At 46.4% G+C, this 72,089-nt stretch overlaps 1 protein-coding gene across 1 annotated transcript; it reads left to right on the forward strand.

Moving 5' to 3' along the window:
* The first annotated feature begins 21,618 nt into the window (after positions 1-21,618).
* On the forward strand, positions 21,619-58,703 carry LOC147751298 (uncharacterized). The gene is made up of 2 exons (XM_086933184.1): positions 21,619-21,877; positions 57,151-58,703. Exons 1-2 carry the CDS (start codon positions 21,619-21,621, stop codon positions 58,701-58,703), a joined length of 1,812 nt encoding a protein of 603 aa, XP_086789310.1.
* Positions 58,704-72,089: the final 13,386 nt, after the last annotated feature.

A 72,089-nucleotide genomic window follows, 5' to 3' on the forward strand; every position in this document is an offset into this window, starting at 1 on the left:
GGAATTTGGATTTTTGAATTGCGATTCCCCTTTGCACATATGTTGTTTATTGTTTACTTTTGTAAGCACTAAAGCACTTTAATAAACAGCCATTCTTACAACTACATACTGAACAATACATGCTAAAAGATGGCCGCGGCATTTTCAACCCTTGCCGAGGTCATTCTTCTACGTTCATGAAATGTATGTGATGTTTCACGACTGGAAATGGCAGCACTTTTTGCACAACAAACCAACACTGACGAAGCCGTGAGGTGAAATGCATCGGTCCGAAGGGTGAGGGGTCTGCAATAAACATCTTTGCAAGTATTCCTGTGTGCTCTCTGTCTTCGGCGTCGATAACGCGGACTGTGGTAACACTTAACACATTTAATTTGCAAAGGAACAAAATGAGGGGGTTAATTTTGCCAGAGAAATTATGATTAGTGCTGCAGAAAGAAAAATTAGGGCTCACTTTGACTTCTCAAATCCTCTTCTCTTTCATTAAAAAATTCGGACATGCAGACTGAAACAGTAAATCAATCAATCATAGCATTTGTAAATCGCACTACTTACCCGTGAGGGTCTCAAGGCGCTGAGAGGAGGAGCCGCTGCTACTGCTCAAAGAGCCAGGTCTTGAGGAGCTTCCTGAAAGTGAGCAGGCCTGGGTCTGCCGCAGGTGGGTGGGGAGGGTGCTCCACATCTTGGCGGTGAGGAAGGAGAAGGATCTGCCGCCTGAGGTTGTTCGTAGGATGTGTAGAAGTTGAGTCTGTTGTTCAGGTAGGCTGGTCCGGTGTTGTGGAGTGCTTTGTGTGTGTGGGTAAGGAGCTTGAAGGTGATCCTCTTGTTTACGGGGAGCTAGTGCAGGTCTCTTAGGTGGGAGGGTATGCGGATCCATCGAGGGATGTTGAGGATCAGTCGGGCAGAGGCGTTCTGGATGTGTTGTAGACGTTGTAGCTGTTTGGTTGGGATTCCAGCGTAGAGTATGTTGCCGTAGTCCAGCCTGCTGCTGACCAGGGCTTGGGTAACCTTTCTTCTGGTTTCAGACAGAATCCACTTGTAGATCCTGCGAAGCATGCGGAAGGTGTTGCATCAGCAGGAGGAGACGGCGTTGACCTGCTTCGCTATGGAGAGGGAGGAGTCGAGGATGAATCCTAGGTTCTGTGCGTGGTCAGTGGGTGTCGGTGCTGCTCCAAGTTTGGTCGGCCACCAGGAGCCGTCCCAGGCAGAAGGGGTGGGGCTGAGGATGAGGACTTCCATCTTGTCTGAGTTCAGTTTCAGGCAGCTGTTCCTCATCCATTCGGCCACAGCCTTCATTCCCTCGTGGAGGTTGGTTTTAGCAGTGTGCGGGTCCTTGGTAAGGGAGAGAATGAGGTGAGTGTCGTCGGCATAGGAGATGATGTTCAGGTCGTGCTGGAATGCTACTTGTGTGAGGGTGGCCATGTAGACAATGAACAGGGTCGGGCTGACGGATGAGCCTTGGGGGACGCCGCAAATGATGTTGGTGGCTTCCGATCGGAAGGGTGGGAGGCGGACGCTCTGAGTTCTGCCGGAGAGGAAGGACGTGGTCCAGTCCAGGGCCTTCTCCTGGATTCCGGCTTCTTGTAGGCGTGTTCGTAGTGTACGGTGGAAGACCGTGTCAAAGGAGGCTGACAGGTCCAGGAGGATGAGGGCTGAAGTTTCGCCGTTGTCTAGTTACGTTACGTTACGTTAAAATTATTTGTACCGTGCACTTTCACCAACGGTTTCATGGCGCTGGATTTTATCTGTGGCGGCGATGAGGGCTGTCTTGGTGCTGTGGCTTCATCTGAATCTGGACTGCGATGGCTCTAGGATGTTGTTGTCCTCGAGGTGGCGGGTCAGCAGTGTGTTGGCAATTTTCTCAATGACCTTCACCTGGAAGGGGAGCAGAAAGATGGAAACACCGAATTACACCTCGGAGTCAAAAGAAGTAGTTGTTCACCATGGATCAAAAAACTAATACCATACATATAACACCCGTGGGAGCACACCATGCACACACCTAGGCGATATTGGCTGAGTTAGGGCTCAAGGGCATCTGGAAAAAATTCCCATCAGAAGCCACACTGTACCGCCCTCTTTAACATCACTTGGGTTCTCCTTGCCCAGGAGACAAAACAAAGCAGCCGGTCAGATGTTACCGTGCCCGATGTTGGATGAAAAACATGTGAGAGGGAAGTAATAATGTTCTAAGTGTTGGCAGATGAAAAAAGCAGTGTGAAGTGAGGAGTGAAATGGTGAAGGGTTATAAAATTAGGTGAACTGGGTAGAAATGAACAATTTATTAGTGTCTCCCAGTCCCTAACGCTAAAAGACAAGTGCAAGTGCGGGTTTGAAATAATATCCGCAGTCAGTAGTGGTGTTTTTTCATCCAACATCGGGCACGGTAACAGCAGCAGAAAGATGGGCCAAAAGTACTTGAGGTCCTTGGGGTCTGCCTTGGGTTTTTTGAGGAGAGCGTTGATTTTGGCGCGTTTCCAGCTTTCCGGGAATGTCGCTGTGTCGAAGGAGATGTTGATGACCTTCCGTAGTTGGGGAGCCATGGTAGCATCTGCTTTGTTGAACACATGGTACGGGCAGGGGTCTGATGGTGATCCTGAGTGGATGGAGTTCATGACCTTGCGTGTCTCGTCATCGTTGACGTGGGCCCAGGAACTCAGCTGGTTGGTGCAGGTGGCGTTCGGGGTGGAGTCTGTCGTAGTTGAAGCGGGTGGGGTTTAGAAACTGTTGTGGATGTCGGCGATCTTGCGATGGATGAAGGTGGCCAGTGAGTCGCACAGTCCTTGCAAGGGCAGGATGTCGCTGGTGTTGGCGCTGGGGTTGGAGAGTTCCTTCACTATGCTGAAAAGCTCTTTGCTGTTGTGTGCGTTGTTACCCAGTCGGGTTTTGAAGGAAGATCTCTTGCTTGTTCTGATTATGTGGTGGTGTCTGCAGATGGCGTCCTTGTGAGCTGCGTGGCTATCTGGTGTGCGGTTGTGGAGCCATTTCTTCTCCAGCATCCGGCATGTGTGTTTGGAGGTCTGTAGTTCTTCGGTGAACCAGGTGGCTTTCTTGCTGGGGTGGTTAATGGAGGGTTTCTTTAGCAGGGCGAGAGAGTTGGCGCAGTCTTTGATCCACTGTCTGAGGTTACGGGCGGCAGCGTCTGGGTTGGTTGGGTCGGTGGGTGGGTTCTGGGCGAGGGTGGAGGTCAGCTGGTCCTCGGTGACTTTGCTCCATTAGTGGCGGGCAGCTGTTGGGTGCGGTGGTTCGTGGTTGGTTTCTTGAAGGTAAAGTGAATCAGTGGTGGTCGGTCCAGTGGATTTCGGTGGTGTTGTTGAAGGCAACGAGGTTCTTGTGGAGAAGACGGGGTCAAGCGTGTGGCTGGCGGCGTGGGTGGGTTCTGTGATGAATTGTCGTCACCAAACCCACCCACGCCGCCGGTTGGCGAGTTTGTCGATCAGGGTGGTGGTGTTGGCATCGCTGTTGTTCTCGAGTTGGAAGTTTATGTCCCCGAGGAGGATGTAGTCCGTGGAAGTGAGTGCGTGAGTGCTGGTGAGGTCGGCGATGGAGTCACTGAACAGGAGGTCTGTAGACAAGTGTTCCTCTGAGGGTGGTTTTGGGATTGGTGTGGATCCGGAAGTGGAGGTGTTCGGCGGAGTTGAGGGAGTCGCCTGTGCAGGTGTGGACCTGGAGGGTGGTTTTGTGGACAATGGCTATTCCTCCTCTGATTTGGTTGGTGCGGTCTCAGTGTGAGATCTTGTAGCCGTCTGGGATGGCTATGGCGATGTCCGGTGCCAAGGAGTCGTTCCACCAGGTCTTGGTCAGTAAGGCCACGTCTGGGGTGGAGGTGTGGAGCAGGTCCCAGAGCTCGATGGAGTGTTTGCGTGCGGAGCAAGTGTTGAGGAGTATGCATCAAAGGTGGTTGGGTTCGGTCCTTGGAGGCTTGGTGGCTCTATTGCATGTGAAGTTGCAGGTGTGGCAGGAGAAGGGTCCGTGGGTATGTTCCGGGGCAGTTTGGAAGCAGCGGTGGTCTTGGCCGGTGTTGAGTGTGTGGAGGGTGTTGGCATTGTATCGGAGACTGGCGTTGTGGGGTGTGCGTGTCAGGTGGCAGTTACCATATAGGCGGAAGGGAGGGTGGAGCAGCTGGGAGGCGGGAGCGCGGCGTGAGGGGGTGTGGCTGCAGGAGGCAGCGGCGGGGAGAAAACCGAGGGATACAGAAGGCAAAAGGGGGTCAGAAAGGTGGCAGAGAAAGACAAAATACAAAAAAGGCAAGGCAAGCAGATTTAAACAATCAAGCAGAACCTTGCAACTCTGGGCAGAGAGGTGGTCCTGACGACCTTGAACTCGCACTGGAGGACTGCGGCAAGACAATGGTCAGGAGCGGAGGGGTGGCAGGGGAGGCGACCTGGCTCGCAAGCGGGTCAGGAGTCACCTGCACTTAGAATACCATCAGCAGACTTCCCTGGTGAGCAAAAGCTTTACTACAGTGATCTATTGAGCAACTAGAGTGTGACACATCTGAATGTCTTCTTGATGGAACCAAAGTAAACAAGCATTGAAAATGCAGTAGTTCTCGCCCTCGTTTAGGTTAAAGCAATTCTGTTTGTAATTAGGAGGATTTTTTACTTTGCTTGTATTAGTGTTTTTAAAACTTTCATGTACATAACAGGCAGATGTATGCATATATGTATGTGTATGTTTGTGAATGCATTTATATTTGTATTTATATAGACATGCATTTTATATACATGTTTATATATGTATGTATATATATATATATATATGGTTGCACACACCTCCGTGATCTTTTCGAAGGTCAAAAAACGGACGGCACTCCAAGTTGTTGTTGTTCCAAACAATGGTTTATTGGCAGACCCCCCTGCCCCCCTGACATACGCGTTTCACCGATTTGGCTTCTTCAGTGTCAGCCATTCTCTGTGTACACAGTCATTAAATCCCCTACCACTTCCCAAAACATAAAAAGTGGACTACTGCTCGCCTTGGTGGTTTTGGCGGCCATGTTTGAACGTGCAATATTACAATTCGTTTGTAGCATTGTTTCATCATATTAACAAGGGGTATAAAGTGACTTTTTAGAAAAAGTGCCCGTGCAAAAGTGTATATAATAATAAAAATGATAAAAACACTGAGTGAGAAAAAAAAAAATAATAAAAAAAATAATATATATATATATATATATATATATATATATATATATATATATATATATATATATATATATATATATGTATATATACAGATACACATATATATATATATATATGCATATGCATATATATACATATATATGTGCATATGTGTGCGTGTAGAGAGAGGTAGAGGTGTAGACGTAGAGGTGTAGAGGTAAAGAGGTGGAGGTAGAGAGGTAGAGGTAGAGAGTAGTAGAGTGAGAGGTAGAGAGAGGTAGAGAGTAGAGAGTAGAGAGGGAGTAGTAGAGAGTAGAAATGAGTAGTTGAGAGAGTAGCGGAGAGTGAGTAGTAGAGAGTAGAAATTAGTAGTAGAGGGAGTAGCAGAGAGTGAATAGTAGAGAGTGATTAGTAGAGAGTAGTAGAGAGTGAGTAGTAGAGTGAATAGTAGAGAGTGAGTAGTAGAGAGTGAGTAGTAGAGTAGTAGAGAGTGAGTAGTAGAGTGAGTAGTAGAGAGTAAGTAGTAGGGAGTGAGTAGCAGAGAGAGAGTAGTAGAGAGTGAATAGGATAGTGAGTAGTAGAGAGTAGTCGAGAGAGTAGTAGAGCGTGAGTAGTAGAGAGTAGTAGAGAGTGAGTAGTAGAGAGTGAGTAGCAGAGAGAGAGTAGTAGAGAGTGAGTAGTAGAGAGAAGTTGAGAGTGAGTAGTAGAGTGAGTAGCAGAGAGAGAGTAGTAGAGAGTGAGTAGTAGAGAGTAATAGAGAGAGAGTAGTAGAGAGTGAGTAGTAGAGAGTAGAGAGAGAGTAGTGGACAGTGAATATTATAGAGTAGTAGTGAGTGAGTAGAAGAGAGTAGTAGTGAGTGACTAGTAGAGAATGAGTAGTAGAGAGTGGTAGAGAGTGAGTAGAAGAGAGAGAATAGTAGAGAGTATTAGAGTAGTAGAGAGAGAGTAGTAGAGAGTGAGTAGTAGAAAGTAGTGGAATAGTAGAGAGTGAGTAGTAGAGTGAGTGGTAGAAAGTAGTAGAGAGTGAGTAGTAGAGTAAGCAGTAGAGTAGTAGATAGCGAGTAGTAGAGAGTGAGTAGTAGAGAGTAAGTAGTAGAGTGAGTAGTAGAAATAAGGGGGGTCCATGGCAGGAATATTTTAAGACTAGCACTAAAGGGTTATGGTCACTCCAACCAGCCAACTTGGTTGAATAATCAACTAAAAGGCTAATAAGTACTGACAAGATCAGGATATGATCTACTATTGTGTCTCTCTCTGCCAACATAGGTCGGAGCTGCCTGAATGCTAGGTATAACCAGTTTCTGGGAGTGTGTCAACTAATTCCCCTGGTCCCCATGAGTAGTAGGTTCAAAATGGGTAGCTGGAGGATTATCTTCACCAAAGAAATCCTGCCAAACGTAGCAAGATCTTGAGCATGGATGGATGTTAAAGGCGCCCATAACCACAATCGAAAGCATTCAAGGCAGGCCTGCACCCGGAGTCACTATGGAAGTCTTGAATTTATCTATGACAAAGCTCAGATTAGAGATAACATCAGAAAGAGGAGTAGGACCATTAGAAGTATAGATGTTTATGATTTATATCATGGATTGATCTAAAAAGATGATGAAAACCGCCCATACATGTGAAAAATGTGTCTGCACCTCAGTCATGACACACTTTTAATGCAAATGATATTAAAATATGCAACCCAGCCCTTACTGTCCCTGAAGGAGATGATATTGCAGGCCAAAAAAAGAGTAAATGCATTAAAAAAAGAATGGTCTTAAGTGACTAGGTTTCCTCAAGGCTACATATGTGCAAGGTTTTGATAGAATCTAGCCAATTTTGATCCTTGGTTTTTGCTTCAAGCCCTGCCATGTTATAGCAACGGAGGTATTGTTTCAGGGATTGATTTAGTCTCTCCGTTTGGCCATCGGATTGTGGGTGAAAACTGGTTGATAGAGATGAGGATATGTGTAAAGCCGAACACCAGACCCTCCAGAAACCGGCAGTAAATTGGGCCCCTCTGTCCGAAACTATCACCTTTGGGAGACCATGCAACCTCACCACGTGTATCAATAGAAGGTGTGCTAATCGACCCGCAGTTAGCACTTGATCGCAAGCAATAAAATGTCCAATCTTTGTGAGATAATCCACAACGACCAGAATGGCTGTTTTGCCTTGATCCTTAGGTAGTCCAACGATGAAATCCACGGAGAAGCTTTCCCATGGTGTCTCAGGAGTGAGTAAGGGTTGTAAATACCCTTGGGGCTGTTGTCGGTCTGATTTCATTCTGGCACACTGTACACATTGTTTTCCCCACTGACATAAATCCATACGAATGGAAGGCCAAAAGAATTGTCTTAACGCCTTCTCCAGAGTCTTCACTTGTCCCATATGGCCTGCACTAGGCTTTTCGTGACACCATTTAAACACAGTTCTTCGCAATGCTTTGGTAGGTACAAGTACTTGTGTTCCCTTCATGGCTACTCCCTGTTTCATTCTCCACTCTGGATGGTGGCGAAGCCAAGTTCTCCAAGTACAAGACTGTACCCCTGACCGCACTGCTTGCAAAAAGTCTCCTGTTTGTGCAACACACACCACCTTAGCAGGATCAATGATGGATCTATTTGGGGTTATGGCATGCATCACAGGACTTTCTTGCTGGGTCAAAGCATCTGCCTTTTTGTTGTTGATTCCGGGTCTATACGTGACCACAAATCTGCACTCCTCAAAAATCAGCATCCAGCGTAACTGTCTGAGGGTGAGATGACGTGCTGCTCTTATGAATTGCAGGTTACGATGGTCAGTGTAGACCGTAACCTGATGAACTGCTCCCAACAACCAATGTCTCCATTCTAGAAATGCGTTTCTTATTTCCAGCAACTCTTCTTCGGCAATGGTGTCATTGGTTTCTGCAGGACTGAGTTTCCTCGACATGAAGGCGATAGGGTGTAGAATTCCAGTGGTCTCGTGTCTCTGAGATAAAACAGCCCCTACAGCAACTTCAGACGCATCTGCCTCTACCACAAAAGGCAATTCTGGATTGGCATGAGTCAAAACACGAGCTTTGGTGAAGGCCTCTTTCAATCCCTCGAACGACCGTTGAGCGTCTATATCCCAATGAAACGGTACATTCTTTCTAGTGAGGCGGGTTAAAGGGGTCACCAGGGCAGAAAAGCCACTGATAAATCTTCTATTAAAGTTAGCAAACCCCAATAAACACTGAATGTCTTTTACTGTACATGGACGAGGCCATTCCTTTATGGCTCTGACTTTCCTTTCTGCCATCACCTGACCTGAGGGAGTGAGCATCACCCCCAGGAACTCCACGGTGTTCACATGAAATTCACATTTAGTGATTCTACAATAAAGATGATGACACATCAAAGCCTCTAACACCCTGCTCACGTGTATTCGATGTTCCTCCGTCTTATTGGAATACACCAGGATGTCGTCGATGTAAACGACTACGAAATGATCCAGGAACTCCCTTAGTACCTCGTTCAGAAAGAATTGGAACGCGGCTGGGGCATTACAAAGCCCGAAGGGCATCACAAGGTATTCAAAGAGCCCATACTGTGTTTTAAAGGCCGTCTTCCACTCATCGCCCCTTCTTATGCGGACCAGGTGGTACGTGCCTCGCAGGTCAAGCTTTGTATAGATTGTAGCTGTTCTGACTTGTTCCAATAAAACCGGGATCAGGGGCAACGGGTACTGATTCTTTATGGTGATGGAATTTAGAGCGCGATAATCGATACAGCACCTCTTCTCCCCATTCGCCTTCGGTATAAAAAATAAAGGCGACGAAGCCGGGGATCTCGAAGGTCGGATGTACCCTATAGCCAAGTATGTGTCCAGATAAGCCCTGAGGTACTCATTCTCAGGAACGGTAAGAGCGTAGAGCCTACTGTTTGGTACTGCTGACCCGGGAACCAAATCAATGCGACAATCGAATGTTCTATGAGGCGGAAGCGCCTCAGCTTGTTCCTCACTGAACACCTTCGAAAAAGCAGAATAACAGGGAGGCAACGCCACTTCTTTTTCTGCGGCAGTGGCGATGTTATGTAGCAAAGCTAAGGCCCGAGAAGGGCATTCCTTGTTCAACAAACAATGTTCTTTGCAATATTCTGAAACAAAATTAATCGTCTTAGACATCCAGTGAATGAATGGTTCATGTTTCTGAAGCCAAGGGAACCCCAAAATGATGCCATATTGGGGAGCTTGTATCACATTAAACGAGATCATCTCCTGGTGGATACCTTTGTAGATGCAATTGTATTCAGGGGTATGGTATTTGATGGGTCCTGCTATCAGTTCACTCCCGTCTACAACATATACCAGTTCAGGTTGTTTCTTCGAAATAAGCTGTATTCCCAGTCTTTCAGCTTCTGCATAGTCTATAAAACAACCAGTGGCCCAGAGTCCACCATAGCCTTGACTTCTTTTTCTCCGGACTCCACAAAAAAAGACAAGGACAAGAACACATGATTCCTTTCCTGATCACAACCAGGCGCAATGGAAGGGATGATGGTCAAGCTTGAGGGTTCCCATTCTTCCACTCTCAAGCACTGGAGTTTTCCGTCTTCCTATCAGATGCTCCGGCAGCAGTTTGACCCGTTCGGTATCTTCCAGTTTTGGGCTTCGTGGGACACTCACGGAGATAATGCCTTTTTTCCCCACAATATAAACACCGGCCGTTCTTTCTGCGATGTTCCTTTTCGCTGAAGGATAACGCCGCCCGAAATGCTCCCATCTCCATAGCGTCCTGTGCCGAGGTCATTCTTTCGCCACCTGGATCAGGAGCCACCGCTATCGGCTCTTTCTTTCTTAGATCTCCTTTCCGCTCTCTTATCCGATGATCCAGGCGTAGAGCGAGTTCTATAAGAGCAGTACAGGTGCGGGGTTGTGGGTCGATGTGTGCCAGCACATCCTTCATTTCATCATTGAGGCCTTGATAGAATAAAGCAGATTGTTTTGCCTCTGGCCAATCTGTTTCCGCAACCAGGCGACGGAAACTATTAAGATAAGTCACTAGATCTGTGCTCCCCTGTTTAAGGACCAACAACTCCCTATCTGCTGAAAAGGTTTCAGCTCTATGGTCGAATGTTTTTTCAAACTCTGCCCTGAACTCATCCCAGTCATGGAGCAGGGGGTCATCTCTTCTAACCACCGGGACAGCCCACTGTGCTGCTTCCCCCCCAAGATATGAAATGAGAAAAGCCACCCTGGCCTGATTAGTTGAAAACATTTTTGGTTTGCACATAAAGTGTAGGAGCACCTGTGTCATACAAACCTGGACATTTTTATTATCCCCGTAAAACCGTTCAGGGGGGGCTAGTTGTATTTGTGTGGGCATTTCTACCACTAAAGAAGGGGTAGGGGCAGCGCTAGCCCCAGCATCAAAAGGATTCCCCTGCAACCTATCCATGCAAGCTCGCAATTGCGCATTCTCTGTTCTGGAAGCCGCCACTTCTCTATTGGAGGCTGCCAGTTCTGTCTGCTTTAAGGCTAAGGCTGCCAGAACGTTATCAAGCGTGGCCATTCTCTTTCAACACAGCCAAGAGGAGGACCTTTTTTCGTGGGCAGATATATCTGTCAGGCTCCGACTCAATTCTCCTCGCGGCTGTGCTGAAAGACCTATACCCTCACCCACGCAACAATCCGGCTGGCTGACTTGGTTATCACAGACTAGACAGAATAGTCCAGTGAGCGCGGGAAAGGAAGGGGACAGCGGGGAAGGAGATCTGAAATGACAAAGACAGGGTATTAGAATAACACCCCCTCCCTAACAACCACTTATACTTATACAATGAATGTTATATCAAAGACCTCTCTAGGTTACTCTCCTACCTGTAAGGGAAAACAGAATGTCTTTATGTATATATACAGGAGAGAGAGGCAAGGGTACTATCCGGGGCGGCAACCAACTGAAATAAAACAATACATAGAATAAGGTGAAGCTATTTTCCTAACAGGGTGCATACACAGCAGTTAAATACCTCACCTACCACTTCAGTTCAGTGTTCTGTCTTGCGTTGCTCTAATCCCCTTGATTAGAAACCCCCCTGTGGATTCTCTCCTGCATTGAAGAAAAGAAAACAAAGCAAAACATTGTCGGCAGACAAATGATAAGAATGACACAATAGGTTTCTTCACCCTTGTTTCATGTTTTCTCACACATTGAGGTTTTAAATTTCATGTCACTTGCAGAGTCTTTGTAACCCCTTCGTGAATCCAAAATGCACCCAAGTAATTGTTTGAGCCCAAACTACTTCATTCAGGAGAGCGCGTTTCTCAAACCAACAGTACTTCACAAACGCTAGCTCTGATCCTGATTAATACACACAATAGTATATTTTTATGCACAAGACTCTTTTTGGAAAAGACAAACGTAGGCTCCTGACGATATTCAATGCCCACGGGAGCGAAAAGAAGACAAACAGACTGTCACCTGTCCAGGTAACTCCAACATAAGTGCTCGCTCCAATGAGCAGTTACTCACGATTTGCGCTGTCACAATTCATCTACAAACCTCCTTACAACACACTGAATGAATTATCGGCACAGACTGCAGCCGCCGTGTTGTTTTATTTCTGGGTAGGGCGTGGCTGGCGTTGGTGCATCGCGTAACCGCTATCCCTTCTGGGTAGTGTAATTCTGTTTCAAAAAGGGGAGCAATTTGCCACGCATTATGCGGACAGCGGCCCGCTCTTAATCCTAATCATGACACAAAGTAGCACAAGTGTCATGAACAGATAATACCCCTGCTGATGATGAACCATTATTGTCAGAGTTAGTGAAAAGTAAACTCGTTGATATTATCCAAAAGCCTTAACTCCTTCCCTGAGTTAGTGTCAACAGTGGGTGAGTCTTTATCATTTGAGGAAGCACTCTTTAATTTTGCCTTCCTCTTATAAAACTGGGTGATCTTGGTTTTGACTCTTCTAGGAGTGGGCATGGCAGAAATGGATCTTCCACTGCTGAGCATATACTCAACATCAACGATTAAGTCATCTATTCATTACACATTCATTAGGCACAGGGAGATTAAGAGATTTGCCCAGAATCATCGGATATTGAGCATCATTGCTAAGACTCTACAGATTTGTGATTGACCGCCCTAGCCGTTAGGCTGCATCCTCTCATCTAATACTTGTAAGGCACAGTTCTATTCCGAAAGGCACCTTGCTGATTTGGGGTCCTTCTGTACACCCAAAGAATTATCAGTTGATTTCTGTTTGACCATGATGGAAAAGCAAGATGTCAAGACTTCAAGCACCATAGCTAGCATTAAGTCAGTGCAAGCGAAAACGCAGCGGTCATTAAAGCAGGTCTCTAAATATCCACGTTGGAGAAGGCAGCATAGAGTGACCACGTTATTCCTGCAGCGCTGTGTACAGAACCTAGGAAAGCGAGTACCCCAACATGGCTGCCGAGGAGGATTACGAACTGAGTGGAGTGAGCGTACTAGTCTTCGAGAGCGGGCGAGCAGCTGTGGAGATGAAGCGCACGGCTGCTCTGGAATCTGCGCACTTCAACTGACCTCTTCACCGGAGTCAGAGCGCGGCTCTGAGTGAAGTTCTTGTTCCGAGGAATTCCTGTCAGCGCTTCTTGTTCTTGGTTGTTCTTATCCCATGCGCAACGTGGGATCCTGGCAAGTGACTTTATTTGAAGAATTTCGTAGTATTGCATTTAGTTGGTGCCACTTCATGGAATTCTAGTTAGATATTTCGTAGTATCAGAGTAGGGGTTATTACCTCATCTTAGTTTAAGACAGTTCTATAGGACATAATTAGCTTACTTATAGCAAGGTTTAGCCGTTTCAGTGTTGACTTTAGCGAACATTTCTTGAGTCAGAAATTTCATTCATCCCAATTTCCCAAGAGACTCTCCAAGCCAATCTCCATTTGGTTCATCGTTTTGGGCTACTTGTAGGAACAGTGAAATACCCGTCTGCTGCCACATACAGAGGCCAGTCCAGCTCATACAGAGGGTAAGAGACATCACCTGTTATCTCCTAGTATAAAACAACAATTGTTTAGAGTGTAACATAAGTTATTCTTTCAGAGGTGGTGGGCGTAGGAATCAGTGTCGACTCCAGTGTTACTTGAATCTTCTGACAGATTGAAGTGCCAACTTTTCACTCGAGTCGACATGACTGAGGGATTTGATATGAACTCCTTGGCGGGAATCCTAGAAGGGTTACAGGCCCAGCTTACACGCTCCACAGAAGAGAATAGAGTCCTTAGGGACGAGGTAAAAAGGTCCCAACAAGAAACTCGTCACGTTCAACAGAAATTAGAGGAACTCATAGTGGGAACAACTCCTTTACCTAGTTTCAACTCCTCTCATAACTCCGGTGCAGATGTGGCCACGCAAGTGATTCATTCAGTGGCTCCAATTGTCCCTTTAGCCAACCCAGAACGCTTTAGCGGGGACCCCCATAAGGCCCAAATTTTCCTGACGCAATGTTCCTTGCATTTCTTGTGCAGATCAGTAGTGTTCAAAGAGGATCAAGCCAAGGTCGCATTCATGTTGTCTTACTTGAGCGGCGACGCCGCTGCCTGGTCTATGCCGTTGGTCTCTCGAAATGACGCAGCATTATATGACTTCAACCGTTTCAAGAAAGAATTTCTACGAATATTCGATAGAAGAACGGCCAACCAAGCTACAGACAACGAACTCCTAGATCTCAAGCAAGGCAATCGAGAATTGGTAGCATATATAGCCCAGTTCAACAAACTAATCGTCGAAACAGATTGGCCCGACAGTAAACGTGCGGCGATATTCTATCGAGGTCTTAGAGATGAAATAAAAGATGCATTGGCACAGATCCCAAAACGTCCTCAGGAAATATCAGAACTTATAGATTTAGTTCTTCAAATTGAACATCGATTGTTTGAAAGAAGGTCAGAAAAGAAGCGAGATTACAAGTCATTTGTGCCACGCCTAGACCGTATGAGATCAGAACCCTCAAAACCTGATACTGGTGCCGGAGAGGAACCAATGCAAATAGGTTCCATCAGGGAACCTCTCTCCCAAGAAGAAAAAGACAAGAGGTGAGCAAACCAGTTGTGCTTGTATTGTGGTACCTCGGGACATTTTGTGAGAGAGTGTCCAAAAAGAAACAAGAATAACCAGGGGTTAAAAGATCGATCCCACCAGTAAAGGGAGTTGCCCTGGTGGGATGTTCCGAACAGTCAACTCAAGAACCTCAGCAACTGATTAACACATTACAGTCAGCGGCCCCTCACCTTACCGTGTTTTTTACAGTCAAATTCGGACCTCAGAAGTTGGAAGAAGTTTCAGTTATGATTGATTCGGGGGCCACAGGGAATTTCTGCGACCTGAAATATGCGCAAGAGATGGGCATAAAGGCGATCAAGAAGAAGAACCTCGAAGTAGTAAAGGCGGTCGACGGTTCCAATTTGACTTCAGGACCCATAGTAGAAGAAACGGAGACCTTAGAATTGGAGGGGTTGCAGGGTCATTGAGAATTTATCAGGTTCAACCTCATAGATGCACCTCAGTTCCAGCTGATCTTGGGTTTGCCATGGTTGACTACGCATAACCCAATTATTGATTGGGAGAGGAGAACGGTCAAGATGAACTCGGAATTTTGTCAGAGGAATTGTTTTGCTATGAATCCAGAAGAGTGCGAGGGATCGCCGGGTACGGAGTTGGCCAAATTGTCGCTTCGCATTTGCACTGTTAGCGCCGAAGAAATACCTAAAGAATACCAAGATTTGGCAAGTGTGTTTGACAAAAGGAATGCCGAGAAACTACCGCCGCACAGGAGCTATGATTGCAAGATCGAGTTGGAGGCCGGTGCCAACCTGCCCTGTAGTCGAGTTTACGCGCTCACAGAAAAGGAAAACATCTATCTCAAGGAGTATTTGGAAGAGTATACAAAAATGGGATTCATAAGGCCATCACAATCTCCAGTTTCGTCTCCGCTTTTCTTCCGGCCAAAGAAGGATGGAACTCTCCGCACGTGTATTGATTATAGAGCCTTGAATCAAGTCACAGTAAAAAATCGGTACCCACTACCCCTCATCAATCAGCTATTGGACCAAGTCAAAGGAGCAAAGATTTACACCAAGCTTGACCTGCGTGGAGCTTACCATTTGGTGAGAGTGGCCGAGGGTGATGAGTGGAAAACAGCCTTTCGGACCAAGTATGGATTGTTCGAGTATCAAGTGATGCCTTATGGGTTGAGCAATGCCCCAGCAGCATTTCAAAACTTCGAAAATGATGTTCTGCGGGAATTCTTGGATCGAGTGGCTGTAGTGTATATTGATGACATATTGATTTTTTCCGACAAGATGGAAGATCACGTCAAGCATGTGCGAGCCATACTCCAGAAGCTTTTGGATAACCACTTGTACGTGAAGTTGGAAAAGTGTTCATTTCATGCCGAGAAGGTGGAGTTCTTGGGATTCATGTTGTCCGCAGCTGGAGTCGAGATGGATAATTCAAAGGTCCGTACCATTCAGGAGTGGTCATCACCAGGGAGTGTGAAGGAAATCCAAAGTTTTATTGGTTTTGTCAATTTTTACCGGAGGTTCATTCCTAATTTCTCGTCTAAAGTCACTCCCATCACTCACCTGCTAAAGAAGGGGCAAAAATTTGAGTGGACCGCAACTGCAGAACAAGCCTTCCAAGACTTGAAGACTGCCTTCATTAGCGCCCCTATCCTAATGCACCCCGATCCGGAACAAGCATTTTTCGTTGAAACTGATGCATCAGACTTTGCAACCGGAGGAATTCTATCGCAGAGGAACAAAACGACGGGACAACTGCACCCGGTGGCCTACCGGTCCAGGAAGCTGTCTGACACAGAGCGTAATTACTCCATCGCCGACAAGGAATTGTTGGCTGTTCGAGAAGCATTCCAAGATTGGCGACACTACTTACCGGGGGCCAAGCATACTGTCACTGTATTTACAGACCATCGTAACCTCCAATTTCTCAAGTCTGCAAAAACACTTTCGCCACGTCAATTGAGATGGTCCCTGTATTTCTCAGAATTTGACTTCGTGATCACGTACAAACCAGGTGCAAAAAATGGAAAGGCCGATGCTCTTTCACGCATGAACCCAACAGCCGAAGAAAAACCTTCAGTCGAAGAACCGATAGTTCCGTTGAAACAAATTATCGGAGCCATGCAAATGAAAGAATTCGATGAACAAATTCAGCAAGTCTGCTCAGAGGAGGATCTCCGTAAGTGGGCCGAGTCAGATGGAAAAAGAACTCTTGTCGAAGGACTCCCTTATCATGAAGGCAAGCTATATCTTCCGACCAGAAAACTTCAAGAAGAGGCCTTGAGAGGTTGCCACGATGACCGGTTGGCGGGCCACAAGGGAGTTAAGAAGACTGAAGAACTGGTCCGACGACACTTTTGGTGGCCAGATTTGGCGGCCCAAGTAAGACAATATGTTTCGACCTGCGAGATCTGCATCAAGGGAAAGCCCAGTCGACAGGCCCCGCAAGGGTTATTGCAACCCTTACCTAACGCACCCTACCCATGGCACACAGTGACACTAGATTTGATAGTGGATCTGCCCTCTAGCCAAGGCAACACAGTGGTTTTGGTGGTGGTGGACTCATTTTCCAAAATGGGACACTTCATTCCCTTCAAGACTGTACCCACAGCTTCACAATTAGTGCAGGCCTTTAACCAACACATAATTCGGGCACACGGAATTCCACAAGTAATCATTTCAGATAGGGGGTCACAGTTCATGTCGAAATTTTGGAAGGCCTTTATGCACAATTTAGGTATAGATACACGTTATTCGACTAGTTATCATCCTGAAACAGACGGTCAGACCGAGAGGCTGAACCAGGATCTAGAGCAGTATTTACGCCTCTATCTGTTAGAGCAGGATGTTGAATGGTCTGAATTACTGTGGACTGCAGAATTCGCATACAATAACGCAACTCATGACTCCACAGGGTTTACTCCATTTTACTTGAATACAGGCAGGCATCCGACAATCACATTTGGAAAACAGATTGGGGAGGTCCCCGCCGTTGCTAGGGTAATGGAAGAGTTACAGAGTTCTTACAAAAGAGCATTGAGAAACTTAAGCAGGGCCAAACAATCCTATAAGAAACAGGCAGACAAAAAGAGAAGACAAGGTCCTCAGTTTGAAAAAGGTGATCAGGTGTGTCTATCGACAAAACATTTGAGATTAAAGGGTAATCGGAAGTTTCAGCCTAGATTCATAGGGCCATTTAAAATCCAGAAGATCATTAACTCTGTAGTGGTTAAATTACAATTGCCAAAGTCATTGAAAATTCATCCGACCTTCCACGTTTCCCTTCTGAAGAAAAGTCCAGATAAGGTCAGGTTAAAAGACTCTCCACCCGCTATAGCGATAGAATCTAGCGAGGAGTACGAGGTCAGCAGAATCTTAGATTCCAAGATCACAAAGAATAAACTGTATTACTTGATAGAGTGGAAGGGGTACGGACCTGAAGAGCGGTCGTGGGAACCATCAGTCAATGTAAATGCCCCACGACTAGTTGGGGCCTTTCATAGGGCGCACCCCAACAAACCCACTTTGGAAGAACCATTCTTGAAAGGGGGTACTGTCAAGATTTCAAGCACCATAGCTAGCATTAAGTCAGTGCAAGCGAAAACGCAGCGGTCATTAAAGCAGGTCTCTAAATATCCACGTTGGAGAAGGCAGCATAGAGTGACCACGTTATTCCTGCAGCGCTGTGTACAGAACCTAGGAAAGCGAGTACCCCAACATGGCTGCCGAGGAGGATTACGAACTGAGTGGAGTGAGCGTTCTAGTCTTCGAGAGCGCGCGAGCAGCTGTGGAGATGAAGCGCACGGCTGCTCTGGAATCTGCGCACTTCAACTGACCTCTTCACCGGAGTCAGAGCGCGGCTCTGAGTGAAGTTCTTGTTCCGAGGAATTCCTGTCAGCGCTTCTTGTTCTTGGTTGTTCTTATCGCATGCGCAACGTGGGATCCTGGCAAGTGACTTTATTTGAAGAATTTCGTAGTATTGCATTTAGTTGGTGCCACTTCATGGAATTCTAGTTAGATATTTCGTAGTATCAGAGTAGGGGTTATTACCTCATCTTAGTTTAAGACAGTTCTATAGGACATAATTAGCTTACTTATAGCAAGGTTTAGCCGTTTCAGTGTTGACTTTAGCGAACATTTCTTGAGTCAGAAATTTCATTCATCCCAATTTCTCAAGAGACTCTCCAAGCCAATCTCCATTTGGTTCATCGTTTTGGGCTACTTGTAGGAACAGTGAAATAACCGTCTGCTGCCACATACAGAGGCCAGTCCAGCTCATACAGAGGGTAAGAGACATCACCTGTTATCTCCTAGTATAAAACAACAATTGTTTAGAGTGTAACATAAGTTATTCTTTCAGAGGTGGTGGGCGTAGGAATCAGTGTCGACTCCAGTGTTACTTGAATCTTCTGACACAAGATAAAGGGAATGAAAGAGGTCCCCACTAGTCGAAGAAAAACCATATCACGAAACAGTAATCAGTCAGACTGACAAGCCTAAACCACATACATGAAGATAAACAGGGTGCTAGTGCCACAAATTAACCAAGTTTACCAATCACTATCAGACCAATGCAATGTGCAGGACCAAGAAGGGTGGCCCTGCCCTGCCTCTTTTTGGCATTGATGGGCGCAGGATGGGCCTGCACGAATCCCACACAGCAGGAATAACTTTGATGCTTTCTAGCATGGCGGGCAGGCGAAGCAGCCCTGCTGGCCCTTCCTCCTTTGGATCAATGGCTATTGGGACTTTGGGTCCCTGCCAAAACTGTTAGGGTAGCCTCCTACACCACAGGAGTAATTTGGGCACTTTATAGCGCAGAGGTGACAGTGGGAGAAACAGAGCTGTCAGCCCCTCCTCCCTGAAGCAATGGTTATTGGCACTTCAAGTCCCTGCCAAAATTGTTGGAGGGGTCATTAGTGTTTAGAGTAGTGGTTCAGAAGAGATAGTACTATCTGCTGAGATCTGCCTCTTCAGTGATAAGTGAGTGTACTAGTTGATAAGGTTGCAGTGAGCTCTGTGTTGTAAGCCTCACACCTCTATGTTCTTCTGCCTTTTAAAACATTTAAATGGGGGGGCGTGGCCAAGATGGCGACCTGAACGGACGCAGGTCTCTGTGGCTCCCTGCCCTGGTCCCTCCTAAAAGCCCTTATACTACAGCCTGACCCCCCTCGAATGCCACCAATCTTGACCGACAGGCGAATACTGCTACTTGTCATCCCGAGATATCGCTGCCGGGCTGGTGGGACCCCTGAAACTGCTTTGGCGCCAACCGGCCATCCAGCTCCGACTCCAGAAATGGCAGCCGCCCTGCGATGGTGATCGGCTCCGCTCCTGCTCTTGGGCTGCCTCCGGTTTTTGGGGCTCCCAGGGGGCGGCCCGCATTGCCCGCCATCGCTCTCCGCAGACTGCGGCTCTGAATGCAGGGGTGTAGCGGAGAGCGAGCAACCGCTGCCGTGACTCGGCCGGCGGAGTAAGAGGGTGCCGGCCAGGCATCACGAAACTCGAGGCCCCGGTCTCGGGCCTAGCTGAGACACAACGCGAGATCTGGCTGCTGTTACCGGAGAGTGAACCGACCCTGAGGCACATCCTATGCGTAGAGCGACCCCTGGCAGAGTGGGTCGAGCCGGCCAGGGGGCGCGGGACTGTGAGCCCCCAGCTTCGACGATCCTTTGCGCGGTGCCCGGGGCAGCTCCAAAGGAGCGTTGAAGTGAGCCGGACAGCGCGCCCATCCAGAGGTGTTGGGTTGACCCGAGGAATCAGCGGCCGCGGCTGAGAGGTTGGAGCCGAGGGGGTGCGTTGCCTGGGTGCCCCCGCAGCTGAAGGGACGCAGCGACCCAAAGGTCTGAGGTGAGAAGTGCGGTAGAGGGTCTCTAGAGAAGAATCTCGGGGGAATACTCGAGCTCCCGGTGTAGTACCTGGATGGGTACGCGGGCCATGCTGTGCTGGTGAGGTTGTGGTGGGGCCGCGTGCACAATAACGGGGCCCCTGGTTGCTGAAATCCCATCCTGCGCTTGCCCTGTGCGTGGTTGTTCACCCAGGGTCCACCTGAAGACGAGGGTTACTGCCTGGCGGGGAGGCACACCCCCGAGCTTGGGTTGACTGGCTGCCCCTACCTGCTGTCTGGGTTTCACGTGACCAGTCCCCTTGACCCCTGTTGGGACCCCTGAGACCGCATGGACGGAGCTGCCTACCTGCACCATAAGCTGCTTCCACGCGTGCGTCCCCCAGACCTCTACCTTTGTCCCCAACCCCCTGGAGGTCCAAGAGCGAGTCTGCCCCAGCGATCGAGCACGACATGGCTAACCCAAGGGGAAAAGAGCGAATCAAACCCTCCCGGAGCTGCTGGCGAAACCCCAACCCAAACTTGGCAAAGAACCACCATCTCCTGAGGCCGCAAGAATGCCGCCGGAGTCATCTGAGGGCCATGTGCCCATCACCAGGTCCTTCCTGGAGACATTGTTCAATTCCCTCAGAGATGATTTCAAGTCCCTGAAACAGGAGGTGGCCGGAGAGGTAAAGGAGCTCCGGAGAGATGTGGAGGGTCTGGGGGACCGCGTTTTGGCCATTGAAGAAGCTGACCAGACCAGAAGTAGCGAAATCGAACAGCTCCAGCAGGAAGTCCTGAGACTTACAGATCAGCAGCTAGACCTTCAGGCCCATGCGGAGGACCTTGAAAATTGCTCTCGTCGCAATAACATACGGATCCGGGGGGTCCCTCAGAAGGATGAGGGGGCGGATGTCACTTGCTACCTACAGGACCTCCTCCGGCACATCTTGGGGGAACCTGTTGATTTTCTCATTCGAATTGACAGAGCACACAGAGTGGGGCTTCCCAGGGGAGCTGCCGCCCCGCCGCCGGACATTTTGGCTTTTCTTCTGGATTTCCCACTCATAGAGAGGCATATACTTTTCTGATAGGCGACACACGCCTGACGATCGGCTCCATCTTTGCCCCGAATACGGGACAGGAGGCGTTTTTGAAAGGCGCAGCTTCAGAGTCACTTCAACCCTCTAATTCGCTCCTGCTCATGGGTGGGGACCTCAACTTGGTTATGGACACAAACAAGGACTGGTCAGGGCATCGTTACGGAGACTCGGGCGCTATCTCGGTGACTGGAATAGAGTGGCTGCTGGAGAGAGGCCTAGTAGACCTCTGGCGGGCCAAACATCCTGACGCAAAGCAACTTACCTTTTACTCCCACGTACACCGCACATATGCCAGGCTGCACTATTACTTAGGCTCCTCTGAGCTGCTTACAGCCCTTGACGAGGTTTGCATAGTGCCTGCAGCCATATCGGACCATGATGCGGTGGAGATATCGCTTCAACTCCCTGCGTCCCCTCGCCCCCGCGGGTCATAGCGCCTACGCGAAACCTTCTTACAGAGACCGGAGGTTACTAAACGGCTGCACAAATGCATCACTGACTACCTAGCCATTAATGATACGCTGGAGATAACGATGTCGGCTCTATGGGGAGCCCTGAAGTCGGTAACACGCAGTGAACTCATTGCAATAGCCGCGGCAGAGGCCAAAGACCGCAAGGCGAAGAGAGATGCCCTCACCGCTCAGGTTTCTGAACTGGAGAGAATCCACAGCCGCACCTGCGCTCCACGCGTCTGGAGACAGCTGAAGGCAGCTAGGGCCCAATTGGCCAGTCTGGACAGTGACAGGGCGGAATTTGCTGTGCTCCGCCTTCGTCATACATATTATGTTGGGGGTAACAAAACAGGCCGCTTACTTGCCAGTGCCTTGAAAGCTAGGACCCAACGCTCCAAGATCTCCGGCCTTACAGATGATTCTAGCGGCGCCCTCACTGAGGAGACTCAGGTTGCGGAGGTGTTTTGGCCTATTATGCCTCACTATACGGGGCTGAGGCGGTGTCTCTTGAAGTGGTCGATGCATATGTGGATACGGCAGCGATTTCCGAACTCTCTCAGGCAAATGCAGAAGCCTTGGACACCCCCATCCGTCTGGAGGAGGTGCTAGCTGCTATATCCCGCCTCCGTCCGCTTAAATCTCCGTGCCCGGGCGGCTTTTCGGCTGGATTTTACAAAACCTTTAGCTAACTGTTAGCTCCTGTCCTCACCAGGCTCTTCAATTCCTTTGAAGGCCCAAGCACCATTCCCCCGGATATGTTAGCAGCTGAAGTGGTGGTGCTGCCTAAACCGGGTAAGAAACACACGCACTGCTCTGCATTTAGCCCTATATCGTTGCTAAACCTTGACCTGAAACTCTTCACCGGCATTCTAGCTGCACTTCTTGGTCCATGCCTACCTGGTATCTTGGAGCCTGACCAATCGGGCTTTGTGCCTAACCGTCAATGCAGTGATAACACCAAACGGGTACTCCACCTTAAAGACAAGGCCCACTTCCAAGACTCAGATTCCGCATTGTTAGCCATCAACGCTGAGAAGGCGTTCGATCGCATCGATTGGACATACCTACTGCGAGTCCTGCCGCGTTTTCGGCTGGGGGACCACTTTCAATCTTGGGTTGTCTGCTGTTACCATCGCCCCCAAGCTCGGGTCCGTTTGGGTGGCCTCCGATCGGACCCGTTTGAGATCCAACGAGGCACGAGACAGGGATGTCCCCTTTCCCCCTCCTGTTTGCCCTGTATATAGAGCCCCTGGCGCAGAAGATCCGGGACAACCCTGACATCCAGGGCATCACCTTTGGCCGGGAACCCCACACAATCAGCCTTTATGCTGATGATATATTAGCCGCTCTTGACCACCTAAACCGCTTGGTACCCGCCTTTTTGGGGGAGCAAGACTTCTTCTGTGCTCTCTCAGGCTTTCGAATTAATCGGGGGAAATCCCTGATATTACCTTTGGTCAAAAACATCCATTCCAACAGGTCTACCTCTACGTATGGGAGCGATCCCCAGGTCACCACACAACTCCCATATCTGGGAGTCACTGTCACTTCCGCGACAGTATCGACGATAGCACTTAACTACAAGACCCTCACTATCCAGATCCAGACGGAACTTGCACTTTGGTCAAAGCAACCCCTCTCCCTACTAGGGAGAGTTGCGGCGGTAAAAGATGTCAGTCCTACCTAAGATCTTATATCTCTTTCTGACCCTCCCGGTCGTGCCCCCCATAGGAGTCCTCCCGGACCTACAGGCCGCCCTTCACCAGTTCATTTGGGAGGGTAAGGGGGCACGCTTACATAAACAGCTGGCATATAGGAGCATGGATGATGGGGGTCTTGGGGTCCCCAATCTACTGCAATATTTCCAAGCCTCTCAGCTCCGCTATCTGGTGGAATGGTACAGACCGGAATCTGAGAAGAGGTGGCTCTTCCAGGATAGGGCTATGGCTCAGACACCTCTCTGGAGGGTTCCTTTCCTCACCCAGCAGCACCGGCCATGATACATCTTAAACTCCCCTATCACCCGTACCACCCTGCGGGTCTGGGATTCAGTCGCTGTCAAGAAGGGCTTGAAAACATTTTCTTCTCCGTTCACACCAATCCCGGACAACCCGGAGTTCCCGCTGAGCAACAACCTTTATGCCAGGCTACACTTACACATACCACTGCTGCATTTCAAAAGGTTTGGCTTCCGTTGCTATCGCTCCTGTCCAAAGAATTCAATGAAATCACATGCCCCAGATACCTTCGTATTCTGCGCCTTACTGACACTACGCCTGAACCTCATTGCTCTTCTGCTTGATTGCTCTATCCACTCTTTGACTACCTCTGATACTGTCTCTGGCACATGGCACACTTGTTGGTGTGGGGGAGGGAAGGGCGGGTTGGAGATCGGGGGAAAATTCTGAATTTTGTTATTACCACTCTGTCCTCTTGTACTGCTTATCATTTGCATCTTTGATATCATAACCTTGCTATGGCATATACACCTCACCTTCTACTCAATTTCCAGAGAAGACATGTTTGTCTGTTTTGTTCGCTTTATATGCATAATACCTTTCCACTGTACTGTGATGCCTATTTCTGCATTAAAAATCAATAAAATACATTTGAAATTAAAAAGTTTAATTGGTATGTTTTTAATTTTTATTGAAGTATATTGAAGTTTAATTTGCTGATTTCATCAGTGATGCCATTTGACATGTGTTTCAGTAACGTCTTGAGTGATGGGTGATATCACAGACCATGAGTGAAGTCATGTGTGTGGTCATAAGCAGTGCATTGCAGGGGTGTAATCTAAAGTCCGTTCAGGTAACTATAGCTGCTGAATTTCTGTGTTTTTGTGTGTGTAAACTCAGAGCCTACATATAACGTCCCTGTAACCTTTGTTTTTTTCATTGAATATATATAACTTCAAGGTATAAAAAATGCTTCTTTCCTCCTCATGATTTGTTCATGTTTCTTTATTATGAATACATGCATCCTTGTAAATCAATTCAATGTTCATTGTCAGTGTGATTCTTAATACCCCAGTCCGCTGTGTGTTTCAGGGTCAAGCTGGAGCCCTCTTTAGAGTGTGAGTATTTCAACTCGGTAGTCAAAGATAAGAACAAGATGCAAAACTTATTGATGTTCACAACATTTCATGTATGAGAAATATGAGCAGGTCTTCCACACTATTTCTGTGATAAAATGAAATTTTGACACATGAAAAGTGCAATGTTTGGTGTAGTGGTTAATGGAATGGATTGTGAATGCTTTTGACAATAGTTCAATCCCCACTTGCAGAAAGTTTTATTTTACTTGAATGCAAGTGGTCCTTTTGTAAATCATACCCTAGTACTGTTGGACAATGTGTGGCCTATTTAGTCAAGCCAGTGAGCATCAGAAATGTGTGACAAGCTGCAGCATTTGGGATGGGGCACAAGGTTTGCTGTGAAAGGACTCCCTTAATTTGTGGAATGAGATTAGAGACAAATTGCGGAATCAAACGAAATGCATGGTACCAGTACCAGAGTGGAAGGTATATGTGTTTATAAAGCATGAAAAGCAACTGTGGATTTGTGTCATGTAAATGGAAATAACCATGGAAATAGGAGAAGGACTTGCATACTATTTTCATGATAAAAAAGCTTTGAGACAAGTAATTGCACCAGCAAAGCAGATGGTACAGTGGTAACTGTCATTGGTTATAAGTGCTTTTGACAAGGATTCAAACCCCACCTCAATAAAACTGTTTTTATATTGTTTTTCAATTGTGTTTTTTTATTTTACCCAAATGAATGACGTCCTTTCGTAAATCACCTATTAGCTCAGTATGGAGAATTGAGGCTTATTTAGTAAAGCCAGTGCGTGTCAAAAAGTTGTGACAGGCTGTGGCATGTTATGGGGGAGAGGAGGTTTACTATGAAAGAGATCCCTTAATTTGTGGAAAAAGAAATAGAGGAAGATTGTTGAAAAAAAAAATACAGAGGGTCAGTGTTAGAGTGAAAGACAGAATGGGTTAAATGTCTATAAAGCAGGAAAAGTATATAGAAGAAAATCACTATGAAGATGGAAAACGGATGTACACACCACAGCTTTGATAAAAATACATTTGACAAACAGTTTCATTATTTAAGTTGTTGGTAAGGTGGTAATGTAATAGAATATGGTACCTTTTGACAAGAGTTCAAACCCCAACAAAACAAACTTTTTTTATATTGTTTTTAATGTATTTTTATATTACTCAAATAAAAAGGTGTCGTTTGGAAATCACTCACCCACTATCACTATCTGTAGTTAGGCAAATGAAAGAGCATGCCGAAAATCTATGATATGCTGTGGCACTTAACACGAGTTGTGCATATGCCACATGCCAGAGTGACTCGTGTCAGATGCCTGGAATGGGTTTCAACCCTTCCTGCATTAAAGGTGGTATGCACGTGTGATGGTTCGAAGACACAGAGGGCCTCATTTATGAGGCCTTGCGTCAGTTTTGCGCTGCTGATGCATCACTTTTTGTGACGCATCGGCGGCGTAAAACATACGCCTTGTTGAGCCATATTTAAAAAGTGACGCATCTAGGTAGATGCGTCACTTTTTAAACCCCTGCGCCACATTATACCTGCGTCAGGTATAATGTATGCAGAGGGGGCGTTCCCCCGCAAAAAGCCTCGTAATAGTGACGCAGTGAAATCTATGAGATTTCACTGCGTCACTTTTAGGACGCTGTTGCGTCAAAATCTTGCGCAAGCCTCACAGCAGGCGTAAGACTGACGCAAGCCCTTTCACATGGGGCTTCCCCCATGTGAAAGGACGCATTGCTGGAGTTGCGTCACTTTTGTGACACACTCCAGCAATGTGTCACTTTTGCGCTTACAGATACGTCAGTGAAAAGTGACGCATCGCTGTTTTCACGCAGCGATGCGTCACTTTTCATAAATAAGGCCCAGAGCTCGGACCACAGGCCCTGCTTTACTTTAGCCTGTGCCTGGAGAAACAAACCCCAATGTATTGTATGTACTACTGTACCAACGCTGCTGCCGAAACGAACTTCTGGAAAACATTCATAGTGTGCTTTCCACTAATGTGGGTTGCATGAAAACCTAAATATTGAGCTTCATAGCCAGAATGCTATTCGATGGAAATATAAACGTTGTTTATAAAACTGTCTCCTTCAGAAAGACATTAAAATCAGATATAATGCATGAACTTGTTCTTATTGCTTCCTATTTTTTACAGTGCAACTGTTGAATACAGCCAATCCACTTGAAGCTTAAATGCACATAACTAAAAAACGCACTGATAATATTACAAATCAAATGCCACAGAAGGTGTAAAGATTGTGTTACAATTTAGCTTTCAGAAGTAGGAAAGTCAAAGTGCGATTTTAGCAGTTCCTTGTGAAATTGCTTCTGCCCAAGGCAAACACATGCACACGTTATGCTGTCATATGCAAAGTGTTCAACAAATTATAAAAAAAGTAATGCACATTTAATTTCAGTTAATTATTTTCAACACATATAGGGCAGTGAGGTGAAAAATGCGACTACAAAGTACAAACTAAGCATTCTTCTTCAAACACCTTTTATTGAAATAGTTCTTAATATCACAGCTTCAAATCAATAATTCAAGCGCATCTTTGAGAAACTCTTTCCACTTGATTATTTTTATAGGACAAAAATACTCCTAGTTGGAATAAAAAAAAAGACTTACCAGTGAGCTACCTTAGGGGCCTCAGCCTGCGTGGTGGTGTACGGATCAGAAACAAGGTGCTTATTAGATGGGTGGATGATGAGCGTGTTCAGTGCCCTGCATGTCTGGGAGACCATGAAAATGCAGGAATATGTGTTTTGCAAAGAACTTTCAACCAGGAATAGGTGAACCAGCCCAGTGTAATGCACTTCCAAGTAGCAGTAATGGAATCATATTCAATAAAGTGCCCGTCAGGATAGACATCTCACATCGTAGGCATTCCCCAATTTCTTTTTATTGTTCTTTAAATTTGAGCTTATTAAAAACCACAAAAAACAACAATACAATAATATTGTGTCAAATGACCAAGAAATAGAACAAGAGGAGTAAACATAAAATATGTAAATATGCTACTCTTTCACACAGGTATCTACGTGAAAGGGGCATGCAATGGGTGATGCTGTTGGCGTTCCATTGCAAAACCCATTGCTTTGTGACGCTGCCCCAGATTCACAAGGAGGTGTTGAATCTGTGGCAACGACAAAAACTAACTGCATGCAAGAGTAGGCGTTAAAATGGTGCATGAGAAGAAATGCTTTTATTTCTCCTCATTTTTGCTTTTTCTATGTGTGCTACATTCTGCAGCCACTTTGAAAGAGCAAAAAGCCATTAATGATTAATTATGTCTGGATTTTGTCCCTTCCTGCACATAAAAAATAATTAAATGATGATGATTTGCTACTTCTATGTGTACTGGGGAGAGGTGTGGTACTGCCGTCAGGGCGACTGACACTGGAATCTGGGGTTCACAGTTTGATCCTCGGTGCTGACGGCAGATTAGCCCAGCACCATGTGACTGTGGGCAATAGCTTGCTTAATCTTCTTGACGGCCCCCAGCACCAGGACACCCTTACGGGTGATTGTTCGTACTTTAGAAATGTGGATTGTCAGTATTATTACTGCAAAAAACAGCACACATAGAAGTAACAAATAGCCGTTATGGATTGTTTATGTGCAGGAAGGGACACCTTCCGGCATCCAACATCATTCCCTGCAATGCAGGCACCCTTTGACTATGGTGAAAGGCTGCCTGCATTGGCGCACAACAGCTAATTTAAGTACCAGCACTAGGGAAAATGCAGGGGTTCACTGTGTTGTAGTAAATATGGCACATCCAAAATGTACGAGTGCGGCACTGCCAAATTTGGTGCAGCTCCGTGCTCTGGCATTTTCTTATACATATGCCCCAGAGTTTTAAATTGCTACATTTCTCTACCTTAAGCCAGTGCAATTCTGTCAGAAGAGAACAAACCAAAGCACTTTTTAGAAGTCTGTAAAGAAGACTGGCTGCTGCGTTCTGAACCACTTGCAGCCTTTTTAAAGAGGATCCATCAGCCCCTGATAAAGGACTTGCCATAATCCAATCTGGATAAAATAAGGGCCTGAATGACTGGCCTTTGAGCAGAGAAAAGTAGAATCCAAAGGATTCTTCACAGCCATTTCAGAACCCTAGAACTGAGGCGTAATGGACAGATTGTTGTCCAATGAGAACCCAAGGTTTTTCACCTTTTGAACTGGTGCTGGAGTGCATCTAAGTTTAGAGGACAATACTTTGGGCCCCATAGGGCTGGTTCTTTCCCAATACCAAAACCTCTATCATTTTACCACTCAGTTTCAAAGAGTTCAAACTCATCCATGAAGCAACCCCGGCCAGGCATAAATTTGAAGCCAGAGAAGAACAATCCTGCACGGAAGACAAAGAAAAAAATATTTGTGTAGGAGAAAATGAGCAGGCCAAAGCTTTCTAGTAGTTCAGCCAAAGGATGAACATTGACATTGAACAGGCCCGGAATTTAGGCTGAACCCTGAGGGACCCCTGATGTAAAAGCATTTTGTGTGGAGGACACGTTTTCTGAGGAGACCTGGAAGGTACGGTCTAACAAAAAAGATGTCATCCAAGATGAGACCGTGCATTGGAGCCCTATAAAAACCAGTCTCTCCAATAGCAAAGCATGTGAAACAGTATCAAAAGCAGCACTGAGATCAGCACTGTGGCCTTGCCCTCATTGAGGAGCTGCCTGAGATGTTCTGTGACACCTAAAAGGATGGATGCCGTACTGTATCCTGCTCTGATACCTGACTGAGTGAGTTGTAACAGCTTGTGCATCTCCACAAAAACCTCCATTTGTTTGTTGATGTGCTTCTCCACACTTTTTAGCCATTATAGGAAGCATAGAAATAGGTGTATAGTTTGACCAATCCAGAGGGTCTAATTTGGATTTCTTCAGTAGAGATAAAACCATAGCATGTTTCCCATGATTGAGGAATCTACCAGTAGGAGGAGATCATGGCAAGGGAACTTCATTTTAATAGAGTTAATTCTGACCCTTCAGGAAATACAGAGTGGGTGAAATTGGATGCTCTTTCACCACACCGGGGTTGTGAGCCAGGACCAGTGACTTCATATCCCGGGCTCCCCTGCACCGTTGACACTGCTTTCTGTGCCCTGAGGTGCATAAATTGACTTGAGAGCACCCGCTGCGTGTGACGTTTTTTTGCCATACCGGGGTTGTGAGCCAGGACATGGGACTCCATAACCCAGGCTCCCCCTCGCTGATGACACTTCTTTCGGCACCCAGAGGCGCATAAGTCAACTTGAGAGCTCCCGCTGCATGGAACGCTCTTTTGCTGCACCGGGGTTGTGAGCCTGGACCAGGGACTCCATATCCCCGGCTTTCCCGCACTGCTGGCACTACTTTCTGCACCCGGAGGTGCATAAATCAACTTTAGAGCTCCTGCTGGATGGGATGCGACTGGGCAAAGCCAGGGCCAAGGGCAGCCCGTCCTTGCCCGTCATTGCCAGGAAGCGGTGGGGCAGAGCCACCCCTCCTATACCAGCCCGCCAGACTGCGCTGCTGGTCGATACCTGCTCCTTGAGGTACTGTGTCAGTTTTTCTCCTTTTTCACCTGTTGGCCCGGCGCAGAAATCGATCTGGGACTCTCTGATTGCAAGCAAAAATGTCAGAAAGTCGCTGAAACAACTAGGTAGCAATTGCATTGTTGACAGCATTGACAGCCTGATTAGCGAGAGCGAAGGCATTTTAGTGGAAAAACCAACTGCCGCGCACCACTCCTGGCCGATTCCCTCCCCGAATCCCTAGCCCAAGTCACTTACCCACCATCCCAGCAATGTTCCAGAAAACATCCCTTAAAGGGACCCTCTCACTCAACCAGGAGGTACTACTAGACACTGCAAGGAACTTCTCACCCCCACCAACTCTCACAACACCTCTAGTAAAACCACCATTATCCCTTGCGCAAACAGGTTCACTCCTTTATTGGACCTGTCTGATACCCCTAAGGAAGATACTCCCCAGCCACCTTCTTGCATCCACTGCTGCGATGACACCCGCATTTCATCTAGAACCCCAGGATACACACCAACTTATAAATATGCTTAGGGCAGAAATAAGGACCATGAGATCCATGAGATCCATGATCGAAGGCTTAACCACCTTAGTGAAATCATTATTGCAGAATGGTTCAACTCTTCAACAGTATGGCATTCCTGTATTAGGAACTCATTTGCAGCCCCCTCATAATCACTGCACGATACACCAGACAGACACCCATGGAAGGTGCACCATTTTATAAGGCCCCATCAAGCTCCCCCACTATCCAGGCCCACGACGAAGCTTCACTGGAATCCACTGCCAATCGTAATAACAATCCTCATAATATAGAGGCAGCGCAGGTTCCCCTCAACAAAGCTAGATCTACCCTTTCATCCCAGGGTCAGCAACTACTCTGCCACGGCCAACAGCAGCTGACCCATTCAGCCATTTTACCGTTACCACATGCACAGAAAATATACATGAACAATGTTCCGATAAAAAGAAGGGCATGAAGGTGAAGATTCTTTGACCAACAAAGTGATCCATTGGATCTGCCACGCCAGGGCCTGTCGCTCAGTAATCTGAGATGACATCGCTAGGGCTCAGAGGTGCACTTCTGCCTTTGAACCATTTGACTGTATCAAACTCACCTTCAAAGCGGCAGATCTGGCAGAAAACCTCATTGCCCTGGAATTTCGAACCTGTCCCCCTGAAGCGTCTTCTATCCAGTTATTAGAGCTATACATATTGTGACCAGAGCAGATAATCCGCCCCCAATCACTTATCCATTTTGGCTCTACCCTGGAGGTCAATGATTGACTACAGTGTGGAGCTCATTGGCATTCTGGATTATTTACTCCCTTAACTGCACAGCTAGCATTCCCAGCACTCCAGTTTTGCAGACTGTGCCCCAATTAAAGGGAGATAGCCATTGGAGGAAGTAGGAAGAAGCAGCTCCTTTGTTTACACTTGTGAGGTGGTAGGTGAAGAACCTCCCATATGTCTAGATTGTCAAGCACGGACACAGGCCCCAATTAGTAATTGCACCCCTACTCAAAATGCTGCACATGGCCCTGCATCTGATCAACAGCTGAGGATAATATTGTGAAACATGGCAGGGATAAGCAGCATAATGTTACTCCCAGATTAGAATGACCTAATTGAGGGTTTTGACATGTGTATCTTTCAGGAGACCTAGAGTTTGGTTCCCTTACATAAATCAGGTTTTGTTTGCTTTTGTTCACCTGCAACAACCATAGGGAGAGGGCTCCCATCAGGGGGACTGATCATCTGGGTAAATATGGCTCGGGGTTGTTGAATGACATTTCTTACAAGCTTCAGCCCTAATTTTCTGGGGTCAGCATTAGGGGCCCCAGGGGGGGAGTTGCAATTGATCTGTTAAATGTCTATGTGAGGGGGGCCAAAGGGGGCAAACCCTCACCTACCATTTCTGCACTGCAAGAGAGCTTAGCCATCTGTCCACCTCACGCTAGAGCAGTGGTAGCAGGAGATTTTAATTGCACCTTTGAACTGTTGGATAAAGAAGATCTGTTAGGAATTGAGGATGACAATACTAAATGGGCTGTCCCCTCACTAAACCTACCCACAGTCAAAGAATGGATGCAGAGGGCTCTCCAACTTAACACCCTTATTGTAGAGTTTGGTGTGAGGGCAGCTAACGGCAGAACACCCTCAGACAGACAGGGTGCTAGTACGTATAATAGAGCTAGCTGCCCGTCCCACATTGACTATATCCTCCTTGATGTGAGGCTTTGGGGAGACCTGATCAACATGAGTGTATGAACCCTCTGTGTGGAAGGCCCCTATATTGTGAGCAGTTTACACCTGAACTCGAATAAAGAGTTTTTCCCCTTAAATTGCAATAGATTTTTTAAATGGCTAAAGGTAGCCCTGAAAGAATCCAAGATTTTAAGTCTACAACACGACTTGGCTTCAGGCATACTTGAGCTCCAGGCTGCAGCCATCAGCGCAAGTGGGTCAGCTGATGTAGCTATGGTTTATTCTCGTACCGTTGACTGACTTAATGTACATTTTCCAACTCCTAAGTTGAGCAACAAGCCCAGCATGCCATTAAAAGGGCCCCACTCTTGATACACAAAAGATTGTAGGCATGAACAGTTACTCTTAGCCGCAGCAATCAAAGACAAGAGTTCCCCCTGATTAAAGCTGCCAGGAAGCACTACAGAGCTGCAAGATAGCTTAGGATGATTCCTGCTGGCAACAACTTAAGGAAGCAAGCTCAGCTAAGGATGTCAAGTCATTTTGGACCTTAGTTACCTGGGGTAGAAAGTCAGGAGCATGCTCGTCCACCAACCATATCACAGGCCAGGTATAGTATGACTATTTTCGGAGGCTTTATTGAACCTCCAAGGCCAAGGACAATTGACAGAGCACATCCCTGTCAATAGGGGAGTGCGACAGGGTTGTGTTTTGGCTCCCACCCTATTCTCTCTCTACATCAATGGGTGGTTAGCTTTCTGCAAGAAGACCCAGAAGATGCAGCAACCCTGGGGTGTGATAAGGTACCCACCCTCTTGTTCGTAGATTACACCCTTCTGGAGTGCAAGACCCCAGCAGGGCTGCAGCCACTGCTAAATAAGTTCCCACTCTTTTTGTGACAACCAGGGGCTGGTTAATAACGCCTTAAAAACACATGTATGGCCTTCAATCCCCATAAGTCCTATAAAAGTAACCCTTAGATAGGTGGGACATCGTTGGAAAGAGTTGGCACTTTTGACTATCTTGGAGTCCGACTCTCATATTGAATGTCATGAAAGCCCCACGTAGCAAAGATGCTGATGGGGCACAAGCGAGTGGCGGGAGCACGCACTAGGGAGGGAACATTGTTTCTCACACAGGAGACCGGTAGCCCCAGCCCTCCACGTTTATAATGCTAAAGCAGTCAGCACAGCACTGTAGAGAGCAGAGCTACACAGATTCGATAATGCTCATGATCTTTGCAGATCTGAGTATGTTTGTTAGGGACTTAGTGATATTGCCTCAAAACATTCCCCTTACCCTACTAATGCTTGATATGGGTACGCGGTCGATTGGCGACACAGCAATGTTGCGCCTGCTGCTTCTTTAGGCTCGTATTAGGCAGACCCCAGGACTCCTTCCTTACGCTGGAGCCCTCTTTGAGGTTATACAGATAGACACCGGCAGTAAAATAGGTTGGATCTCCAACATTAGGAAAATTATGTCAGCTTTGGGGCACCGAGCGCATTGGGATATGCAGGGACCACCAAGGAAAGAAGAGCTCAATCGTCTGTATTGGGAACGGGTGGAACATCAAGAAGCCTGAAATCCAAATGTGGGCAGATGAACAGCAGAATGTTATCTCCATAAGCAGACCATATACCTAGAGCCCTTTTTAGATATAATTCAGGTCCCACGGGACAGGATGCTATACATCCACTTTAGATTGGTCACACTTCCTGTCTGTATGACAACCGCAAAATGGCATCCATGCATTCAAACACCAAAGGACTGCGCATGCTGCAGGGCCTGATACAAAGTGTTGCCCACGTTATGTTTGCTTGCACAGCATATAATACCCCAAGGGGTAAGTGGCTAAAACCGATTTGCCGTCAACTGGGCACATGGGGCTTTTGTGTTGCCCTGCGCATCCTTAGGTCAGATCTCAGACCACTTTTTGCGTGCTGTGTGGCAAAGTCCCTTAGACATGCATGGCTTATTAGACCGAAGACCCTGACAGGAATGGTACAGCACTCAGCCAAATGAAGCTGACATGTAATTGCTGTAGGCCTTAAAGGCTGGTTATTTAAGCTTTAAATACACGGTATGTATGTGCACTTTCTGTTTTTAACCTATTTGTGCTGTATTTGTGCTGTTACCCTAAGGAGGGCTGGAAATCTTATGTATGTCTGCTGGGGGTCGCAACCTGAGCCTAATACATGGGATTGTACTAAGAAAAATTGTTATGCTGCTTCTTCCCTTTTATCATATCAAAAACAATGTTTTTATTGATAGATGTGTATTCATTTTGTAATTGATGATCCCGCTAACTGCACTTCACACCGAGGGTGAGGGTGTAGCAGTGTCCCTTGATGGATTGCTTCTTTATATTATTTTAGTAGGTTTCTGTACAAAATGTTTATCTTGTATCCCTTTTATAAAATGCCTTTTTATACCTTTTATGACACTAGCTGTCGAAATAAAGCTTATACAACAATATTATCATTTAGTGTTTGGATGATGTGGTCAAAATCCAATTTTAAAATTTCTTTAAATATTTGTGCAAACCACAATCCTAAATACTTTATTTTGAAGGATTGCCAAGCAAATCCTGTGTGATAAGATGTGCTAATTGCACAAAATATTTAAAGGTGATACCTCACATTTATCAGTGTTAAGCCGATAGCCTAATAAGTGGAAAAAGTGGTAACTTGCTGAAGAAAAGGAGGAAGGGAAGGTGTAGGGTTAGAGTAATATAGAAGGAGGTCATCAGCATAAACTGACATCTTAATTTGTTGAAACCCAGTATAAAAACTTGAAATATGTGTATCTGACAAATTCTGGTTAGAAAGGGGTCATGTGCAATAATGAACAAAAGAGGTGATAGTGGACAGCGTTAGTGTACATTGAAAAAGCCTTGAGCATTGTCAGAGACCAATCGACCCTTAACAAAAACGGACTGCTCAGGGCCTATGAGATCGGGCTAGAACAGGATAAATGTACCATACCAACATTTTTGCAAAAATGTTGTCATCAGTATTAACTAATGAAATGGGACAGTAATTATTGCACTGCAATTGATCTTTGTTTTCTTCTGAAGTTAAGCAAATCATGGCATCTTGGAAGGAGCCTTGAGAATAGTTTGCTGTATGGCTCCATCATGCAGACAAAACCATATGTCAAATTTTCAAAGCATTTACCAGAATCACCATGGTGGCAGTTCCTGTAAATGCAAGCGATGTCTGCTGGGACAGTGGACATCTTTAAGTTTGTGATAGGAGTTAAGAACTCTGCTATGGCGGTGGTGCCTAATCTATCTGGCAAAGTCAAAATCAGACCAAAATTCATGACCAGCTCAGAGTCGTCAGGCTTAAACCTATAGGCAATCCACAATGGACCAAGTGACATTGAGGACAGGGGTACAGCATGCAAGTGCCTAATTTTTTTCTTTTTTTTCAGTTTCATATAGAGTGAACTGGACACAAAGGTACTGGGCACTTTACATGAGCACCTCTTACTTTACTCAAGTTCACATTAATTCTTTTTTAAGGCCTGGGGAGATTAAGGCTCAGATTTGCTATGATTTTGCATTGAGTGTGGGTCTCTTTTGTGGCTCAGCCCCAACACAAAATAATTTTTGGCATTACCACCTTTTGTGGCTTTACCCTGTTTAGTGCATACAAATTAAAGGAACACAGTCCATAGCACTGCCTTGCATTAATTTACTCTGAGTAGACATTACATGGGTAGAGCATGGGCATTCCCATGCATCAACCCATGTATTTTGATGCAAAGCCAGATTTACGAAGACTTGTGAACCTTTGTTTGCACGAAAATGGTGCATCTATCCCACAGAGGCATAATACAGCTAAATCTTTATTTCTCCTTGTTACTTCCTCTTTCTATCTGTGTTGCAATTCTGCTCTCTCTCTTTCACACAACATAGCACAGCAAATTCCCTTACCTCGCCGGTGGTGTGAAATAATAGAAAATGTGCCCCTAAGTGATTTGCCCAAAATCACAGCATGTTGCGCCGAAGCCAAGACTTGGGCCTGGTACCCCATTTTCAAAGTAGGCAGCTCTGGCCGCAACCTTTCAAAATCAGGGATGCTTTATTTTAGGATGGATTTCACACCCCTTCCTACCCATTTTAACACAATTTTTTCTCTACATTTAGAGTGTAGACGCAAACCTTGGTTTTCAGGCTAGTGCAAGTGAGAACATATTTTTCTGAATTGACCAGATTGGCCCACATTTCAGTATTTGCGGAAATTAGAGACGACACACCGGCACATAGTTGTATCTGATAGGTAACCTCTAAAAATGCAAGGCCTTTGCACTCAAATCTCTCTCTATATTTATTCTGCAAGTCTGCTCATGATTGAAAGAAAACCTCAAAAAGCAAAAATAAATCTTACAAATAATGCATTCAGTATTGAGAACGATAGTCTTACTTTATAACGCACATAAACATAATCCTACAACCTGTAAAAATTTACGTCACCAAAAAGAAATAAAATCATTTGTTCTCTGAATGAATGTTCATATCCACTCTTTAAAAAGTATAGCCTTATTAAATACCAGTGATTGTTTTTCCAGCCTGAGCTCAAGTCAAACTCCTGTTGAATGTAGGTGAAAAAAAAACAGGCAAAATATGTCTTGCCGTCAGAATAAAATAAGTTTCTGTTGTAACATTTCTGTTATCTGCATGTTTTCTGCGATAAGCAAGGTATGTAGAGCAATTTTGTGGCATAGGTACTCATTTCTTCCATTCACTTTTTTAAGCAGCACCCAAAAGGCACAGAAATAGTTTTCATTAACTTATTTAAACATGTGTGGCAGCTGAGCATTTAGAACCTTCTTTAAAACAATTAGTGTTTCCTTCAAATAATATATCCAACCAAAGTATCTTCATGAATAGCAAACGGCGAGGAGATACTGACAGGTTTTATCAAAGTCAATGTTTATGCAAATCAGTAGTTTGGCTTCAACCGGCTATGCTGTCACTATCAATATCATCTCTGCATGTCACTGCTGACAGCTCTCACAAAAGCCTTCTAGCATTCAACAGACTTCGGAGCCTGGTAGCACAGAGACTCCAATTGGGTTCATAGGTGGGGGTGAAGGAGGGGACACACACTGAGCGGTCCTAGAATCATACTGCATAGCAAATGTACTTGCTGTAAAGAACAGCCGAACAGTAGCGGGTAGATTCACACTGTTTAAATCCCCTAGTCACAAAATCGTGAAGTACATGTGTTTTACAAACAGAACTGTTCCCCCTCTTTGGAACCTTTTGGAATCTCTCACCACCACTGAAGGAGGGATATGAGGCGATTCATTAATTGTGACTGGACACTTCTATTAATTGTAGAACCTCTGCCACCATATCATAAAAGCGTTCGCCAGACAATACATGTTTACTGCTGCTGAATTTAAAAAATATATCATTTATATCAGTACTGCAAAATTAAGTGATGTTTCCTGATATTATAGATTAAAGGACGAATAAAACATATGATTGGATAAAATAATACATTTATTGGACCACAAATGTGTGCAAATTATCAAATGAGGACTGTCTACATTTCTGATCATTCAATATTTTATTTCCAACATAGTGCTTGAATGGGAAAATTACACGTTTCTCTTCTGTGTCGAGGGGAAACAGCCTTTATATTGCTGTCTTTATAATGCAATACCTTTACAACAAATTCTTTACCACACAATGCCTTAAACACACATAAGCTTTTGCCACGCATGTCTTTAACATGCAAGGCAAGTATAGTTAAGGCAAGTGTGCCTGTTTGTATGAGTGTGTGTATGTATCTATTCACTAAACTAAACAAAGGTTAAATTAATGTTATAGTTAGGTGAAAATTTCAGTGACAACAACGTTTTAAACAAAAAAAACCAAAAATTTCAGTTATAATTATCACTTCTAATTATGACTTGTGCCATAAAGTAACTATAATTCACATCCCTGCCATGCACACCTTGCATTAATGAATGTGTTTCTAATGTTGCTGGCACGTTATCAATGATGTCAGAGATCATGTCATGAATGACGTAATATGTATGGTAATTAGCAGTAGTGAATTTCATCAGTTTTTTTGTTTGAAATGTTATGTTGTCACTAAATTGTTCACCTAACTTTAATGTTAAATTAACTTTGTTTTCTTCAGTGACTTTTCTAAGGATTTTTTAATCTAAAGAAAGATGTATTTACAATTCCGAACTATAGCGTCACTTTATTGTTTACTTCTTTCAGTGAATTTCAAGAGTTTTTCTATCGAAAAATAAAAAAATGTTTACCATACGTAAAACAACCTTCCACTACACATGAGCTCTGGCCACATGCAGTGTGGGGCTGGATACAGGGCCTGGCCTGCATCCAGGCTCTGTGTCCAACCCCTGGAGAGCAACCTACCTCACGCCATCCACAGCTTTCTGGTATGCGCAAGTGCAGTTGGTCTCACAGGTCCTGTCCCCACTCAGGCAGACTTACTAACTTTGTGAAAAAGTCACAACATCAAAATTTAAAAAGGGGACCTATTGGCTTTATCAAGGGTCAAGCATATCAATATATATAACATAGATCTAGTAACTTTCTCCAGAAATCACCAATATTTCTAATCAAATGTTTACTTCAGTAATTCACACAATCCAATGTTTAGCCCCTTCGCTGCTAGGCCTTTTCCCCTCCTGTGCTAAGCCATTTTTTGGCGATTAGGGTCAGTGCGCACTTAGGCCCCTGTAACTTTTTGACCACATAAGGTATCCACGCCAAATGTGCGTCCTTTTCTTTCAACTCCATGGGGATTCTAAAAATACCCAGGGTTTGTGGATTCCCTTGGAGGGGTCCCAGAAATTAGGCAAAATACAGTAACATTTTTGTTTTTTTTAGAAAATTTGGGAAAACGGGTTGCAAATGAAAGCCTCTGGGTTTTTCCCTGCAAATGTTATCAAAAAAGGGTTTCTGGGGCTGAAATCAGCATTTTCTCAGCTTTTAGGAAATGACAGTCTTTTGTCAGAGAACCAACATTTTTCACACAGTTTTGGCATTTTTCTGGGACATAGCCTATTCTTGCAATTTTTAGTGCTTTCAACCTCCTTCCAGTTAATGGTAGAAATGAGTTTGAAAGCAATATTGGATCTTGGAAAACTATACATTTTAGAAAAGTAGACACAATTCTGAATTCAGAAAGGGGTAATTTGTCTAAATCCATGATGGTTTCTTTATCGAAACTAACAGTTAAATATTGGATAAATTGAAAATTAGTTGAAAAAAAACAGCCTTTTGTCTCAACATTTTCAAGTGTAACTTCTTGTAATTTCCTCAGCTCTTTGAAAGCAATATACCGTTACATTCGTTAGACCTTCTTGGTTGTGGGGATATACAGGATTTGTAGTTTCGCCAAAAACCCAACGAACCCTGAGCCAAAAACTGAGCAGCAACTTGTAATGTTTTTCTATTATGTACCGGGTATAGAGCAATTATTCTGGAAAAATGTATACATGGAAAAATTGGTATGAAAGACACCTATTTATTTCTGAATTGGGTACAAATATAGAGTTTAGAAACAGTATATATTTCCACATTTTCAAAATTGGGAATACTCAAACCAGCATGAGAATTATTGGTCATTTTTCATAATGATTTTTTGGTTACACAATGTCTTTAATTTTGAAGGGAGAAATGCAGGAAAACTCAATAGGTAATAACAGTTAATTTACAAATCTGAATTCCCCTAAGTCTCCCTATAAAAACGGTACCTCACTTGTGTGGGTCGGCCTTGTGCCTGTGACAGGAAACGGGGAAAAATGCAACATGGTCATACCTCAATTTCACAGTTAAAAATTGACCTTTTTTGGCAAAGTGCCTACCTGTAGTTTTGCACCCTAGCTCTGCCGGCACCTAGGGAAACCTAGCAATCCTATACATTTTTGAAAAGTAGACACCCTGGGAAATCCATGATGGGGTGACTTGACTACTTCCCACCAGATTCTGTTACCCAGAATTCCTTGCAAACCTAAAAAAGTGTACAAAAAACCCATTTTCCCCACATTTCTGTGGTGAAAAGTTCTGGAATCTGCGTGGATCCACAAATTTCCTTCCATCCTGCGTTCCCCAAAGTTTTCAGAGAAAAATGGTGCCCCACTTGTGTGGGTCGGCCTAGTGCCTACGACATGAAATGGTGCAAAACGCAACATGGTCGCACCTCAATTTCGCAGGGACAAATGAACATGTTTTGGCAAAGTTACTAGCTGTAGTTTTTTAACCCTAGCTCTGCCGGCACCTAGACAAACCTAGCAAACCTATACATTTATGAAAACTAGACACCCAGGGGAATTTAGCAAGGGGTGACTTGACTGCCTCCCACCAGGGTCTGGTACCTAGAATCCCTTGCAAAGCTAAAAAATTGACAAACAAATGCATTTTCCTCACATTTCTGTGGTGGAAATTTCTGGAATCTGCGTGGATCAATGAATTTCCACCCACCCCGCGTTCCCCAATGTCGTCTGAGAAAAATGGTACCTCACTTGCGTGGGTCTGCCTAGTGCCTGCATCAGTAAACGGCATAAAATGCAACATGGTCGCACCTCAATTTTGCAGTGAAAAATTAGCCTTTTTTGGCAAAATGCCTACCTGTCATTTTTGAACCCTAGCTCTGCCGGCACCTAGAGAAACTTAGCAAACCTATACATTTTTGAAAACTAGACAGGCAGGGGAATTCAGTATGGGGTGACTCGACTGCCTCCCACCAGGTTCTGTTACCCAGAATCCCTTGCATATCTGAAAAACTGACAAAAAATGCATTTTCCTCATATTTCTGTGGTAGAAAGTTCTGGAATCTGCGTGAATCAACAAGTTTCCTCCCACCCCGCATTCCTCAAAGTCTTCTGAGAAAAGGGCCACCTCACTTGCATGGTTCTGCTTAGTGCCTGCATCAGGAAAGGGGGCAAAATGCAACGTGGTTGCTCCTCAATTTCGCATTGAAAAATGGGCCTTTTTTGGCATAGTGCCTACCTGTCATTTTTTAACCCTAGCTCTGCCGGCACCTAGGGAAACCTAGCAAACCTATACATTTTTAAAAACTAGACACCCAGGAAAATTCAGGATGGGGTGAATCGACTGCCTCCCACCAGGTTCTGTTACCCAGAATCACTTGCAAATCTAAGAAATTGACCCAAAAAATGCATTTTCCCCACATTTCTGTGGTGGAAAGTTCTGGAATCTGTGTGGATCAAGACATTTCCACCCATTACGCGTTCCCCAAAGTCTTATGAGAAAAATGGTACCTAACTTGCCTGGGTCTGCCTAGTGCCTGCGACAAGAAACGGGGCAAAACGCAAAGTGGTCGCTACCTCAATTTCGCAGTGAAAACTGGCCCTTCATTGGCAAAGTGCCTACCTATAGTTTTTGAACGCTAGCTATGCTGGAACCTAGGGAAACCTAGCAAACCTATAAATTCTTGAAAACTAGACACCCAGGGGAATTCAGGATGGGGTGACTCGACTGCCTCCCACCAGGTTCTGTTACCCAGAATCCCTTGCAAACCTAAAAAATTGGAGAAAATAATGCATTTTCCTCACATTTCTGTGGTGGAAAGTTCTGGAATCTGCGTGGATGAACAAATTTCCACTCACCCTTCGTTCCCCAAAGACTTCTGAGAAAAATGGTTCCTGACTGGCATTGGTATGCCTAGTGCATGCATCAGGGAACGGCGCAAAACACAACATGGTGGCACCTCAATTTTGCTGTGAAAAATTGGCTTTTTTTGGCAAAGTGCCTACTTGTTGTTTTTTAACCCTAGCTCTGCCGGCACCTAGGGAAACCTAGCAAACCTATACATTTTTGATAACTAGACACCCGGAGGAATTCAGGATGGGGTGACTCGACTGCCTCCCACCAGCTTCTGTTACACAGAATCACTTGCAAAGCTAAAAAATTTACCAAAAAAATGCATTTTCCTCACATTTCTGTGGTGGAAAGTTCTGGAATCTGTGTGGATCAACAAATTTCCATGCACCCCACGTTCCCGTAAGCCTTATGAGAAAAATGGTACCTCACTTGCCTGGGTCTGCCTAGTGCCGGCGACAGGAAACGGGGCAAAATGCAATGTGGTTTCACCTCAATTTCAGTACCTCACGGTACCTCACTTGTGTGGGTTAGCGTTGTGCCTGTGACAGGAAACGGGGCAAAATGCAACATGGTCATACCTCAATTTCACAGTTAAAAATTGACCTTTTTTGGCAAAGTGCCTACCTGTAGTTTTGCACCCTAGCTCTGCCGGCACCTAGGGAAACCTAGCAATCCTATACATTTTTGAAAGGTAGACACCCTGGGAAATCCATGATGGGGTGACTTGACTGCTTCCCACCAGATTCTGTTACCCAGAATTCCTTGCAAACCTAAAAAAGTGTACAAAAAACCCATTTTCCCCACATTTCTGTGGTGGAAAGTTCTGGAATCCGCGTGGATCCACAAATTTCCTTCCATCCTGCGTTCCCCAAAGTTTTCGGAGAAAAAAGGTGCCCCACTTGTGTGGATCGGCCTAGTACCTACCACATGAAATGATGCAAAACGCAACATGGTCACACCTCAATTTCGCAGGGACAAATGACCATGTTTTGGCAAAGTTACTAGCTGTAGTTTTTTAACCCTAGCTCTGCCGGCACCTAGACAAACCTAGCAAACCTATACATTTATGAAAACTAGACACCCAGGGGAATTTAGCAAGGGGTGACTTGACTGCCTCCCACCAGGGTCTGGTACCTAGAATCCCTTGCAAAGCTAAAAAATTGACAAACAAATGCATTTTCCTCACATTTCTGTGGTGGAAATTTCTGGAATCTGCGTGGATCAATGAATTTCCACCCACCCCGCGTTCCCCAATGTCGTCTGAGAAAAATGGTACCTCACTTGCGTGGGTCTGCCTAGTGCCTGCATCAGTAAACGGCATAAAATGCAACATGGTCGCACCTCAATTTTGCAGTGAAAAATTAGCCTTTTTTGGCAAAATGCCTACCTGTCATTTTTGAACCCTAGCTCTGCCGGCACCTAGAGAAACTTAGCAAACCTATACATTTTTGAAAACTAGACAGGCAGGGGAATTCAGTATGGGGTGACTCGACTGCCTCCCACCAGGTTCTGTTACCCAGAATCCCTTGCATATCTGAAAAACTGACAAAAAATGCATTTTCCTCATATTTCTGTGGTAGAAAGTTCTGGAATCTGCGTGAATCAACAAGTTTCCTCCCACCCCGCATTCCTCAAAGTCTTCTGAGAAAAGGGCCACCTCACTTGCATGGTTCTGCTTAGTGCCTGCATCAGGAAAGGGGGCAAAATGCAACGTGGTTGCTCCTCAATTTCGCATTGAAAAATGGGCCTTTTTTGGCATAGTGCCTACCTGTCATTTTTTAACCCTAGCTCTGCCGGCACCTAGGGAAACCTAGCAAACCTATACATTTTTAAAAACTAGACACCCAGGAAAATTCAGGATGGGGTGAATCGACTGCCTCCCACCAGGTTCTGTTACCCAGAATCACTTGCAAATCTAAGAAATTGACCCAAAAAATGCATTTTCCCCACATTTCTGTGGTGGAAAGTTCTGGAATCTGTGTGGATCAAGACATTTCCACCCATTACGCGTTCCCCAAAGTCTTATGAGAAAAATGGTACCTAACTTGCCTGGGTCTGCCTAGTGCCTGCGACAAGAAACGGGGCAAAACGCAAAGTGGTCGCTACCTCAATTTCGCAGTGAAAACTGGCCCTTCATTGGCAAAGTGCCTACCTATAGTTTTTGAACGCTAGCTATGCTGGAACCTAGGGAAACCTAGCAAACCTATAAATTCTTGAAAACTAGACACCCAGGGGAATTCAGGATGGGGTGACTCGACTGCCTCCCACCAGGTTCTGTTACCCAGAATCCCTTGCAAACCTAAAAAATTGGAGAAAATAATGCATTTTCCTCACATTTCTGTGGTGGAAAGTTCTGGAATCTGCGTGGATGAACAAATTTCCACTCACCCTTCGTTCCCCAAAGACTTCTGAGAAAAATGGTTCCTGACTGGCATTGGTATGCCTAGTGCATGCATCAGGGAACGGCGCAAAACACAACATGGTGGCACCTCAATTTTGCTGTGAAAAATTGGCTTTTTTTGGCAAAGTGCCTACTTGTTGTTTTTTAACCCTAGCTCTGCCGGCACCTAGGGAAACCTAGCAAACCTATACATTTTTGATAACTAGACACCCGGAGGAATTCAGGATGGGGTGACTCGACTGCCTCCCACCAGCTTCTGTTACACAGAATCACTTGCAAAGCTAAAAAATTTACCAAAAAAATGCATTTTCCTCACATTTCTGTGGTGGAAAGTTCTGGAATCTGTGTGGATCAACAAATTTCCATGCACCCCACGTTCCCGTAAGCCTTATGAGAAAAATGGTACCTCACTTGCCTGGGTCTGCCTAGTGCCGGCGACAGGAAACGGGGCAAAATGCAATGTGGTTTCACCTCAATTTCAGTACCTCACGGTACCTCACTTGTGTGGGTTAGCGTTGTGCCTGTGACAGGAAACGGGGCAAAATGCAACATGGTCATACCTCCATTTCACAGTTAAAAATTGACCTTTTTGGGCAAAGTGCCTACCTGTAGTTTTGCACCCTAGCTCTGCCGGCACCTAGGGAAACCTAGCAATCCTATACATTTTTGAAAGGTAGACACCCTGGGAAATCCATGATGGGGTGACTTGACTGCTTCCCACCAGATTCTGTTACCCAGAATTCCTTGCAAACCTAAAAAAGTGTACAAAAAACCCATTTTCCCCACATTTCTGTGGTGGAAAGTTCTGGAATCCGCGTGGATCCACAAATTTCCTTCCATCCTGCGTTCCCCAAAGTTTTCGGAGAAAAAAGGTGCCCCACTTGTGTGGATCGGCCTAGTACCTACCACATGAAATGATGCAAAACGCAACATGGTCACACCTCAATTTCGCAGGGACAAATGACCATGTTTTGGCAAAGTTACTAGCTGTAGTTTTTGAACCCTAGCTCTGCCGGCACCTAGGGAAACTTAGCAAACCTATACATTTCTGAAAACTAGACACCCAGGGGAATTCAGCATGGGGTGACTTGACTGCCTCCCATCAGGGTCTGTTACCTAGAATCCCTTGCAAAGCTAAAACATTGACAAACAAATGCATTTTCCTCACATTTCTGTGGTGGAAAGTTCTGGAATCTGCGTGGATCAATGAATTTCCACCCACCCGGCGTTCCCCAATGTCTTCTGAGAAAAATTGTACCTCACTTGCGTGGGTCTGCCTAGTGCCTGCATCAGTAAACGGCACAAAATGCAACATGGTCGCACCTCAATTTTGCAGTGAAAAATTAGCCTTTTTTGGCAAAATGCCTACCTGTCATTTTTTAACCCTAGCTCTGCCGGCACCTAGGGAAACCTAGCAAACCTATACATTTTTGAAAACTAGACAGGCAGGGGAATTCAGCATGGGGTGACTCGACTGCCTCCCACCAGGTTCTGTTACCCAGAATCCCTTGCATATCTAAAAAACTGACAAAAAATGCATTTTCCTCATATTTCTGTGGTAGAAAGTTCTGGAATCTGCGTGGATCAACAAGTTTCCTCCCACCCCGCATTCCTCAAAGTCTTCTGAGAAAAAGGACACCTAATTTCCGTGGTTCTGCTTAGTGCCTGCATCAGAAAAGGGAGCAAAACGCAACGTGGTTGCTCCTCAATTTCACATTGAAATATGGGCCTTTTTTGGCATAGTGCCTACTTTTCCATTTTTAACCCTAGCTCTGCCGGCACCTAGGGAAACTTAGCAAACCTATACATTTTTAAAAACTAGACACCCAGGAAAATTCAGGATGGGGTGACTCGACTGCCTCCCACCAGGTTCTGTTACCCAGAATCACTTGCAAATCGAAGAAATTGACCCAAAAAATGCATTTTCCCCACATTTCTGTGGTGGAAAGTTCTGGAATCTGTGTGGATCAACACATTTCCACCCACTACCTATTCCCCAAAGTCTTATGAGAAAAATGGTATCTCACTTGCCTGGGTCTGCCTAGTGCCTGGGACAAGAAACGGGGCAAAACGCAAAGTGGTCGCTACCTCAATTTCGCAGTGAAAACTGGCCCTTCTTTGGCAAAGTGCCTACCTATAGTTTTTGAACGCTAGCTGTGAGAAGTTGGCCCGATATGCAACGTTCGCTATTCTAGCGACCGCTATGTATCGTTCCAACGACCCTTATGGTGTTTGGTTGTAAGTCAACCTATAGACCAGCTATCCTAGTAGCGTGGATACGAGCAGTCTAAGGCTAAAGACTCGAGAGGGCGCGTTAAGCCAGCTGTTTACCACACATGTACCCCTTGAACACCCCGTGAAAGGACACCACACAAGTGTTATGAAAATAAACAGTATATTTATTAAGAATCACAACAGCCCTGTACTCTTTATGAGGACAGGGTACTTAGCACAAACCAAATCTCTTTAGCAAATACTTTAAGTGCACAATTAAAACAAGTGTCCGAGGACACGGAAAGGTTAAGGCAAGTCGGAAGCGAGGGACTCGGGACCCTAGAGTAAGGAGGCTATGCAGGCACTGAAATGCCGAGTTACCTAGCCACGAGGGCTGCGGCTGCACAAGTCTTACAGGCGTCGGGGTCTTCGCTGACGAGCCAGGAGCCGGAAGAAAAAGGAGTTGCTGGCCGGCGACCAGTGATGAATAGTTCGTAGAGATCCAAGCCTGGATCGGAGATTGATGAAACCTGAAAGCAGAGGGGACCAAGTTCGTACTACTAGCCAGTAGTCAGAGGGTACCAGGAAGGCACCAGTTGGCCGTCACCTCGACCAGGTGAGTGGGCGACGCTAGGCTCTGCAGTCTCACGGACCAGGAGGCGTTGTCGGCGACCACGGTGGAGGTGCGAGCTGTCCCACGACGGATGACGCTGTCGGCGTCTTGAGTGGACCAGGAGGGTCCGGGGTGCTTCTCGAAAAGATGGAAGCAAGGGCCAGTCTGGAGCAACCAGACCGGCAGTGATGATTCTCGGATGTCGTCACAGAAGGACACAAGCCAGCGGCTAGTGACCAGACAACGTGCTGAGCAGCGAGCAGAAGGGCCCCACGCAGATCGTGGAGATGCTGGGGGACTGCACTTCGGAGCTGGAGCGGCTCAGGGTCGGGGCTTCTCGGACCCCAGAGCACTCACCAGAGAGTTACCTCGATGGTCGTGCTGGTTTTTAAGAGCGTGCAGGTTCTGATGATGGCCGGTCCCTCGAGGTCTCGTCGCACCCACAGATCACAGCTGAGCTGATGACGGGGGTAGAGGTCAGAGGTGCCAGGGAAGCCGGTTCTCGTCGAGCTGGGCCGTCGGATTCCTTGAGGAAGGACTTACAGCAAACCGCAGAGTTCTTAGATGGTGCCCGCTGATGCAGGGTGACTACTCCTTAGCCACAAGGGAGAAATCTTGAGAAGAGTCTTGAAGTCCTTTCGTAGAAAGTATTCTTGATTCAAAGATGATCTAATTTGGAAGGGTCCCCGCTCCGGCCTTTATCCTAAAGAAAGGGGTGGGTACATGACTAGGTCCTGCCCTAAGGGTGGGACCAGGAAGGGGGGTAGTTACACCCCTCTCCCCTGCCGGACTTTCCCCAGGCCAGGGCTGTCGCCCCTGGAACTGGTTCTAACCGGCAGATGCGTAGTGAGCACCGGGGTGCCACTCCGCAGTCACCTTCTCGCAAAAGCCCTACCTACCCAGAATACACAAACCCTGTCTGGGACGGTGCGAACACCGCCCTCGACAGGAAACCCTTTGTCCAAGCTCTCCTCGCTGGAAGGACTCCCAGCAGCAGGAGGTCAGACTCGTGTCTGTGGTGGCAGCACCCATTTTGTGGAGCTGAGGCTTTAGTTAACTTTAACCGGGGTTCACAGTTACGTACATGTCGTGTCCCTCTAGAAGGGTGGAATGCTAACCTCATCGCCAGAGTTGGTGAGAGGGCAGCATCCCGATTCGTATGACACCTTACTCGACATGTCTTGATAACGCGACACCGAAGTTACCGATGTGGCACGCGTTATCATGGAACAGCCATTGGGTCTTTTCTCCGCAAGCTGCAACCGGCTCGACTCGGGCCAGAACACAGTTCACGCGAGCCCATGCACTCTGCCTTCAGGATTGTCAAGGCCTGCCATAGGAGTGACTGATAGGGACTCGGGTGTCCATTGTATGGTTAGATATAGAGCTACTATATCTAAAGCAAAGGGTGATTACACGACTTCGCCCCAGCTGTCATGCAGCCAGTTGTGTCAAATTTAGGAGGCCAGCCAGGGGTGGCATAATACATGCTGCAGCCCCTGACGGCCCTGGGTACACCTACGCCCTGAGTTACAGGGTCTGATAAGGTGGCCCAGTACCAATTGGAAATGCACCTAGGGTACATGGAATCCATTTTAAAGAGAGAGCAGTAGGCCTGGGGTCCTGATTGGCAGGGTCCCAGGTCGACTATGTCCAAAACCAGCTAAAACACAGGGCAAAAAGTTGGGGGCAACCATAGTCAGGATGTACCTTCCTACACAACCCCCCCCCAAACGAAAGGAGATAAGGCTATCCTTGTCCAGGTAAGCCTCTATTACCTAAGTGGCCATATAAGGAAGGACCAGCTCTGGCTTGGTTTCCCCCTGTGTCATGGTCCACTAGGCAACCCCTCACCCTAAGGGTATCTGAGGGTCTCCACCGTAGGGAATCTCTGTCTCTGGTGTGTCTTGGGAAAGAAGAAGGCTGATGCTGGGATGGAGTACTGAAGTGAGGCTCCTCTACCTTTGGGCTCAACTTCCTCCAATCACCATTCATCATGTGCGCCTTCCTTTCTTTAGCTGAGATGCACTGAGCTCTCAGGGTCAGCCTCTGGCTACCTAAAGCGGGAGGCTGAGTCCCTCTGTTTGGCTTACTGGAGGGACAGGTCAGGTCTGGGGTTTTGAGGCCCCATGTTTGGCTGTGCCCAACAGTGTCCAGCTGTGGGAGGTCCCTAACTACTTTTAAGGGGGATCCCTCAGGAGTCTGTTTTATTTTCACTTGGCTAGGTTTACCAGCTTCAGTGATCCTAATCTTCTGATTAAGGGGTTCTTTTGGACAGGGGGCCCTTTTGGGTCCACCACTGGCCTCCCTGATCTCTTCAGCCCTGGGCTGACTGAGGCAGGGTAGAGAGGTGCAGGTTACCTGCTCCAGACTGGGTCCCACCTGGGAAGGGTCCACTCCACTGCCATCAGGGGCTCTGCCAGGCTAGGCCTGACTACCTCTGGGGCAGTTCCTTCAACAGGGGTAGAGTCAGTTCCCTGAGGAGGCTGGCTCTCACCTAGTGTCTGGGAGGGGGAAGACTCTTCTTCCTCCTCAGTGCTCTCTGTTTGAGTGGAGTGATCCATTGTTTCAGGCTTCACAACCTCACTATCTGTCTGAGTAGAGGCTGAGACCATTTCAACCTTGCCAACCTTTTCAGGAGGGCACTCAGTCTGTGTTTGGGCTGTGACTGTCACAGCCCTCCTATCCTGTTCTGGAAAGTCTGTCTGAGCCTGGGCAGTGGCTACCACTGCCCTTCCAACCTTTTCAGGGAGGAATGGTGCTTGGACTGGGGCTGTAGCTATTACTGCCCCACTACCCTGTCTGGATAGGCCTATCATTCTGGAGTGAGTTTCTTGCTCCACCTCAGCCCATGCTGAGAGTTCCAGGTCATTCCCCAGTAAGCAATCTACAGGTAGGTTATCTGTCACTGCCACTCTCATGGGCCCTGTGACATTACCCCAGCTGAGCTTGACTACTGCCATGGGATGCCTTCTCTTCACTCCATGAATGTCTGTCACCTGATAAGTAAAACCAGGGGTCAGTTGAGCAGAGGGGACCAGATGGTCACTCACCATGGTGAGGCTGGCCCCTGTGTCTCTGAATGCCTCAACTTCCTGACCATTCACTAAAACTTCTTGTCTATACTTTCCCAAAATGTGGGGTCCAGTAGTGAAGTTGGCAAACCCCATGCCAGTCTCACAGACAAGAGTGTGGTCAGGGAACCTGGCTAGGCCATCGTCCTCCTGATTGCCCAAAGTAATGCCCACCACATTCTTGGGGGCACTCCCACCACCTGGGGGATTACCACTAGTGGTAACAGGAGGTTTAGGAGTATTACCTGGGGTTATATTTCCCTTATTACCATTTTTAGGGCAACTGGCATCACTTTTGTAATGACCCACCTGTTTACAGGTATGGCAATAGGGTTTCTTCTGTTCTGAAGGAGTGTTCTGGGACCCACCACCCTTGTTGGAGTTTTGGGGCCCTTGGGAAGTCTTCTCTGTGGATTTATCCCCACCCTTCTCTTGAGGCTTGGTCGATTCCTTTTTCTGGTCACCACCCTGGTTTTTAGGCCTAACCCTGGTTCTGACCCATTTGTCTGCCCTCTTACCCAATTCCTGTGGAGAGGTCAGATCAGAGTCTACCAGGTGCTGGTGTAATAACTGGTTCTGACAATTATTTAAGATTTGCTCCCTTATAATTAGATTATACAATCCTTTAAAATCAGTAACCTTACTACCCAGTAGCCAGCCTTCAAAAGCCTTAGTGGCACAATCAACAAAGTCAGACCAATCTTGAGCCTGCGTTTTCTGGGTATCCCTGAACAGCACCCTGTACTGCTCAGTGGTTAGGCCGAACCCTTCAACAAGTGTATTTTTCAAGATTTGGTAATCGTTAGCATCCTCCACCCTTGTGGTGAGGAGCTTGTCTCTTCCTTTTCCTTCAAAGGAGAGCCACAAGATAGCTGCCCACTGACTCTGGGGAACACCCTGCACAGTGCAGGCCCTCTCCAAAGCAGTAATCCATTTGTGGATGTCGTCCCCTTGTTTAAAGGGGGGCACTATCTTACCAAGGTGTTTCGTATCGAAACTCTTTTCCCTATTACTAGGTACATTGCTGCCACCAGTGGGGACTGCCCCACTTAACTGTTGCTCTCTAGCAAAGGCAAGCCTTTCTTTGGCCAGGGCAAGTTCTTCCCTTTCGATCCTCAGATTAGCTGCCCTTTCCTTAGCTTCGTACACTCTCCTCTGAGGGGACGTCATCCCTCTCTGAGAAGAGTTGTGAGAGCCATTGGTTCGAAGGGATCCGCCAGAGTCTCTTGACAGAGATCGGGCTCGTCCATTCCCAATGTTAAGCTGACCTGATAGTGGCCCCAGGGGTCCCCCAGTACCGCTATCATGTTTGCTTAAGTTGGACCTGCTTAGTCTGACGACTTCTACCTGTCCCTTATCTGCCTCATCCCCAGAGAGATCCTCATCCTCATCCTCCTCCACATCCTCGTTCTCAGTTGCGAGGTGAATGAGGTCAGGATCGTCTCGGGTTCCCTCGAGGGGAGGCATGTCTCCTTCTGGATTAGAAGAGCTACGAAGTTTCTCAGCTCTCCTGGCATCATAAGTCTCCAAGAGACCAATCAGAAAGGACGTTGTGGGGTTAGACCCCTGCTGAATCTTCCGGGAGTGACACAGTCGTCTTAACTCCTTGAAGCTCAGCACAGTATATCCTGAAGGGATGACCTGTGGAGGGTCAACTGACACAAGGGGAGACTCAGAGTTTCCTCCTTGGCCCGACATACTGTTTCTAGTGTGGTGTAAGTGATGCACCTACCTACACTATGTGTTTTCCTACTGATCCCTTGCTAAGAGTTGTAGCCAAGGTGTGCTAAGCCTTGAGGAGCTACAACAGCTGGTTCAGTAGAACTCAGAGTATTCTAAGCTTTAGTTATATGTACTAACAGTACTTGCGCGATCTTTCAACAAGATATTCTTAGGATACGTGTGGTAAAACAACAGCAAGCTCAAATCCCAACCGCTGCTCACCAATGTGAGAAGTTGGCCCGATATGCAACGTTCGCTATTCTAGCGACCGCTATGTATCGTTCCAACGACCCTTATGGTGTTTGGTTGTAAGTCAACCTATAGACCAGCTATCCTAGTAGCGTGGATACGAGCAGTCTAAGGCTAAAGACTCGAGAGGGCGCGTTAAGCCAGCTGTTTACCACACATGTACCCCTTGAACACCCCGTGAAAGGACACCACACAAGTGTTATGAAAATAAACAGTATATTTATTAAGAATCACAACAGCCCTGTACTCTTTATGAGGACAGGGTACTTAGCACAAACCAAATCTCTTTAGCAAATACTTTAAGTGCACAATTAAAACAAGTGTCCGAGGACACGGAAAGGTTAAGGCAAGTCGGAAGCGAGGGACTCGGGACCCTAGAGTAAGGAGGCTATGCAGGCACTGAAATGCCGAGTTACCTAGCCACGAGGGCTGCGGCTGCACAAGTCTTACAGGCGTCGGGGTCTTCGCTGATGAGCCAGGAGCCGGAAGAAAAAGGAGTTGCTGGCCGGCGACCAGTGATGAATAGTTCGTAGAGATCCAAGCCTGGATCGGCGATTGATGAAACCTGAAAGCAGAGGGGACCAAGTTCGTACTACTAGCCAGTAGTCAGAGGGTACCAGGAAGGCACCAGTTGGCCGTCACCTCGACCAGGTGAGTGGGCGACGCTAGGCTCTGCAGTCTCACGGACCAGGAGGCGTTGTCGGCGACCACGGTGGAGGTGCGAGCTGTCCCACGACGGATGACGCTGTCGGCGTCTTGAGTGGACCAGGAGGGTCCGGGGTGCTTCTCGAAAAGATGGAAGCAAGGGCCAGTCTGGAGCAACCAGACCGGCAGTGATGATTCTCGGATGTCGTCACAGAAGGACACAAGCCAGCGGCTAGTGACCAGACAACGTGCTGAGCAGCGAGCAGAAGGGCCCCACGCAGATCGTGGAGATGCTGGGGGACTGCACTTCGGAGCAGGAGCAGCTCAGAGTCGGGGCTTCTCGGATCCCAGAGCACTCACCAGAGAGTTACCTCGATGGTCGTGCTGGTTTTTAAGAGCGTGCAGGTTCTGATGATGGCCGGTCCCTCGAGGTCTCGTCGCACCCACAGATCACAGCTGAGCTGATGACGGGGGTAGAGGTCAGAGGTGCCAGGGAAGCCGGTTCTCGTCGAGCTGGGCCGTCGGATTCCTTGAGGAAGGACTTACAGCAAACCGCAGAGTTCTTAGATGGTGCCCGCTGATGCAGGGTGACTACTCCTTAGCCACAAGGGAGAAATCTTGAGAAGAGTCTTGAAGTCCTTTCGTAGAAAGTATTCTTGATTCAAAGATGATCTAATTTGGAAGGGTCCCCGCTCCGGCCTTTATCCTAAAGAAAGGGGTGGGTACATGACTAGGTCCTGCCCTAAGGGTGGGACCAGGAAGGGGGGTAGTTACACCCCTCTCCCCTGCCGGACTTTCCCCAGGCCAGGGCTGTCGCCCCTGGAACTGGTTCTAACCGGCAGATGCGTAGTGAGCACCGGGGTGCCACTCCGCAGTCACCTTCTCGCAAAAGCCCTACCTACCCAGAATACACAAACCCTGTCTGGGACGGTGCGAACACCGCCCTCGACAGGAAACCCTTTGTCCAAGCTCTCCTCGCTGGAAGGACTCCCAGCAGCAGGAGGTCAGACTCGTGTCTGTGGTGGCAGCACCCATTTTGTGGAGCTGAGGCTTTAGTTAACTTTAACCGGGGTTCACAGTTACGTACATGTCGTGTCCCTCTAGAAGGGTGGAATGCTAACCTCATCGCCAGAGTTGGTGAGAGGGCAGCATCCCGATTCGTATGACACCTTACTCGACATGTCTTGATAACGCGACACCGAAGTTACCGATGTGGCACGCGTTATCATGGAACAGCCATTGGGTCTTTTCTCCGCAAGCTGCAACCGGCTCGGCTCGGGCCAGAACACAGTTCACGCGAGCCCATGCACTCTGCCTTCAGGATTGTCAAGCCTGCCATAGGAGTGACTGATAGGGACTCGGGTGTCCATTGTATGGTTAGATATAGAGCTACTATATCTAAAGCAAAGGGTGATTACACGACTTCGCCCCAGCTGTCATGCAGCCAGTTGTGTCAAATTTAGGAGGCCAGCCAGGGGTGGCATAATACATGCTGCAGCCCCTGACGGCCCTGGGTACACCTACGCCCTGAGTTACAGGGTCTGATAAGGTGGCCCAGTACCAATTGGAAATGCACCTAGGGTACATGGAATCCATTTTAAAGAGAGAGCAGTAGGCCTGGGGTCCTGATTGGCAGGGTCCCAGGTCGACTATGTCCAAAACCAGCTAAAACACAGGGCAAAAAGTTGGGGGCAACCATAGTCAGGATGTACCTTCCTACACTAGCTATGCTGGAACCTAGGGAAACCTAGCAAACCTATAAATTTTTGAAAACTAGACACCCAGGGGAATTCAGGATGGGGTGACTCGACTGCCTCCCACCAGGTTCTGTTACCCAGAATCCCTTGCAAACCTAAAAAATTTGAGAAAATTAATGCATTTTCCTCACATTTCTGTGGTGGAAAGTTCTGGAATCTGCGTGGATGAACAAATTTCCACTCACCCTTCGTTCCCCAAAGACTTCTGAGAAAAATGGTTCCTGACTTGCATGGGTATGCCTAGTGCATGCATCAGGAAACGACGCAAAACACAACATGGTGGCACCTCAATTTTGCTGTCAAAAATTGGCTTTTTTTGGCAAAGTGCCTACTTGTCGTTTTTTAACCGTAGCTCTGCCGGCACCTAGGGAAACCTAGCAAACCTATACATTTTTGATAACTAGACACCCGGAGGAATTCAGGATGGGGTGACTCGACTGCCTCCCACCAGCTTCTGTTACCCAGAATCACTTGCAAAGCTAAAAAATTGACCAAAAAAATGCATTTTCCTCACATTTCTGTGGTGGAAAGTTCTGGAATCTGTGTGGATCAACAAATTTCTATGCACCCCACGTTCCCGTAAGCCTTAAGAGAAAAATGGTACCTCACTTGCCTGGGTCTGCCTAGTGCCGGCGACAGGAAACGGGGCAAAACGCAATGTGGTTTCACCTCAATTTCGCAGTGAAAACTGGCCCTTTTTTTGCAAAGTGCCTACCTGTAGTTTTTGAACCCTAGCTCTGCCGGCACCTAGGGAAACCTAGCAAACCTATACATTTTTCAAAAGTAGACACCCAGAGAAATTCAGGATGGAGTGACTTGACTGCCTCCCACCAGATTCTGTTACCCAGAATATCTTGCAAACCTAAAAAATTGGGAAAAAAACGCATTTTCCTCACATTTCTGTGGTGGAAAGTTCTGGAATCTTCGTTGATAAAAGAATTTCCAACCACCCTGCGTTCCCCAAAGTCTTATGAGAAAAATGGTACCTCACTTGCCTGGGTCTGCCTAGTGCCTGCGACAGGAAACAGCCCAAAACTCTAGGTGGTCGCACCTCAATTTTGCAGTGAAAACTGGCCCTTTTTTGGCAAAGTGCCTACCTATATTTTTTTAACCCCAGCTCGGTCGGCACCTAGGAAAACCGATAAACCTATACATTTGTGAAATCTAGACACCCAGGGGAATTCAGTATGGGGTGACTCGACTTCCTCCCACCGCGTTCCCCAAAGTCTTATGAGAAAAATGGTATCTAACTTGCCTGGGTCTGCGTAGTGCCTGCAACAGGAAACGGCGCAAAATGCAACATGGTCGCACCTCAATTTCGCAGTGAAAAATGAGCCTTTTTTGGCAAAGTGCCTACCTGTCGTTATTGAACCCTAGCTCTGCCAGCACCTAGGGAAACCTAGCAAACCTCTACATTTTTGAAAACTAGACACCGAGAGGAATTTAGTATGGGGTGACTCGACTGCTTACCTCCAGGTTCTGTTATCCAGAATCCTTTGTAAAGCTGAAAAAGTGTAAATAAAATGCATTTTCCTCACATTTCTGTGGTGGAAAGTTCTGGAATCTATGTGGATCAACAAATTTCTACCCACCCGGCATTCCCCCAGGTCTCCCGATAAAAATGGTACCTCACTTGCGTGGGTAAGCATAGTGGCTGCAACTGGAAAAGGCCCAAATTGTACGGTGGAGACTTAAAAATTACCGAGCCCTGAGTAGGCAAGATGGCGGCGGCTCCCTAGACCGCTGTGAGACGTCCTCTGACCAGTACCTTAATCTATGGGCTAGGAGGTGTTTGGTAGAGAATGGGACCTGCGGAAGAGAGACGCTATACAGAGCAACTTTGAAAAGTTTGATAAACCCTTGGTGAATACTAAGAAAATTACGAAGATATCATTACATGTGGGACAGAGGATATAAATAATGCATGGAACCTACCCGGCAGGATTAGCTGATCCACCATCTTTAACAGGGTGGTCCCGCTCACATCTGCATCTGGTGGCCTCGGTTCTCGGCTTTGCGGTGCTGAGATTCTTTTCGCGGCTCCAAATAAGCAAGGACCTTGCCAGTGTTCAGGACGAAGGTTGCAAAATACAGAAACAATCCACCATCGTGTCGGAGACGGACTCTGCTGGCCTCACTGAACAGATGGCCCCAAAAAATGCAGCAGCAGTCGCAGCCGCTTCCAAAACTCGAGCGGCTAAACAAGCTCTTCGCGACCTCAAACTGGCAGCGAGACGCGCTGGTGGCTCTGTGACAGATGAAGTTATCGGCCCCGATGGTGCACAATTGCAGACATACCAGAAACATCCTAAGGTGGCAAAAACTCCTACCACACTGGGCCCGGGTCCCCTGGTGGTGGATCTACTTCGAAAAACGCCTGCTGTTCCCGCTCCTGCAGTGATTGCTCCCTCCCCCTCCGCTCACCACGCAACAAGCGGGACGCTGATTGCAGCGGCTCCGCAGCTCTCACCAGTGCGGATTCGCCGTCTGTTCCTCCTGCAGCATCAGCCTCGGCCTCTGGAGCGGGTGTCTCAAAAGAAGCTGGCCCAGCCGCGCTGACACAGGGGACTGCATACGCCCGGGTGAATGGGGGATCAACGGACATACCAGGTGTGCCTGGTACAGAAACAATTCCAGCAAGGCCAACAACGCAAGCAGCACCAGCAGATGGGCATGGACCAGCGCAGGGAGATCAGGAACTGATCCAGAAGGAAGGTAGGCCTGCAGTTGAATCGCACCTAGCACAGGCTACTGCTACATCCACCCTCCATAATGTCATATCTTCTTTGAGCCTCAATACCACAGCACTAAGTCCAGGGCAGCCCCAGACGAGTATCTCGCCTCCTGAAACTTTCTCTCCTAGCCTAATTGATGAGGATGCCAACTCTCTGCAGCATCTAAATAACGAGCAGGTTTTAGCGGTCCCTCCGTGCGATCTTAAAGGGGGTACGGGCATAGCTTCGGATACAGACAAGGAACCGTCTGAGTTTTTTACTATCTCTGAGGGGCTTGAGGATCCCAGATCGTCTCAAGACCTGGACACAGACTCAGACTCCTATTCCTACTCTGATCTTCATACTGGCTCTAATATTAGCTCACAGGAAAGCGACCCTGACGCTGCCATACGCGAATCCAGAGATAGGAGGCATACAGTGCTAAGAAAGAAAAGAAGCCATCACGGCGCCGATGCTTTGCTCTGGGACTATTCTCCAGCAACAGCTTCTAGCTCGCAGGATCCCTCCTCTAGAGTCCATACCGAAGGCACACACTCTCTTGAGCAGCAAAATGCCACCTTAACATCTGTTATGGACACGGTGCTTCAAGCGATAGCTTCCCATAGAGAACAGACCTCAAAGGATGGCCGTAGGGCTCAACAAGCATTACACAAAGTTCAAGGCGTAGTGCGTAAACTCTCCAAATCAGTTGCAGCCTCTAATGCAAGATTGATCGATATGGAGGATCGCATAGTAATTAATGAAGCTGAAGCCACTGTTGTTAAAGAGCAAGTAGATGCTCATAATGCAGAACTTAAGGACGTTAGGTGGAAACTGGAGGAAATGGAAAATCGTACGCGATGCAATAACCTCCAAATACTGGGTATTCCGGAAAAAATTGAGGGTGACAATATACGCGTATTTGTGATCCAGCTATTCAAGGATACATTTCCCGAATTGTCCACATGGAACTGGGAGCCAAAAGTCCAACACGTCCACAGAACACCGTTTACATTAAGGGCTTCAATCTCGCAGGGCAAATATCCTAGGGCAATCTTAGTATATTTTGGAAATTTTCTTCTCCGTCAAGCTATCGCTGAGAAAGCAAGACCAGATGCCCATCGATCTAGAGGTGAAATCTCATACTTTGTAAGGCCTGATTTCTGCCACACTACAGTGGAGCGGAGGTGGCGGCTCCGTCAACTGATTAAGCCCTTTCTGGAGAAGAAGACTCAGGTTTATCTGAATAATCCAGCCACGCTTAAAGTTATCTATAAGGGCCAAGCCAAGTTCTTCACCTCGGAAATCAAAGCAAAGGACTTCCTAGACAGTCTGAACTAAAGCCACATCTAATCATTTCTTTATGACATCGGGTCTTATTTTGCAAACTTGGTGGAATTAAATCCAACCGATCGATATACAAGTCTAGGATCTAGAAATCTATTTGATTCTGGGAATAGTTGTAAAAGTATCTTTAATGGTATTACATATACGATATTTCTAGACATTTCCTAACCGGTTCTGGGACTATCTAGCCTCTCAGATTCAGAGGTAGCTGGCGCCTCATCTGTACTGATTGTTTCTGATAGGGTCTTTAATGTTTTTTATAAAGGTCCTATATAAGGTTCCATTCTCCTTTTATTCTTATATTTGTTTCTATTTGTTTTGCACCTCTTTTTTTAGCCCAACTAAGGGTTGTAAGAAGATATAAGATTTATATGTGTGGCACTGGGTAGGGGTGTCTCTCCATCACAACAGACTCTTGTTAGAGTCTAAATGCCTCACTGGGTGGCTTGTGGGGAGAGGGGATTGGGGAAGGGGATGGTAGGAAAGGGGGGGAGGGGAGGGGGGGGAAGTGTAAAAAAATGAGCAAATTCATTCGAAAGGTAAAATATGTGCAAAGATTGTATGTATGTATGTATGTATGTATGTATAGGCATTTATATAGCGCACTACTTACCCATAGGGTCCCAAGGCACTTCGACCGCTGCGAAACCCTTCCTGGCTTCCCTGAGAGATGGTCCCTTAATGGGTATCTCCAGGGTGAGACCAGGCATCCCCGGCGGTCTGGTGGGGCCGTTAGTGAAGATGAGGCAAGCTAATGCCCAGAGTTGCCGAGTGTGATCGCTGATCAGAGTGGGCACCGAGGCGAGAGAATTATCGAGTCCGCTGACCCTGGTCCAGAAACCTGCCACGCCGGGAATCGAACCCTGGTCCCGGGCCGTCCTCTGCTCTCGGGTCTGCCGCCTCTAACCAGTGAGCCACACTACTTCACTCTAGATTCTATCTTGATTGGTGCCAATATGGCAGAAAGCAAAGAACCAGTATAAAATACAAGGTTAGCTGTTACTTATGTGATCAATATATTGAAACCTGGATAGGCTTTCATCATGTTAAATGGGGAGAGTGAATCTATGTACGTGGAATGTGGCAGGCCTTAATGATAGAAGCAAAAGGGCTCAGTTATTTCAGCTAACACGTCAGAACCCAGTAGATATACTGTGCCTGCAAGAAACACACATCGCAGTTGCTGACAGAGAATTACTTAAATTACCTGGGTACAACCTCATGGTAGCCACATCCCAATCATCTAAAACCAGAGGAGTAGCTATTTTAGCTAAACCTATAATGGGTCACCTGACTCGCAGATTGGCTGATAAATACGGTAGATGGGCCATAGTTCAGCTAAAATTCGGCCTCACGATATGTGCAATATATGGTTCAAACCTCGATGATCCTACTATTTTTCAGGAGCTAGAAATCGAATTGGCCTCCTGGACCGGCCCTCTAATTTTTTGTGGGGATTTTAATATTGATGTAGTAGTGCTCGTCGATAACCGCTTGTCCTTAAGTTATAAAGGGCGCAAACCAAAGGTATTTAATGCACTAAGGCAGCTGATGGAAAGTCATAACTTACTGGATGTGTGGGATCTGTCAGGTAAAAACACTGATGGTTACACATATTTTTCTCATCCCCACAACAAATATGTCCGAATTGACTATGTTATGTCATCTTTAGAGGGTTTGGCTATTATTGATATAATTAAATCCCCCAAAACAATTTCGGACCATAATGCACTTACCTTCATCTTTGACACTACCAAAATGGTAAAACCAAAGACCCAATTGACCTTTGATAGAAGACTCTTGGTCAATCAGGAATATATAGCACACATTAAAAGATGGGCTCAAGGTTTTTTCGATTGTAATCGGTTTAGTGCGTCAAGAACAACTGTCTGGGACTGTTTTAAAGCCGCATTAAGGGGAGAAACTATCTCATTTGTAGCTAATAAAAGGAAGAATGAGGATAATATCAATGCACAGCTCATGCAAGAACTCTCCGATCTTGAGACCCATCATGCCACCCAGATAGGTCAGGGTGACTCAACCTCAGAAACCCTCAAAAAAATACTGATTCTAAAGAATGAAATTAATAATTCTTTAATCCAGAAAGCTGCCGAAACCTATCAGGCAAATAAAACCAAGCTATACGAATCAGGGGAAAATGTTGGTAGACAGCTAGCATTACGAACACGCCAAAAACAATCATACAGTAACATAAAGATGATTGAATTTGAGGGTAAGGAATACACATCCACGCAGGATATTGTAAATGTATTCCAAAAATACTATCAGAAACTTTATCACAGTGATGTTTCATACTCCGATGCTGATATTACAACATTTTTGATCAGCTGGCTCCCAGATCAAGACTCAAGCACTATGATTGATGATAGGGTCAAAGCAAATCTGGACAGAGAAATCACGGTTACGGAGGTAGAGATTGCCTTATCCGAACTCGCCAATGGTAAAGCGGCAGGCCCTGACAAAATTCCCCTAGATTTATATAAAATCCTAGGTAATCAAATAATACCCTTTTTATTAGATTTGTTTCTCGGAGTACAGTACCACTCAACTCCACCGGACTCCTGGAAACAAACGAATATAATAATTTTCCACAAAAAAGGAAAACCATCTCACCTCCCCTCATCATATAGGCCGATATCCTTGATAAACTCTGACTCAAAGCTTTACGCCAAAATACTAGCTAATCGGCTGAGCGGGGTCATCAAACATCTCGTATCCCCTTGGCAACACGGCTTTATTCCCGGAAAGGGCACCACAGATCATACCCGGAGAGCCATTACCCTTTTTGATATCATGATCGCCACGGGTGGCGAGATGTCGATGATTCTTCTCGATGCCGAAAAGGCTTTCGATCGTGTATCATGGCAGTTTCTTTGGAACATCTTGGAATGAAAGAATTTTGGAAACAACTTTATCAAAGCCATTAAAGCCATATATACCAACCCTAGGGCAAAAATCTCTATATGCAGTGCTGAGTCAGAGTTTATTGAGGTACAAAGAGGTACAAGGCAGGGGTGTCCATGCTCCCCGATATTATTTGCCTTATACATAGATCCCCTTATTCAGAAACTTCTTTTGACACCCTCAATCCAACCAGTTAATGTAGGCTCATACTCCACCAAAGTCATGGCATACGCCGATGACGTTGCCGTCATAACCACCAATCCTGCTGATGCAATTCGGGAAATTGAATTAGTTACCCAGGCCTTTGGCACCTACTCAGGATATTCCCTAAATAGGGATAAAACTATGGTATTAGCTACTAAAAATATTCAATATGAAAGTCCTCTTAAAGTTAAAGAGGCTACATATTTAGGAGTATGCCTCTCTTCTGAGGTGGATAAAATTAGTTATCTGAATTACACCCCCCCTCATTGATAAAATTAAAAAAGACCTTAAAAGAATAGATAACCTACACCTATCTATAATAGGAAGGGCAAACTATATAAAAATGAATATTTTTCCACGGATTCTCTACCTTTTTAGAGCAATCCCACTGCTGGCTGGAGCTAACTTCATTAAGACCATCGATTCTACCATCTCTAAATTTATGTGGAGTTATGGTAAGATAAGAAGAGCCCTCCCTCTGTTGTCGTTACCTCATGACAGAGGAGGACTAGCTATTCCTAACCTAAAACTATATCTATGGGCAACATTAATTCAATCTATGGATCCCCTACTGACTGGTAAAAAAATTACCTCATTGCCCCCAGATTCATACATTTCTTCGATTTATGAACTCAGCCTTGGGGATAAGTGTAAGGGGTTATTCTTAAGGCAGGTAGAGTCATCGTATTATAAAAAAATTAAACTGAAGATAGTTCTAGATGCATGGGCTGTGTGGAAAGCTATTTCTAAATACCTATCTATTCCCACTTTTACAAAATATACCCCTTTGTGGCATAGCAAGATTATCTCCCCCTCTCTTAATCATACTACCTCGCAGAGGTGGGAGCGTCCAGGCATCAGCACAGTCGGTGACTTTTTAGGACATAATATCCCCACCTCTTTTGAATCTTTCCAAGAAAAATACTCCATTCCCACTTATGATTTTCTCAAATTTTATCAAATATTGTCGAGCATTCGCAACATTATACCAACAATTGTATTAGATAATTTGTCACTTCTTGAAGTTATATGTAAAAAATCTACAAGAATAGGGGCTCTTTATCAGATGTTGTTGGTTAAAACCCCTGATGATCTTGAACGAACAGAACAATCTTGGGCCGTAAAATTAGCAAACCCCAATGTTGATATTGATCTCTCAATTGCTCTTTTGGCAAAATACTTTATAACCTCTAACTTAAAAGCACAATACTATAGAGTTATATACAACTTATACTACACACCGGCAAAATTATTTGCCTGGGGTCTCCGGGCCGACGATAACTGCCCAAGATGCAAACAACCATTGGCCAATTTATTACATATGTTCTCTGAACGCTCGGAACTGACAAGGTTAAAGGCCATGATACTGGAGTTTTGGGCCCAGGTCTTCGGACATCAGATAAGAGACTCATTAACTCTGTATATATTAGGCCATAATGACTTTTTGGGTCATAATAGTGAGGAACAAGCAGTTGTTTTTCTAGGGTATGCCGTTTTTCGTATCATTCTGGCAGCTCAATGGAAAGACCCGGAACCCCCTACTTTTCGGATGTGGCTAAGTCGATTCCCCGCAATTTATAAACAAGAAATTGCAATATATGCTACTAGAGGTAGAAAAGTAAGAGCAGTTGGAGCACAGATCTGGGACCCTATCTCTAGGTGGTATACTAATGAGAGGGGATATTCAGATCCTGCCAGTGTTTAAATAATTTGATATTTTTTCCTGTTTACCCGGCTTCTTCCTTTCTATCCTATTAGGTTGTATTCTTTTTTCCTTTCTTTTATATTTCTCTCTTTGTCTATTGCTATTATGCCATTGATACCTTATATGTTTTATATACTATTTCTGTTACTCAAGTTAAGCAAAGCATGGCATGCGTGGGTCGGCCAATGTTTTCCTACCCAAAATTCCCTGCAAACCATAAAATTAGGTTAAAAAACACTTTTCCATACATTTTTGCTTGGGATCTCTGTGCTGGCACAATTGTCCTACCACCCAGCGTTCTCTTGTTCTCCCGAGTAAAATGATACCTCACATGTGTGGGCCAAAGGCCTGTGACTGGGATGACCCCAAAACCGTAGAATTCTCGGTGCTCTCTTGTAAATACTGAACGCTACAATTTTTTTAAAATACATTTTTGGCCTGTTCTGCTTTGGCCCACCCACACAAGTGACGTATCATTTTACTCGGGAGAACAAGGGGAACAGTGGGTGGTAGGACATTTGTGCCGGCACGGAGATCCCACGCAAAAATGTATGGAAAAGTGTTTTTTTAAGGTTTGCAGGGAATTCTGGGTAGGAAAACGTTGGGGGACCCATGCATGCCATACCTCTCTGAACTCCCCTGGGTGTCAGAACTGTTTGGGTTTGGTAGTTTCCCAAGATGGCCACCGAGCACGGGTCAAAAAATGGTTGTGTAAACTTCACAGCTAGAAGCTCCTCACAACGCAATGCACTGCACTGTCCCCGACCAAGCTTTTGAGAAACAAGTTCTTTTGGGAAACCTTTACGGTTAGAGCGGATTGTGCCAAAGCAATAGTGTCTACTTTGGCCAATTCCCTGAACAATCGCACACCAGGGTAGAAGTTATCTACATATAAATGATGGCCTTTGTTAAAATATCCTCTACCAAGTTCCCACACAATTTTCTCTGTCACTTCAAAAGTGGACGGACAACCAGGGGGGTTAATCCTGGATTCCTTACCGGTGTACACCCTTAAATTCGAGACGTTTCCAGTCCGACTGTCACACAGCACATAATGCTTAATTCCATAGCGTGCCCTCTTACTAGGAATGTATTGCCTAAATACCAAGCGACCCTTGAACAACCAAAGACTCATCCAGTGGAATTTCTTTCCCAGGAGCAAAGATCTCAGGAAATTGATCAACAAAGTGACCAATGACAGGCCGAATCTTGAAAAGACGGTCACAATCAGGGTGATCTCGTGGCAAAGCTAAACCATTAACAACAAAATGAATCATCCGTAGCATAAGCAAATACCTATCATGACTCATGACTGCCGGAAATATAGTTGTTGCCTTCAAGGGACTAGTAGACCAATATGAAGCCATTGATGGTTTCCAAAGCAAGCCCATCAAAAAATTTAAACCCAAAAACTTTTTTATCTCCTCCAAATTTGTGGGAGTCTACCGGGTAGCTAATCGGCATAAAGTTTTCAGTGTTCACCCTATACCCTGGAACACCAGTAAAGTCTGGCAATGCCCGCTGCACCATGCCTGGGGCAACCCAGAGGTCAGAACTTTCAACTGGAAGACTTGCAACCCCCTGCTGCTGCCCAGCTGCCTCTTGCCTCACTGTACTAACAGCAAGTCTTGCAGGCCCAGGCTGCCGCCCAGCTGCCTCTTGTCTCACTATACCAACGTGAAGTCTGGCAGCCCCAGGCTTCACCCCAGATGTCTCTTGCCGCACTATCGGCACAGATATTTCCTCCTCTAACACAGGCACTTAATCCACACCAAAAGTAGCTTCATTCGCACTCAGAGTATCTTCCTCATCAGACGATGCTATATGGAGAGAAAACTCACTACCAGACTCTTCACCTCCCACCTCTGCCTCAGAATCATAGTCAGTCTCAGCACCATGGTCAGAGGAAGAATCAAAAAGCATTCCAACAACTTGCTGAGCAGTAATCCGGCGGCTAATTATTATCCTCACTAAGAAAGGAGACTGCGCAAATAACTCAACAATCAACACTGTGCAAAGTAGGTAACTTTTTGCCCATATAAGGTATTTACGCCAAGTTTGTGCCCCTTTCTTCTAACATTCTGAGGTTTCTAAAGACACCCAGGGAAAGTGGATTTCACTGGAGGGGACCGAGAAATTAGCCAAAATACAGCAACATTTTTTGGGGGGGGGAGGGAAATTGGGGAAAAAAGTGCTGCAAAAGAAAGCCTCTAGTTTTTTTCCCTTCAATATGGTATCAATAAAGGTTTGATGATGGTAATATCACCATCTTCTTAGCTTTCTGGACCCGACAGACTTTTTTCAGAAAACTAACATTTTCTACACCATTGTGGCTTATTACTGGCACATACCTTATTTTTCCTATTTTCTGTGCTTTCAATCTCCTTTTAGTTAGTGGCCGAAGTCGGTGTGAAAGCAATAATAGATCCTAGAAAGCTATTCATTTTCTCCAAATAAGATAAAAGTCTGAATTCAGCAAGGGGTCATTTGTGTAGATCCTTCAAGGATTTTTTATGGAGTCTAACAGTTGAAATAAAGAAATATTGAAATGGAGTTAAAAAGAATAGCAAATTGTGACAACATTTTCACCTGTAACTTCTTAAAAGTTAGAGAGATAATTTTAAAGCAATATACTATTAGGTTTGCTTGACCCTTCTGCTTACAGGGATATATAGGACGTGTTACATTCAGGAAGAACCCGAGTTACCCAGAGCCAATAACTGAGCTGGTCTTGCAATGATTTTCCATTGTGTACCAGAAATATTGCAACTCATTTGATAAAATATAAAGAGTGAAAAATAGGTGTCAAGGAAACCTATGCATTTCCTAAATTGGAACAAAATATAGAGGCTTATTCACAAGCAGCTATCACCAAATTAATGGCACTTTAGCACAGCCAAAGTCGTGATAAAATTACCCCACCATTCACAAGCTGGTGCTAACAGCAGACATCATCAGAATTCCTGCGATAACAGTCTCAAAACGTAACACCACCGTGGACACCACCAACTAATGCTAATGAGAGGCACAGTAGGCTTTTCGATGCAGAAAGACCTGAAAAAAGAACAACACCACTTTTACAAAGAAGTGACAGATCTGGAAAGCAAATTAAAAACAGGCGATAAGCCGCTGTAGCCACAGGTATTTAAAACCTGCCTCAAGCAGGTGTAAAGATGGACGACTACCTGCAGTAGGCAATGGAGCCCCGCACACAGCCACACCTGAAGAACAAACAACCCCATGGAGCTACTCATCAGGCAGCTCAGAGCACCATTAGGGATACAAAACCGCCCTACCCCCCCGGGACCACCACAACCCCCAGGACCCGCACCACCCCGGGCCACCACAGAGGCAGCGCAGAGTAAGACAGTGGACCTACCAAAAACGCACCACTCTCACAGACCTGAAGCCCAAGGAAGTAATTGCCCACTACAGGCTCAAAAAGACAACCATTCACTGCATCATCACCCACATCGGCCACAGGCTGATGGTCCCAAAACAACAGATAGCCAACATCCCTCCGCAGACAATGCTGCTGGCTGTGCTGCACCTGTTGGCCTCTGGTACCTTCCAACCAACAACTGCCAGAGTCGGAGGGGTCACACAGCCAGCCCTATCAAAGTTCATCACACCTGTCCTGCATGCCATCCTCAGCTTCATAACCCATTACCTTCACTTCCCCAACACTGTGCAGGAACTGCTGGAGACAAAGCAAGGCTTCTACACCATAGCCATATTCCCAGCCGTGTTGGAGGCTATCGATTGCACACATGTCCCAATTGTACCCCCTGCGGATACTGCACACCACTACTGCAAAGAAAGCACACATTCCATCAATGTGCAGGCAATAGTGGACCACCTGGGAGTCTTCACCAATGTCGTCGCCAACTACCCAGGCAGTGTGCATGATTTCTTCATCGTACGACAGTCCATCATTAACTAGCGCTTCCAGAATGGCACATATGGAAGGGGACTACTCAATGGTAAGTACCAAGTCAACATACCGCACATCCCAATGCCTCCAAAGTACAATGCACAACTGTGGGGATGCACACGTAACCAAATCACAATCAACATGTCAAACTACACAACCACCTACCAGACCCGACCACACCACATCACGGTCATCCTGACCTACCCCTGCACCCAAAACAGACATTTCATGGCACCACAGCCACACAACAGTTGAACGTGTGGAGTTGCGAAATGCAGCCATAACACATTTGAGGCACTGCTCTGCCCACATGACCCTACCCTAGTCTCCCGCAGGTCAGCGTCCCATGGCAGTGGGCCCATTTTGCCTGCTGTGCATTCGGGGCCACTAACCCTGTGCGAATCGTGTCATTCCCCCTTGTAGTTATGACATTGCATTTCTGGGTGCCTGATGACTGTCTGTGTAGTTGCCAGCATCAGCTACTCCCTACGGGCTGGCTTACACTCACCCCAGACACAGCCAGCACAGGTGTCACTGCATTGGTAAACCGGACTACACATTCGGCCGAACCAAGTATTGACCCTTTTCTCCTTGCACTGTCACAGGTGATCAAATATATGCACTCTGCCCTTGGATGATGACACCCCTCTGAGATCTGAACACACCAGCCCAAAGGCAGTACAATGCGGCCCCCATACGCACCGGGGGCATTGTGGAACGCACACTTGGCGTGCTGAAGTCACGTTTCAGGTGCCTGGACGGCACAGGTGGAAAGCTCCTGTACAGCCCGAACATCGTGTGCAAGCTGATCGTTGCATGTTGTGTGTTGCACAACATCTGTGTTGGCACCAGGGGCCCATGAATCCCAGTCCCAGAGGTACCAGATGATGATGGTAGGCCACATCCCATTGCAGCAGCGGCAGGAATGGCCTGTAGGAATACCATAATTGACACTTACTTCTCATGAGCACATCATAATATGGCCGTCCATGGCAATCAAACAGTAGTAAAGGTCCATATGCACTACATGTGTGAATCAAACATATTTGCAGTTTCAGATTGTACTTGTACATTTGGATTTTACTTTTCCCTGCAATTTAAGATGTGATTTGCTAAGTCGTGCACATTTGCGGAATCAGTTGTGTCCTGTATTAAAATGTGGTGGGGGTGCTGTTCGTACCGATATGTTGTCAATGTCGAAGTGCACTCCTGCCTATGTGCCTATGCCGCACGTAGGGTGTGTCATAAGGGTGGGCTTAGCAGGCGTAGTGGGGCTACGCGAAGCTACATGAAGTGGGCATGATGCTACGCCCTCTCATGCACTTTGTGTAGCCCCACTACGCACCTCCCGCCTCCCTCCCATCCTCCTTTACATACATAAATTTAAGTTATAAGTGCAGTAAAAGTAAATAAAAACACTTACCTGGTCTGCGGCGTCCCGGAGCTCCCTCTTCTATTTTGCGCCAACTTATCCCATCGAAATGCGAATTCTCGAGAAATGCGCATGCGCAGGCGGCCGCGCATGCGCATTTCGATAGGTGAAGTCGGCGCAAAATAGAAGAGGGAGCCCGGGACGCCGCGGACCAGGTACGTGCTTTTATTTACTTTTACTGCACATATTACTTAAATTTATGAATGTAAAGGAGGACGGGAGGGAGGCGGGTGGCGGGCAACTTTGCTCCGTCCACGGAGCATGCGTAGTGTTGCGTACTAAATGCAAAGTAGGCAACACTACGTACACTCCGTGGGCGGAGCGTAGTCTTGCGCCCACCCTTAGTGTGTCGCTAGTGCGGCTCTGATTTGTCTGCCACTGGTCACTTTCATACGATATGCCTGTCGGTTCTGTTCTTCCACGGTGCTAGGTAGTTGTGGTGTACATGTAGTCCTCTGCAGTTGGCCAGGATGTATCCATGGTACTCCTCTGTTGTTGGATTTTGTTCTCTGGCTTTTTCAGTATGCTGTTCTTGTGCTTTTTCTGGCATTGCACATGTGTATTGCTGCCCTGGCGCAGGTTGTCACTGTTTTCTTATTGCGCTTTTGCCCATCTCAGGTTTTTTCATGATGGGGTTTGTGTTCTTATCTCCGTCAAGGTGGTTGTGTTGGAGGCATTGGCCGCGGTGTCGGCAGACTGTCTCATGCAACCAAATTCTGAATTCCACGTTGTCACAGATTTGCTTTCCCACGATGGGCTGCGATGTTGAAGTTTGCGTTACGCTATTCATGCAGTAGTTATCACATGTTCTTGTGAATATATCCCATAGACTTCAGGGTGGGGTGACTTGTGAGGCTGTCATCTGATTCTATAACCCAGAATCCCTTGCAAACCTTAAACATTGTAAAAAAAAATCATCACATTTCTGTGATGTAATCTGGAGGGAGCCACAAACTTCCACCCACCAAACATTCCCTCAAGTTTCCCGATAAAAATGGTAACTTGTGTGAGTAGGATTAGTGTTCGAGACAGGAAAGAACCCAAAATGCAACTTGGGCACTTCACATTTTTCCAGTGAAAATGGACCCTTTTTTTTCACATGGTGTCTAGCAGTGGATTTTGGTCCCTCGATTAGCCAGCACCTAGGGAAACCCTTGCAAACCTGTACATATTTTATTACTAGACACCCAGGTGAATCCAGGATTGGTAGACAAGGTTCTATGAAGCATAACCTAAAACTTTGTAAAAAAAAACACATTTTGCTCACATTTCTGTGATGGAAAGTTCTGAAATTTTTGGGGCGTCACAAACTTCCACACACCCAGCATTCTCGTGTCTGACAATAAAAATGGTGAAAAAATGATGCCTCACTTGCGTAGGTTGGTCTAGTGCCCGTGACAGGAAGTAGCCCAAAACACAAAATGGGCGCATCACATTTTTCTAGTGACAATTGACCCTTTTCTCACAAGGCGCCTACCTGTGGATTTTGGACCCAACTCCGCTGGCACATATGGAAGCCTAGCAAACCTGTACATTTTTTAAAACAATATACCCATGGGAATCCATGATGGGGTGACTTGTGTGGCTCTTACTGGGTTCTATTACCAAAAATCCCTTGAAAACCTCACAATTTGTCAGAAATTCACATTTTCTTCACAATTCTGGCATCTGCAGAAAAAAAGCAAACTTCTGGACTCTGTGGGACTCTTTCCAACGCCGTGAGGGAAACGGCTCACTAGGCTTACCTGTCCTTCTGTTCCCCGCTGTGAGGGCAACGGCAGCGACATCTCCCGCCTCGCGCCGTGAGGGAATCGACAGCCGGGCTAAACCACAACCCCCAGAAGCCCCGGGGCCGGCGCAGCAGGCGTGACGGCATCCACGCACCCGGAGGCGCATTAAGAACAAGGAGCGCCAAGCGCTCTGGGGACTCTGTGGCACTCTTTCCAACGCCGTGAGGGAAACGGCACACCAGGCTTACCTTTCCTCCTGTACCCTGCCGTGAGGGCAACGGCAGCGACATCTCCCGCCTCGCGCCGTGAGGGCAACTGCAGCGACATCTCCCGCCTCGCGCCGTGAGGGAAACGGCACCTGGGCTAAACCACAACCCCCAGCAGCCCTGGGGCCAGCGCAGGAGGCGTGACGGCATCCACGCGCCCGGAGGCGCATTAAGAACAAGGAGCGCCGAGCGCTCTGAGGACTCTGTGGCACTCTTTCCAATGCCGTGAGGGAAATGGCTCACCAGGCTTACCTGTCCTCCTGTTCCCCGCCGTGAGGGCAACAGCAGTGACATCTCCCACCTCGCGCCATGAGGGAAATGGCAGCCAGGCTAAACCACAACTCCCAGCAGCCCCGGGGCTGGCGCTGCAGGCGTGACGGCATCCATGCGCCCGGAGGCGCATTAGGAACAAGGAGCACCTCCCGCCCCGCGGGACGCACCCGGGCAGCGCCGGTAGAAGCCCAAGACAAGGGCGGGACAGTCTGTGGCAGTCCGGGGGCAGGACGAGGCTGGGCTGGGCCACCTCCCTGACACTCCATCTTAAAACTGTAAGACTTAAGATTTTAACCAGCTGGTTATTTCTCTAATTAACTGTTGTTATCTCCAAACTAAAAATATTAGTTTTATTATTGGCCTTGTGTATACACTGGGCTTTGTTTCAAACAGTCAAGCTTTAGTTTTAATCTTTGTGAAGTTTTTCTGTAGAAAGGGGGTCCCACTATGGCTATAGCTCCTCCTATCCTTATCCTTTTCGGGGCGAAGAGGTGATGGAGGTATTCCACTCCTGGGTATGATCAGTATGGGAAAAATCACTAAGCCCTCCCTTACACGCCCTAGAACCAGGCAACAAGCCGCTGTGACCCAACCACTCCCGACCCATACTGCAATTGATCTAATGCTCCAGAAAACTATAGGAGCAGTAGCAACGGCCATTGAAGATACGGAAAGGCGTTTATCTTCAACCCCTGCACTAACCCTCCCCCAGCTAGAAGGTGACGCCTCTATGGCAACTGCCAATCCATTTGAGTCGACTGCATATCAAATGCCCTCCTTCTTTGAGTTACCGTGTGCTCAGATCACACTGGAGGTTATTGTCTCTGCTCCACCCTCTCTATTGGCTCCCCATCCAACAGAAATAAGTGACCCCAAGCCTAGTCCCAAAAAAAAAAAAATTAAAACTTATG

This window comes from Lissotriton vulgaris, chromosome 1_1 (genome assembly GCF_964263255.1).
Source record: "Lissotriton vulgaris chromosome 1_1, aLisVul1.2, whole genome shotgun sequence".
Classification (NCBI taxonomy): Eukaryota; Metazoa; Chordata; class Amphibia; order Caudata; family Salamandridae; genus Lissotriton; species Lissotriton vulgaris.

Excerpts from the sequence above, each read along its gene's own strand:
- LOC147751298 (XM_086933184.1), top strand. The coding sequence starts at position 21,619 with ATGTCGGCTCTATGGGGAGCCCTGAAGTCGGTAACACGCAGTGAACTC. Across the intron at positions 21,878-57,150 it reads TCATACATATTATGTTGGGG|CATCAGCCTCGGCCTCTGGA; the intron begins GTAACAAAACAG and ends TTCCTCCTGCAG.